At 29.0% G+C, this 72,089-nt stretch overlaps 3 protein-coding genes and 1 pseudogene across 5 annotated transcripts; 1 reads left to right on the top strand and 3 right to left on the bottom strand.

The window, feature by feature from the left end:
* Positions 1 to 1,031: 1,031 nt before the first annotated feature.
* LOC8278055 (probable glutathione S-transferase) lies at positions 1,032 to 3,169 on the bottom strand. Its single transcript, XM_002532777.4, has 2 exons — positions 2,739 to 3,169; positions 1,032 to 1,587 (listed from the first exon to the last, which is right to left on the bottom strand). The coding sequence occupies exons 1-2, from the start codon at positions 3,051 to 3,053 to the stop codon at positions 1,243 to 1,245; spliced, it is 660 nt and encodes a 219-aa protein (XP_002532823.1). The 5' UTR covers positions 3,054 to 3,169; the 3' UTR covers positions 1,032 to 1,242.
* A 17,541-nt stretch (positions 3,170 to 20,710) lies between these two features.
* Positions 20,711 to 23,181, bottom strand: LOC107262680 (peptide methionine sulfoxide reductase B1, chloroplastic). Its single transcript, XM_048379652.1, has 5 exons — positions 22,809 to 23,181; positions 21,972 to 22,083; positions 21,359 to 21,424; positions 21,008 to 21,205; positions 20,711 to 20,911 (listed from the first exon to the last, which is right to left on the bottom strand). Exons 1-5 carry the CDS (start codon positions 22,993 to 22,995, stop codon positions 20,884 to 20,886), a joined length of 591 nt encoding a protein of 196 aa, XP_048235609.1. The 5' UTR covers positions 22,996 to 23,181; the 3' UTR covers positions 20,711 to 20,883.
* A 15,539-nt stretch (positions 23,182 to 38,720) lies between these two features.
* LOC107262075 lies at positions 38,721 to 39,820 on the bottom strand (annotated as a pseudogene).
* A 2,054-nt stretch (positions 39,821 to 41,874) lies between these two features.
* On the top strand, positions 41,875 to 54,372 carry LOC8287678 (ribokinase). 3 transcript variants are annotated; one of them, XM_015725598.3, is made up of 4 exons: positions 41,884 to 42,688; positions 46,482 to 46,667; positions 53,765 to 53,960; positions 54,091 to 54,372. In XM_015725598.3, exons 1-4 carry the CDS (start codon positions 42,032 to 42,034, stop codon positions 54,180 to 54,182), a joined length of 1,131 nt encoding a protein of 376 aa, XP_015581084.2. In that variant the 5' UTR covers positions 41,884 to 42,031; the 3' UTR covers positions 54,183 to 54,372. The 3 variants fall into 3 exon arrangements, with proteins under 3 accessions (XP_015581086.2, XP_048235138.1, XP_015581084.2); XM_015725600.3 differs by lacking the exon at positions 54,091 to 54,372 and having other exon boundaries at positions 41,875 to 42,688; positions 53,461 to 53,823; XM_048379181.1 differs by lacking the exons at positions 53,765 to 53,960; positions 54,091 to 54,372 and adding an exon at positions 53,450 to 53,642 and having other exon boundaries at positions 41,876 to 42,688.
* Positions 54,373 to 72,089: the final 17,717 nt, after the last annotated feature.

Below are 72,089 nucleotides of genomic sequence, written 5' to 3'. Positions count from 1 at the left end.
AGTAAAAAAATATTAAATTTATTATTTTAATTAGACACTAAAATAAACTTGTGCTAATTACTCTAATTTGATAATAAAATTATTTTTAAACGACTTTGATATTTGATAATAAGTTTAAAGATTAAATTGTAATTTTAAATTACCAATTTAATCATTCACCTGACATAGAATGAGATAATAATTAGTTTTATTAAAACTAAAAGGAGTTTTAATGTAATAAAAATGCAGAGACTAAATCATATATTATACCAATCCTCAAGACATGAATACTATTTAGTCATTATTATGTTACTTATGTAGGCTTTATAACTTAATAAATCTTATTTTCATTATTTACATAAAATTACATTAAAGAAGTCAATGACTAAATAAGATCGATCCGACAATCAAATACAAATTAAATGTTATTAAATTCTAAACTCATATTATTAAATACAGATAATATGATAATGATAATTAATTAAAATAAAAATAATTAAATTTTTACAAATTAAAACTTTTTAAAAGTGAATTAATTACTTTTATCACAATTAATAATTAGGTGCCTTTTATTATCTAAAATAAAAATACATATTTAAATTTACAAACAAGTAAAATCATATAGTACTATTTTTATATTTATCCTTTATTTAACGCCACAAAGAATGCTTTAGGCCGTTTAATTTATGCCCTTAAGTTTACTCTATATATATAATATTTGACAAGTTTTAATATATGACTTTATCCCGAACATGTTACTAAAAATAAAATTTAAATACATTATTATCCAAAAGTTAAAAATATTTAAATATTAAAAAATTAAAACTCAAATGTTTACAAATTAAATAAAATAATAATAAATACAAAATCAGAGACATAAATATTTAGCCAAAATTTTTACTTTTAAAACCTTTTATTCTAAGAGATTCATTTTCCTTGCATATCATATCAATTAAGTGAGCAACAAAACCAATGCTTGTGCTCTCTTTGAAATGGTTGTTGGGTATGCTTCCAAAGCTGAAAAAAGAAAATTTAAAGAAAAAAGCACCATATTGCAGCAAGGAGAAAATGAAAGTGTATATTCCTCCACACTAAAAATACAAATAAGTAAAGGCACATAAAGACTATTGCAGGCACAACCATCTGCCCACATAATCAGACAACCAAGGCACAGCTAAGTACCCATTTATTAAATACAGAAATACAAACCACACTGTAAAACATAAACAGGAAATCCTAATAGCTTTGGCCTGTGGATGCCACTTACTCAATACCAAATACCTTCTTCAGCTCCAAAACAAATTCATAGACCTTCTGCTGGTCAGGAAGGGCCTTGGAGACAGACTCTTTCTGCAGGCACCTCTTAATCCATGCCATGAACTTGGGACACTCAGCCTCTATGCTGAAGTTCCCACAGGTTTCATAGGCATAAAACCAGGAATAGAATGGGATAAGTGCAACATCAACATACCCAAAGCTCTCACCACCAAAGTACGGCTTGTCTCCAAGCTCACCTTCCAACAACTTAATGGCGTCGATGAATTCTTTCTTGCCCGCCTCCTGATCCTCTCCTTTTGTAGTCCATATCTTCCTCCCAAGTTCATAAATCTGCACACCATAAGTGAATCCTTTGAGTTGCTGCCTTAAATTTTCAATGGTAAAACTCTGTAACATCTAACAGTTAACCTTTCTTTTTAACTAGAAATGCATCTTCTATCCTTGAAATGCAAATACAGAGTCACCCTTATGCTCCTTGTTCCAGGTAATCCATAAACTACTTGACTCCAATTTTTTAAAAACAGAAACAAGCTGGGATTATCACAAAATATATATAGAATGCGAACTAGCTCAAGTGAAATGGCAAATTTAAAATCTGTAGAACCGGATTGTGGTTGAAAATGCGCCTTTTAAAAATTTTCTTTTTAATTTTTCATTTGAGTTCTGCAATCCTTCCTTTCAAGAGATGCAGGTAACTTAATCAATCTCATATCTCCATGTTCCGGGTAATGCATAAACTACCTGAGCTCCATTTTGTTAAAATCAAGCTAGAATGAATATCAAAAGTGCTTATCAAAAACAAAAATGATCTTTTTAATTTTTTTGTTGTGCAAGCTGCTTTTGAAAAATAAACGCAGTTAAATTGATGTTTTCTCTAAAAGCAAGTTTGCCAAAATAGTTTATTAAAAATGAAGAAATATTAATCTATTAAATCTAAACCTTCATTTTCAATATCCATCAGCAATCCTAAACAAAAACCCTTAATTGATTGCAGCTCCTTTTTTTCACTTGTTGTTTCTCATAGGGTTGAAAGAACAAAGAAGTGTCAACAAGATACATAAATCTATCCTAATAAAATGGGACAAAGAAAAAAGGTACTCAGCTTCTTTGTTTTCATGAATGTAAAACTATTTCTGAAATTTCTTTTAGATCACTTCTTCAAATAACTAATTAAATAGCATCCAATTGGCATATATATTAGGTATTTACAAGAGAAAACATAGAGCTATGGTTCTGCTTCTGGCTTGCACTTATTTAACCCAATAACCCATCATGTTCCTGCAATCCTGCCTGTACAGAAATGGTAAAGCCAACCACTTTTTCTCGTCCAAGCCAAATAAAACATGATAACAGAGTTGGTCATCTAAAAGGCCAGATCTAAAAGGGTATAAGTTAAAATAAAACATAATTAGCTTCCCAAATTAATACAAAATCACATTGAATGATAAAACAAAAGGCAAAAGAATTGGCAGAAAATATACCTTCTTGTCAACAAAATCAGCCCAGAATCTAGCATGTGCTCTTGGGTAAGAATCAGAAGGCAAAAGAGGAGACTCATCATGCCAAACCTCATCAATATATTGAACAGCAATAAGTGATTCACAAATGGGTTTTCCATTATGGATGAGAACAGGAATCTTTTTATGAACTGGATTCATCTCCAAAAGAAGAGGGCTTTTGTTCCTTAAATTCTCTTCTCTATACTCATACTTTACTCCTTTCTCTGCTAGTGCTATTCTAACTCTCATCCCAAAAGGACTTGCCCAGAAATCCAAAAGTATCACCTCATCAGCCATTTCTTTCTCTTTGGCTTAACCTCCTGCTACTCTTTAACTCTCAAGTCTCGATGCTTTTGCAGTGCTGTGGTGGGTGGTCAACGGGAAGTGAGTGATAAACCAGGGCTTTTTCTTTTTATAGTAGACTGATTGCTACTGTTAAGGGTAATTACGGTTCTTTGCTATTGACGTTCGACAACTGTTCTTTAGAACTTAATTTTTATTTTATATAAATTTTCAAGCTTTAGAAATTATTTTTATAAAAACAGATAAATTAACATTTTTCTATAATATGCATTTAAGAAAAGTAATTTAATAAAAAATTTAAAAATCAATAAATACTAATTTTACTTTTTAATACTTAATAATGATTTTAAAAAAGTATTTGCCATTAAAATCTAATTTCCACAAGTGTTTTATATTATTTCTAAATTTAATTTTTAATTTATAAAAAATTGAATAAATTGATATATTTTTATATTAAATCCAAAAATATAACAAATTTTAAAAACTAATATATAAATAAAAATTATAAACCTATTTTTTCCGCACCAACAGTAATTCTAAAGGTACCTAACAGTAATTCTAAAAGCCTCATAAAACATGACTCACCGTTCTAGGTTCTTCCAAACACTCCCTAAAACTAAAATATGGCTCATTGTTCTAGGTTCTTCCAGAGTTGACGGGCTGTCTCTGGCCTATCAATATTACTATTATTATTATTATTATATATAAAGAAAATAGACACCAAAATTAAAATCCACCTCCAGGTAAAATATGAGTATGTTTTTTAATTAAGACTGAACATATTACTACTTTCATTGTTCTTACTATTATTTATTATTTATGAATATTATATCAGCTTATATTTTTCAATTAAATATTTAAATTTTAAAATACCATATAAATAAATATTTTAAAGCATTTTAATAATATTAAATGATTATTTTTTATTTTAAGATACATACATGTTTGACCAGTATTTTAAATTTTATGTTTTATTTTTTTATTAATAGTTATATTTAAAAATGTGAAAGAGAAATAATAAAATGTTATTGAAAAAGATAAAAATATAATACTTAAAAAAATTAATTAAAAAATTAAAATTTTAATACTTTCTATAGTAAAAAGAATTATTCAAAAATTTGATGTTTAAATATGCTTGTCGTGAATATATTTAATTTTTAAATAAAAGTTAAATATTTAACTATTTTTTATATAATGTAATATTTATTATTTTTATAAAATTATTTATTAATTTTAAAATATTAAGAATTAGTTTTATAAAAATATTAAATATTATAGATGAGTAGGAAATAAAAAATATAAATTATGTGGCATTATTTTTCTATTTAAAAAGTTTTACCGTATCATATATGCTATAAATGTGAGTAAAAATAATTTAGATTTAAAGAAATTAATAAAAAAAGAAGGAAGATTAAGAAAATGAAATCTTAACCAATCTTCATCATATGACAATGCCGCTCTTCATCACCTAATCTTCAAGGTGATTTGATTTAAAACCACATCTTCATCACACCAAACAAATCACGTGCCTTTCACATAAAATGCATTAACCGTACTTAATTGGATGAAATAGTTAGCCATGTGTTTTAATTTTAATTAAATAATTAATATATATATATATATATATATATATATATATATATATATTAAAAAGGTAATATTTTATATGTTAGTTATTTAAATAATTAAATATAATATTTAATAATTAATATTAATATTCTCTTTAATATACATGAAAAGTTATTTGTATATATTATACTTTTAAAAAAATATATGGTAAAGTTTAGTAGGTGTTTCAGAAAATAAAAGTTTAACAGTTAGAGAGCTAAAAATAAAAAAAGCTAAAATTTCAATCTTACTGAATTTATATGCTATAATATATAATTTTAATTTTAAAATAAGTTTAATCACTTAATTGTATTAAATACTATCTAATCTATTATATACAAAAATTATAATGTGCTCTTTAGAGTTTTAAATCTTAAACTATTTTTATTGTATTACACTATTATTAATTTAATTAAATTTATTTCTAATATACATAATATTTCTCTATTTATTTAGGGTGGTCAGCTATCTATTACTAGAAATTTATAAAAATATCAAAATTATAAGATATTGTTCTTTTACTCATACGTTGCACGACCGTTATTATTATATAATTATTAAAATTAAATTTATAAATATAATTTAACAGAATTTTTAATATTTAATATTTATTTATTATATTTTAAAAACAGTAAATTAAATAATTTTAGTTTTATGACTTTATGTTAGCATATTAATATAAAACTTATTCTAAAAATATATAATTTTAGTTTTATGACTTTATATTAGCATATTAATATAAAAATTATTCTAAAAATATTTACTTATTCTTTATAATATTATATAAATTAATATTATTAATATAATTGATATTACAAAAATTACTATATAATGAAAAAATTTATGTTAGTAGTAAATATAGTATTTAAGATATTATTTTTGAGTTAAAATTATTATTTAATTAAAATTAAATTATTATTTATTATAATATTTTTAGGGAATTATTATTTATATAAAAATTAATTATTATTTAATTAAAAATTAATTTATTATTAATATGTTATTTCTTATGATTAAAATCAATGTTTAATTAAAAATATAACTTAATAATTAATAAATTAATAAAAAAAATTAAATTGTACAGTCAATGTTAGATATATTATTTAATTAGAAGATTAATTTATTAATTAATATATTATCAAAATATAATTAATGTGTTATTTTTATGATGGAATTAATACTATTATCTCATTATAATCAGTGTTAGATATAATATTATTTAAAATTATATTAAGTGTTTAATTAGAAATAAAATTTATTGGTCAATAAATTAATAAAAGTAATTATAAAATTACACACAAATTTAAGTCTCATATATTAAAAATAGGTAACATGTCAAGACAAAAATTATATATATCAAAAATTAAATACACGTGTCAAACAAATTTTAAATATAAAAAATTAATATATATTGATCATTTATTTATGTGCCAAGACCGTTATTTTTATTTTAATTATAAAATTAAATTTATAAATATATTTTAATAAAATTTTAATATTTAATATTAATTTATAATATTTTAAAAGATAATAGCAAATTATCTATTTTTAAATATCTTTTCTAATTTTTTAAATTTTTAAATTTTATTATTGTAATAATATAAAATTATTTTAAAATTTTAATTATTAATAAAATTATTTTAAAATTTTAATTATTAATTTTAGTACCATATAAATTAATACTATCTATATAATTGATATTAATTTTTTAGAAGTAAAATTATATTATATAATTAAAGATTTAATTATTTTTAAATATATAATATTAAAAATAATTATTAAATTAATAAAAATTTATAAAATTAATTTAAATTTATATATTTTAAATATATATATATATATATATATATATATATATGTCAAAATAAAAATTTTATATATTAAAAATTAAATATATTAATAAAAATTTTAAATTTTATTTTAATAATATATTTAAAAATGATAAAAATGAACATTTACCTTAACAGAATTCAAATATTCATAAAATTTCTCTTGAATAGTCTCTCTCTCCCCCTTTGAAAAATGATTTTGAAAACATAAAACTTTTCACGATTTCTTATATGGTAATAATCGGATCGTAAAAAGGTTTATCTATTTCAAAAGGTGTAAAAATCATATTTAAAGTTGAAAAATTTTCCATAGTTGATCTAGAAGGTGACAAAACAGTTCATCAGAATTTTTATCTTGTTCTATATTAACAGAATCAGTGTAAAAAGGTTGAGGAATCCTATTTTCAAAATCAACTCCTTGTAAATTTGTATTAGAATTTGGAAAACGTGTTGTGTGTGTGGAAGGTCTAGAATTTTCAAAAGTAGACAATCTAGATGAAGGTACAAAAGTAGGTGAAAAACTTATTTGAACAGAACCATTTGATTGCTCTAAAATTTGTGAAACTCTAGAATTATTTTCTATAGACTGAGGCTTATTAATTTCTTGTAAATCCCAAGTTCCAGCTTGCGATAATTCATTTCATTTTAGTCTTTTGGGGACTTGTATTTTAGAATGTAAAGGATTAGCTTCAAATAAAACCGTTTCATTTCTTGTTAAAGAATGTCTTGCTCTAGGATCTATAGTTGTTATCATTACTTTATAGTAGATCCTATAAATGATGTTTATAGATCTAGAATTTTCAGCAAAATCCATATTTTTTGTTTTAACAGTTAAAATTAAAGTGTCTAAAATATTTGAATCAAATAATGAAATTGAAAAATTTGGATAACAATTAAAATAGACAGGACCATTGGCTAAATTTGATTCAGCCATAGCCAAAAGTGAATTTGAAAAATTCAAATGTCTTGCATCTCTTAAACAAAGGAAAATAGGTATGTCCAATCCAATTCTAAATAAAGGTTTAACAAAGAATTTGAACCATGCCTATATGTAAAAATTTAAATTTCTTTTTAATATGTTCATGCAATGCAGAAGACGAAAGTAAATGTAAATTTTCATGAGATTTATTTAAAGCAATAGTTTGTTCAGTTTGTTTAATAGAATAATTTTGTGCAAAATCAAAAGTTCCAATTCGATAAATGCTATTAACATTTTGTTTAGGGATGGACCAATTATGTAACTGATTTTCTATTTCTGAGATATTAGACCCTTGAACAGTAAATTCTTCAGAATTTAAATCAGAAAGAGTAGAAGAAGAAGAAGGAGAAACTATTTCTCGACTACTAAAACTGCGAAACAACGATGTCATTACCAAAGACAATAAACAAGTAAATAATGTTTAGGATAGTGGGACCACCTACCGGGACTGCCTTGACCGATAATTGGGAAGACGGCTGACCAACGGAAAACCAGGCTGACCAACGCTACCTTAAACAATATTACGAGTTTAATAACTTGGCTCTGATACCATTTTCGGAGCAGGATCAGAATAATAGAGAAATAGTTAATAATAGAAGATAAAAGATACAAGTAAATAATTTAAACTTTTATTGAAAGAAGATTTTACAAAGAGAGATAGTAGGGAAGATAGTTCAAGCATTCAAGTGATGCCTTCTTCCTTCTAATGTACATCTATTTATAATAAGAAAATCTATACTATTCGGACTTCAAACATTTTTGAGTCCGTTACATTATTGAATTAACTTGTCAAAAGAAAATAGTAGCCATTTTGTCTATTTTGCCAAAGAGAAGATTCTTTGTCCGCCACTTGTTCATTTTTATCATCTTTGTTTTGTCCTTGTCCATTCTTCAAAAGATGCTTGTTTATCTTCTCGTCATCTTGTCCATTTTGTTAAAAAGAGAAGATTCTTTATCCGCCATTTGTTCATTCTTATCAGCTTTGTTTTGTCTTTCTTCGTCTACTTGCCAAAGAGAAGATTCTTTGTCCGCCACTTGTTCATTTTTATCATCTTTGTTTTGTCCTTGTCCATTCTTCAAAAGATGCTTGTTTATCTTCTCGTCATCTTGTCCATTTTGTTAAAAAGAGAAGATTCTTTGTCCGCCATTTGTTCATTCTTATCAGCTTTGTTTTGTCTTTCTTCGTCTACTTGTCCACTTATGAAAAAGGAAAGATTCCTTGCTTATTTAGTCAAAAAGAATGTCATAATTGTCGAGTCCATAACAATCATCTTCATTTTGAGGAGTAAAGCTAGGTCCACTAGTGCTTCCAGAGTCTTCATTGTCACTATCTCCAGAGACTTGTGACAAAGCTTGTTCCAAGGCTGCTTTGAATTCCTTTTTTGTTGTATTTCCAGATAATTTTGCTAAAATTTTACTTTTGTCCAATAGAAAGTTAAATTGTTCCATAGATTGGCTTGTGCCGGCTATCATGGGATTTTTTCCCGCAAAATGTTTCAAAACAGTTTCTTTATTGGCTTGAATGTCTTTGCAGTTTGTCCACCATTTGACACTATATTCTCGAACTAAGCAGGCAATAGAATTTACATTTGGAGAGGGTTTATAAGGTTTCACCTTGAATTGCCAAGAAAATATCCAAGGTAGGTTAAAAGTTTCAGAAAAAATAATCAATTTGTCATGTTTAAGAATGGGTAATTTTTCTTTAAAGATAGTAAATCCTTCCATAATTTTAGTAGGTAAAATTTCTGGGCATAGTCCAAAATATGTCCACCAATCAGAAAACCAATTGGGAAAGGTTTTTGAGTTGGTTTTGTGAAACATAAAGAACCAGGAATGGTTCCAATTTCGAAGATAAAAAGTATAGTACCAGGCTTTCTTGTAATCAAAATAATTGAAACAAGGAGGTGTAAAGGTATGAGAAAATTTTTGGCAGTATAAGGATTTTGGTTCCAGTCAGTTAGGGTAAGGACTTTCAAAATTCTGCATTTTGAATAGGAGATCTTTTCAGGAACGTCTTTATCAAAGGAATGTTCAATTTCTATTGAGTGAGTGTCCAAAAGGATAAGTTCGTAAAAGTTTTTTAATTTGTACGAACTTTCAGGAATGAAGAATTGTCCAGAGGGAAAAATGTGTTGGAATAATTGTTGGTAATTAGGATTTTCTAAATTTCCATTGAATATTTCGCTTTCAAGAATAGTTACAATTTGGTGTTGAGGTTTTGTGAAATATTTGGGTGGTTCGGTTTTAGAAGAACCTGGTTTTGTAACAGTTTGTAAAAAGTTGGATGGTTTAGGTGGGGTAGAAGGAGTTTTGTCAAGTATTTCAAATCTGTTGGTAGAAATCAACGAAGATTGTCCATACTTTTTAGCCGCAAAATCGGCTGGAGATAATTTTTTCTTTATGGGAGTGCCCATAAGAATTAGCTTGATTTATTTCCCTGCAAAAATTCTCTTGTCAAAAAATCAGGCAAAGAATTTGAAGAACCTTTAATATACTCAATATCAAAATCAAATATTCCTAATAGTGCTTGCCATCTGGCAAAAACTTGTTTTGAAATAAAATTTTTAACATCCTTTTCTAAAATATTTTTGCAGCACTACAATCAATACGTAGTAAAAAATGTTTTCCAACTAAATCATCTTCAAATTTTGTAATACACAAAACAATTGATAAAAGCTCTTTTTAATAGTAGAGTATTTAGATTGGGTTTCATTCCATGCTCTAGAGTGAAATCTAACCAAAACTCAGATTTTGATCAGGTAACCTCTGTTTGAGAATACCTCCAAAACCTAAATCAGAGGCATCTGTTTCTACTATGAGAAAGGCATTGGGATGTGGTATGGATAGACAAGGTAAATGACGAATTTTCTGTTTAATAGTTTGTACGACTCGAGTGTGTTCATGGGTCCAGGGTTTTGGATTTTTTCTAAGACGATTGAACAAAGGTTTACAGAGGATTCTAATATCCTTAAAGAAATCAGATACATAATTAAGGCATCCCAAAAATTTTTGAAGTTGATTTTTGTCCTTAATTTCATCGGGGAAATTTGGAAGTAAATTCCAAAACTCTTGAAATAGGTGAAACATTATTTTCAAAAATTTCATGTCCAAGAAATCTAATTTTTGTTTGACATAGTTTCATTTTAGGTGCAGAAACTACTAAACCATTTTGTTTAATTATATTGTAAAACTTATGCAAATGAGAAAAATGTTGTGCTAATGAATTTGAAAAGACTAACACATCATCAATGTAAACAATGGTAAATGATTGATGATCATGAAAATGTCATTCATAATTCTCCGGAATTCGGATGATGCATTTTTTAATCCAAATGGCATGACATTCCATTCATAATGACCGAAAGGAACATTAAAACCAGTTTTATAACGATCCTTTTCATCTATTTGGATTTGCCAAAACCGGATTTCATGTCAAACTTAGAATAAATTTTTGAATCATAAAGTTTTTCAACAAATCTCTTTGTTAGGTAAAGGGTATCTAATCCATTCTAAAACTTTATTTAAAGGTTTATAATTTATGACAAGTCTGGGTACACCACGTTCCTTCTCGGTACTGCATTATAGACATAGAAAGCGAGCGTACTCCAAGGAGAACTAGAATTACGAATTAATCCCTTTTGTAATAATTCATCTATTTCTTTCTTACAATGATTTTCAAGTTCTGTGTTCATATGTATAGCATGTGATTTTGTTGGTATGTTATTTTCGGAAAATCTTTAACATAAGGTAAAGATATCACATGTTTTTTCCTATTCCAAAAAGCATTTGGGACAGTGCACATAAGTCTTTAGTAAAGAGATTCTCGATATCTTTTATTTTGGCTTTTGTCACATCAAGGTCTAACTCTTCTTTAATCTTTAAAGATAAGATTTCTTTGTTTAAAAAAGCGATTTGTTTTTTCTTTTGACTAATAAGATCATTAAAAACGCGAATTTTTCTTCAAAACATTTATGTCCTTTTCTTGCTCGGAGAAGATGAATTTAAAACAAATTTCTTTCCTAATAATCTAGTTTTGATACCATGTGTCAACTGTGAAAGGATAAAGTAATGCTAAAAACGGAGTTCCAAGAATAACGATGTGAGATAGATTTTTATGAGAATAAAAGAAGTGTAAAACACAATCCATCATTACAAATTTTAACTTTAGAAAGTTTATAATTTATTTGCATTCTTGAACCATCGCTAGAGTGTAATTTTTCAGTTGTTTTTCAAAAACTGTGTAGGTACAATTCCTTCTTGTATACAATTTTGGTCCGCTCCAGAATCAACTAAAGCAATTGTCTCAATTTTAAAATCATTTATAAGAATTCTAACAAAATAAACCATTTATGAAAATTTACTCGGTAATATGAGCTAAAAATTCATTAATATGAGAATCATTCGTATTTCGGAGGACTCAGTAATATCTTTATTTTTCCTATTTAGTTCCAATTTTAAAATTCTTTCTTTGAAATCTAAATTTTCATTTTTAAATTATTAATTTCTTGTTTTATATTTTTAATTTCTTCTTGTAAATCTTGAATATTAGGTGTAGAATTTCTAGAAGATTTTGAGTCAAATCTTTGAAAAATTTCTTTTAAGTTATAAGGAATAGGTTCGGATTTTTGAATTTCGTTATGCAAAACAATATCTCTTAATTTTAAAAGTATTTTTCTCTATCGGAAGGGTCATTAATTTTGTCAACTAATTCAAAAAGATCGGAAGGGTTTCTTTTGTTAAAACATTTAAAGTTGAATTACAACAAGGACTGTACAAATTCCAGGACCTTCACATGTTTCAAAATCGATTTGTAGAAGATGAATCACTTAGAATATTTAAATCATTTTCTTCAAAATCACTTAAATCAGAATTTTCGGGATCATGTCGATAGTAAAAGATTAAGCATTTGATCTTTAAGTTTATCGGAGATGTCTAATTTATTAATTTTTTCTTTCATCCTACATCGGGATTTAAAATGACCAACACGACCACATTTGTAATGGGAGGACCTTTCTTTTTATTATTTTTATTTTTATTTTGAGAAATATTTTTGGATGAAGAAGGTTTTGAAAATTCAAGTATTTTTCTATAATTTTTATTAGAAGATTTTCTTTCGGATATTTTTTAGTTTTTGAGGAAGGGGCTTGAATACGCTCATAGCCATATTGAAAATGTAAATCTCCTAACTCCTTTCTAGATTGTGAAAATTCATTTTTAATTTTGGCTTTTAATTTCAAATCGACACAAAGCTAAGCCTTCATTATTAATAAAATTAATAATTTCTCCATAGGTTAAAGTATCATAAGGAATAGTATTTCCATAAAAATCTCTAATCCTTGTTCTAACTTTTCAAATGAATAATTTAGGTAAACCAAAGAATAAATCTTTCTTTCCAAAAACTATGGTTACAATCAGTTCTAGAGAAAACTTTTGTTAAAAAGACATCTTTGTACCAACGAAAATCTTGAAGTTTAGGACAAGTTAGATTTGAAAGAATTTCGGAAGATCGAATTTGATATTGATTAGGTTCACCAACAAAACATTTTGTAATAGCAAAAGTAAAGTTGCAACAAAGATCTTCTTCTTGAGTTTGAATAGATGTTTGATTTTCGGTTTTATAACTATTTTCCTAGCATTTAAAATCCTTGATTTATCTTCTAAGGAGGTGTAATTATCCCACCATCCTTTTAATTGACTGAAGCCGGGATATTAACATCCGAGCTATTTTTTTATCGATTATTTACAGATCCGGCTCGCATGTGCCATGGTCATTTCTTGTAACATATTTAAAATCCGATATTCAGATGACCATCTAAGTTCCATTCATAAATGTGAATCTCCATCATATTTTGCTTGAGTAAAGCTAACTCTTTCCTCAAACAAGACATCCGGAGGAGTAGGTCTAGGATAATAATGTCTAGTCCTAGGTTTGTCAAAACCTTTATTATGGTATATTTTATTTATTTCAATTTTATCGTTAATAAATTGACTCTCTAAATTTTTAACTTTATTTTGTTCAAGATTATCAGAATTAAGTACACTAACAGAAGGTTTATCTTTCAATGACAGACTAGCTAATTTTAAATTTATTTGGTTCAAAATATCATCTTTATCATTTAATTTAATTAATTGTTGTTCAGGAATCTCATGGGGTTGAAAAATAGGTTTCATAGGTATATCACCTGGCCTAGGTGCTTGATTATTTAGGCTAGATGTCTCTATCTTATCAAGTTGTGAAGCAATTGTAAAAAGAATTTGATTTGTATAATTATTTTAATTTTGAACATTTCTAATATCTTTTAGTAAAGGGAGTTTGTCGTCATTCTCAGAGCTTATCCTTTTAAAGGGTGAAGCAATTATTTCCCCGATTATGAACATTTATTTTAACTTCTTCTAAAGGTGGATGAATGAAATAATTTGTTTATTTCCTACGGTTGTATTCCAAGTTTTAGAAACTCTATCATTTGTAAAAATATTTTTAAAAGGAAATTCTATATCATTATTGTTACAATAAATTTCAAACCAGATAAAAAACGGAACATTTACCTTAACAGAATTCAAATATTCATAAAATTTCTCTTGAATAGTCTCTCTCTCCCCCTTTGAAAAATGATTTTGAAACTATTAAGTACTATCTAATCTATTATATACAAAAATTATAATGTGCTCTTTAGAGTTTTAAATCTTAAACTATTTTTATTGTATTACACTATTATTAATTTAATTAAATTTATTTCTAATATACATAATATTTCTCTATTTATTTAGGGTGGTCAGCTATCTATTACTAGAAATTTATAAAAATATCAAAATTATAAGATATTGTTCTTTTACTCATACGTACTTATTATTATATAATTATTAAAATTAAATTTATAAATATAATTTAACAGAATTTTTAATATTTAATATTTATTTATTATATTTTAAAAACAGTAAATTAAATAATTTTAGTTTTATGACTTTATGTTAGCATATTAATATAAAACTTATTCTAAAAATATATAATTTTAGTTTTATGACTTTATATTAGCATATTAATATAAAAATTATTCTAAAAATATTTACTTATTCTTTATAATATTATATAAATTAATATTATTAATATAATTGATATTACAAAAATTACTATATAATGAAAAAATTTATGTTAGTAGTAAATATAGTATTTAAGATATTATTTTTGAGTTAAAATTATTATTTAATTAAAATTAAATTATTATTTATTATAATATTTTTAGGGAATTATTATTTTATATAAAAATTAATTATTATTTAATTAAAAATTAATTTATTATTAATATGTTATTTCTTATGATTAGAATCAATGTTTAATTAAAATATAACTTAATAATTAATAAATTAATAAAAAAATTAAATTGTACAGTCAATGTTAGATATATTATTTAATTAGAAGATTAATTTATTAATTAATATATTATCAAAATATAATTAATGTGTTATTTTTATGATGGAATTAATACTATTATCTCATTATAATCAGTGTTAGATATAATATTATTTAAAATTATATTAAGTGTTTAATTAGAAATAAAATTTATTGGTCAATAAATTAATAAAAGTAATTATAAAATTACACACAAATTTAAGTCTCATATATTAAAAATAGGTAACATGTCAAGACAAAAATTATATATATCAAAAATTAAATACACGTGTCAAACAAATTTTAAATATAAAAAATTAATATATATTGATCATTTATTTATGTGCTGCAAGACCGTTATTTTTATTTTAATTATAAAATTAAATTTATAAATATATTTTAATAAAATTTTAATATTTAATATTAATTTATAATATTTTAAAAGATAATAGCAAATTATCTATTTTTAAATATCTTTTCTAATTTTTTAAATTTTTAAATTTTATTATTGTAATAATATAAAATTATTTTAAAATTTTAATTATTAATAAAATTATTTTAAAATTTTAATTATTAATTTTAGTACCATATAAATTAATACTATCTATATAATTGATATTAATTTTTTAGAAGTAAAATTATATTATATAATTAAAGATTTAATTATTTTTAAATATATAATATTAAAAATAATTATTAAATTAATAAAAATTTATAAAATTAATTTAAATTTATATATTTTAAATATATATATATATATATATATATATATATATATATATATGTCAAAATAAAAATTTTATATATTAAAATTAAATATATTAATAAAAATTTTAAATTTTAAAAATTTATATATAAAAAATTTGAATTGCAATAATCTTCACAAGTGACCTTACTATCAGTATTTGGGCATTTTGTGCTTGAAATGAAGCCCACTATTTGGGCCTATAGTGGGTAATAAAAGTATATTTCAACATGTCCTTTTAGTTTCGTCTTTTTCTCTTTCTTGTTTTTCCTTTTCATATTTGTTCTTTTCTAGATTTCCAAAATCTTGAGTTATATCTTTAAATTTTATTAGAATATTATTATATGATACTTTATAATATAAAATTTATTTATAATTATAGATAATTTATTAATATTAATTTTAATTGATTTATTAATTTAATATATTTTTACTAATTTAAATTGTCATTAAATATATAATTTTAAATTATAAATCAAAATATAAATAGATTTCATAATCATTAAATATTATTAATTAAGTTTTAAAGATAAATAAAAATATTATCTAATACTAACCAATAACTATCAATAATTTAACAACTAATTATATTAATAAATTATTAAAATAAAAATAGTATCACGTATTTTGTAAAGCACTATATACCCTATATCATTATGATATGATACATATAGATACTTTTAGTAAATTAATGAATTAGTATATATATATATATAAGACGTATGCATGAGTTATTGGCTCGCAAAAATTTAGCTGACCTCAAGCTCGATAATTATTTATATTTTAAATTTTGAACTCGGCTCGTTATAATTTTGATATGTTTGAGCTCAACTCGTAATTAACTCGATAGTACATATAACGAGTTGAATTCGAGCTTGGCTCATTATTAGCTCGATATTTATATAAATGAGTTAAGCTCGAGATTGGCTTAATTTCAAACTCGTTAAGCAAGCTCGATTTTATTAAATATGTAGCTGCAAATTTTATAATTATAAATAAATTATATACAAAAGTTAAATATGCATATCTCAGAAACTAAAATAATTAAATCAAATTCTTGATAAGAAATAAAAATTCAATAAACTCCATAGAATTATATCTTAAAGTCATTCTAAAACTATTTATAATTCGGTCAGGGCTAAGGATGCATAGGAATCGAACCTAGCTTTATAAGCTTCACATTGAGCATATTACATAAAGTTTTACTTATACTAATTTATAACAGTTCTTACTCTAGTATCTTTCTTTTATCAAGTAGACTATAATACTTTTTATGTTAATCTATAAAGTTCTTACTCTATTTACAAGCTTTATATTAAGCATATTGAAAAAATATTTACTCATGTGTTGTTTAAATATATACTATAATTTTTAAATATCTTTAAATATTTACATAATATATGTTTCTTTATTCAACGTTAAAACTATACATTTTTATAATAATATCTTTAAGCATTTATATAAAATGTACTCGTTTATACAACACTAAAACTATATGGTTTTATAATAAAGCAACGTAGTTTATGTTGATTTAAGTTAATTGTATTATATATAAAACTATATTATTTTAATACATAGTTTTTATTTTATTATTCTACTTAAATTAATTTATGATAAAAAAATAAATTAGTAAGATATTAATAATAATTAAATGCCAATTTAATTAACAACGTTATTAGACTAGCACTTACTTAAGTAACACTAAAATTATTCAATTAGATTATTTATAATTAAAATCTAATTTGTTGGTATATATTGTTATTTTAATGTAATAAAAGTTGAGTTTTTATAATTTATTTATTTATTTTATTTTATTTTTTTAATTAAATTAAATTATTTATTTTTAAGCTAATATACGAATTGCGAACTCCTTAGCGAGCCAACTGGTGAGCTCTTTCACGAGCCAGCTTGCGAGCTCAGACGAGCCGAGCACTACTAAGTTCGAGCTCAACTCGTTTAATAAACGAATTCGAAAATAAAGTTCAAACTTGACTCATTTATTCTAATGTACGAACTCGAATAAACTTTTGCCAAGCTAATTTCAAGTAGCTCGCGACCACCTCAACTCATTTACAGTCTTAATAACGCGTATATGATAAATCTTTCTTTTAAAAATAAAAAATCTAAACTTAATCAACATTCTAATATATTGATCAAAATTTATATTTAATTATAAACTGTTTCTAAGAATTAAACACTTAAATAAATAAATAAATAAATAAATCATACCCTAAAATAGAAGAACTTTAAAATGTACAAACACCATCTCATTTGTGTAAATTGTACTAAAGAAAGAAGAAATAATCAATACGGTTCCAATAAATACATTCTAGAATTATGATGTCAGTCTAGATTCTTGTAGTCAATTTGTTTTTGGTATGTCTACTCAACAATCCAATTATAAGCATTCAAAACCAATCACCTCTTCTTTTTAGCTCTATTTTATTCATTGGATAAAGACTTTTTGAACAGTTATTCTTTGGAAAAAGATATATTTTCACATAAAATGACAAAACAAATACAGTGGGGAAAGAAGATAGAAGATTCTCAATCTTTGAAGATATGCCGGTTTTACTAAGCAATGATATATATCCATAATAGTTTCTAAAATTATATATATATTAATAAAAAAATTAGATAAAGAATTGTTAGAATAGCTCTTTTCGAGATTTTATATTTTAAAAATATTGATTGATTTTCTTACATTAATAAAATTTAAAATAAATTTTTAAAATATATATATTTAAATAATTATTTATCTTTATCTCTAAAATCGGTATATGAGCTTTTGATAAATTTCATCACAGATTAATTCCTTTCAACAATTGTTATTACAACATTGTAAGGTCAATGTTAAACTACTAAAAATTATACCCACTGATAAATAACATACTACTTCAATTAAATTAATTTAAATTAATTTCTTAGAGAGTTTACTAGTATAAGTAATATTATAAAATTATTTATTTAATAGCATATCCATAACATAGCATTTTCTGGAAACAATATGTTTCCACATAAAATGATAAAGGAAATATATATAAATAGATATATATAGAAGATTCCCAAACTTTGAGGATATGCCAATTTTGCTATGCAATGATATTTATCCATAATAGTTTCAAAAATTGACCAAAAATGAATATATTTGAAACTCATGCAAAATAAAATAAGGGCCATACCTTTTATGTTAAAATCAAATATCTATATTTCTGAATTTTAATTCTGTTTATAATTATTTTCTCAGATATTTTTGGTGTTATCCAATTTAGTTAAAAGACTTGATTAATAAAAATTCAATTAGTAATGGCAAGTATCAAAGTCACTAAAATATAAATTTTTATTAAATTAGAAACCCTTTTTATTTTTCTTTATTTTTAAGTAAAGCAATTACTAATAAAAGCAAAAAATAATTAAGTGATAGTTAAAATCCATGCCAATGTACTTTTTATACTATTTAAGATATTTGTGAGTTGAAAATATTTTACTTTCTGTGAAGAAATTAATGTTCAATTTCTAAACAAATGGATAAAAAAAGTCAATATAATCAAACTTTAGGGGAAAAAATGTAATTTTCACAAAGTAAATTTCTGATTAGGTAAATTTCAACCACTCAAACATGACTATGGATTTGCAACATTTATGTTGTATCTAAAAAAGAAAAATGAATTGTAACATTTATGTTCAATTTGGAGTTAATTTTTCTATATTAAAAGTTTAAATACATTTGACAACTGAAAGGTTTTCATTCCATTTGATTATATTGATAAAGTAGACATGTAACATCCATGTAAAATTTGGAGTTATTTCTTCTATAATACAATTATATATTAAGTAAAGGAAAGAATTGAAGACTATTAAACTAAAATGGACAGTAATTTATTATGATAAAAAAGAGGAGCACTATTAAATTAATTATAATAGTGGTGATGATTAGTGAAGGGAATTGTGATAAACATATGAAGAAAGAAGGACCTAAGATTATGGGAGGAAAAGGGAGAAATGGAAAATTTTAAACTTAAAGAAGTAAAGAGAGAAATGAAAGCTAAATTTGCACATATCCAAAGGAGTGAGAAATGAAAGCTGAAATTAGATCTTCAATTCAAAATAATGTTTAGGTCAAAAAACAAAGGTTTTGATCCAAAGGGTGAGGAAAATTTCACCCGGTGAGATTTGATCCAAAGGGTTAAGAAAATCCTCCAAAGCTATAAGATGCAACCGACCCTAACAAAAGGGTTTCAAGATCAATCTCACAAGGGGTGAACTAAATTTCTAAAGAGGTGAGATCTTATAATAGTTGCTAGACTTATCGGAACATCTTATCGGATTGAAAAAAATCCTTCTGAGCGAGACACCAAAATTTAACGGAATTTTATTATTTTTTAATATCTATATGCCAACTCAAAACCACTTTGAGTTAATAATTTTTCTATTAAAGTCATAAAAAAAGATTATAATAGGAAGATATACACATCAGAATTCAGATTCAATAATTTGGATTTAGATTGAATAGTAATTAGAGCAATTTGAGCTTTGCATTTTTAAGTGATATTAAGTGAGAAGCAAAAGATGTTAAGTGACAGAGCCCAATTTCAGTAGAAGCCATACATCATCCCATTTTTCATTAGAAATTTTGTAAATCTATGAGTTTTATCAAAATTAACTTTAAAAAAAAAAAGAACAAAATTCATGAATTTTAAACAATCTTTCCAAAACCTTGAAATGAAAAACTCTAAAAACCCATACAGAAAATAAATTTCAGTAAAATATATAGTAAAATGTACACTGTTATAACTTTTCTTATTCCATATGCACCTTTAAAATCCATTAATTTGATATGCATACCAGACAAGAGGTGACAAATTCTTGAAATTAAAAACTTATTAGGCTTTCCCTTAAAAAAAAAAAAAAAAGGCTTTTACAGTCCATTGATGAGTTCTAAAAAAACCTCATTCCTGGTTTTTCACATAACTGAAATAGAAATGGAAAGACAACTCAAAAGAGGGGAAAAAAATAAAGAAAAGCTAATTTTAGCTTTCACAAGGTAAATAATATCACATAAAGCTGCTGCAAAATTTCAAATTTCTACTTCACATCATAGCATACAAAAGCTGTATAGATTATATAATTATTGCTTAATTTGTGATGTGATGCAAGGGAATATGATGTAAGGACAATGTTTACAACATCCACAATTTTACACAACAAATGTTTTGAGTGAATATCAACATGTATTTTGTAGCTTTACAAGCAAGAATGGCGACGCGCAAAATCTCTCACTTGGATATCAGTTTCAAGGAAGCACTGCAAACATGGAGAGTTTCATTTAAATTCATTGCTAGAAGATTCAAGTTGGAAACTAAGTAAAGAGTTCCACACAGTAGGAAGGAAGTATTTTACCTATTTATACAGTAACGTTTTCTGGTTGGTGGCGGGCCATCATCAAAGACATGGCCTAAATGAGCATCACAAACAGCACAAAGAACTTCTTCACGCGGCATGAAAATAATCGACAAATCTAACTTCGACTTCACATTGTTTCCAATAGGCTGATAATAAGATGGCCAACCAGTTCCGCTGTCAAATTTAGTGGATGATCTGCAGGAGAAAAGTTTACGGGTCAGTTCTGTTCACTTGACTTCAGCATAGATGTTTTAGTTGACTAATTTTGTACACTTGCATGCAACCAGACTTTCCTTAAAAAATAAAGGAAAAAGTACAAAAACTAATGAAGAAAAAGAGGATACATACTCAAAGAGAGGTGTATCACAGCATATGCAGTGGTAAGTTCCAGGGGTTTTGGTGTTCCAGTATTCCCTGAAATTACGAAACATAACAGCAAACCAAATATGTTAGTTTCGAAGGATAGTTCAGTGCATATAATTAGCGGTCCATTAAGTTATGCTGATAAGCAGAGAGAATGGGCAGCCTTTCTAAAGTTTTTTGATTATTTAAGTTTTAGACAGAATTTATTGATGAATTTCAATGTATTACTCTTAATTTTAATATAAAAATTACATGTGCTAGTAATCTTTGCCTATACAAGCTGCTTACAAACTTAAAAAAGTTGAACAGACATTTGGTCGGACTTAGCTCAACAATTGAGAATGCTCGTTTATAATATCCAAACAAGTTTAATCGAGCCCTTACTGAGCCAAGCCACCTTACCAAGCCCAGTCACGGAGCTGTTCATGGCTGGCTTGGATCATCTGCAGCCTTAAGAACACTGTTTTTTCACAAATTTTTTACCCCCATATCATGAACAAGCAACTGGCTCTAAATTAGTTATTGGAGAAGGCCTTTTGAAGCCCTTAAATTGTCAGTCAATAAAGAAATTTTCTGCAGTGCATCTTATATATCATACCCAGTGAAAGCCCTTTCAGTTCCCTTCTGACGAGTAATGTAAAATTGTTCAGCTGAAAGCCTCTTCTTCCATTCATCATCACTTACAGAAGCATAATTAACCTTTCCTGCCTCTACAAAAGAGATTAAACAGTTAAAAGGCTCCTGCTATTGTAAACAATCACAAGTACACAGTTAAAAGGCTTCTGCTCTTGTAAACAATCACACAGGTAGAATCAAGAAATAACAACAGCTTATCAATTATGAAAATGAATTTTGACATTTAGGATACTGAAACAGTGAAGAGATCATGCTAATTGGAGAGCTGGCTATATAATTTTGGAGATTAATGACTTGTATTTCATAATTCTACTGTGTTATCAAGAATTTCATGAACCATGAACAAATACCCAGCCAACTGGCTATCACCTGTGCAAATCAGTCACAAGGATGCCAAAATTTCATTTGAGTTCAATAGTGTGTCAACAATTCTGCATCGCTAACACCTGTGACATGACAAGTTCTGTCCTACATACAAACATCCAATTACTGAAAACAAACATTCTTATAAGAAAAATATGCCCACCGAGAGATTACAACAGGATACACTAGCTCATACTTAGACTAAGGTGAATACTGTAAACTGAAACCAGTAGAATTTATGAGACCCGCACCATCACATAGAATCAACACAAACATATCGCTGCAAAGAGTTAGGATTTTGAGAATTTCAATAAACCAAATTTCATCTCTAAGATCGCTGACACAAGAACAAATTCGTATTAATTGCCAAATAATGCCTATATACATCATATTCATTTAAAAAAGGGAAAAAAGAAAAAGAAACAGAATTTATTACCCTGAATGTTGTCTGGTCTCTGTGAAGATGCAGATGAACCCATAGCTCGAACAGAGAAGGAGACTCTTTTGGGTAATCCAAAACTGGAAAAGGGTAAGCTTTGAAATTGGGTTTTGGAAGAAACGAATGTTTTTCTTGTGGTTGTTGTCGTTGGTAAGCTTATGGTGTGACCAATTCTAACTGCCATTACTGACCTTGATACAGAACCAAACACACTCACCTTTTACAGTTCCCAAATACTTAACCAGCATCGATGTTATGCTTCAAAAACTCATCTTAACCATTGGATTAACCTTTCAATCAATAAAGAAATTTTGATTGGCCAAAGTTACTTGGTGGATGTCTAGGAAACAATATATGTGGCTCCAGAGTTAGCACGTAGAAGGGTGAACATGTCACACGTTGAGTTTATTGTTTATTCTTTTTCTAGGGCTGTAAACCAACCCAATCACTTTAACGCTTTAATAACGATGAAATTACACCATATACCTTATTTTCTCTTTGCTTTATTTTTATATGCTTTATTTTTAGTTTTTACTTTTTAACTTTTTAATTTTTTATATATTTTTCAGCTTCTTTTAATTTTTTTTTTTATATCTCTAATTATTATTTTTTTACATAAAATCCACTTTCTTTGAAGCTCTCTTGTTGCACAAATTTTTAACGATTTTTTTCTGTTTTTTATTTTATTTTTATCTTTTAATTTCTTTCTAACTTTCTTCTATTTTCTTTTTTTTGAGTCTTTTCATGCAAGCAGTTTTTAAGTATAATATGTAAGAAATTATTAGAGGTTTTCTTAGAAAAAAGTTGTTGATAATTTTCCTTCAAAAAAAATTAAAAAAATAAAAGGAAAATATTAATGTTGGTGGCAAAGTTACTATTTTATGTTATCAACGAATGCATTCTAAGTATTTGATGAAATGCAAAACAATTGTAATGAAAAAAAAAAAGAATATATGTAGTTTGAGAGTTTAGAAACTGAGAAGGTAAATAGAATATAAAATAGAAAAATAGAAGAAGAAGACTAAGAGAAAATTTTAGTTATTTCTTATAGGCACTAAAACCTGAACTCCATATCATGCTTTCTGTTTTTCTTTCGCTTTGTTGTTATTGTTTTGATTTTAGTCATTATAATGATAATGGTAGTAGTTACTCATTATCTACTCATAATATACTCGGAGTATACTATATACTGTTAACTGTATTTTGATTGTAATTTTAGTTTTTCTAGTGTTTGTTTGAAAACTATTTTTTAGTCAATTCTAATTATTGGTTAAAAGTTGAGGTAAAAAGTTCAATTTTCTTTTCTATTCGTGTGATATGATCTTGTTAGATCATGCTAATCCATGCATAGAACAACTAAAGTTTTAAATTTTGAAGAAGTAAAATGTAAATATTGCTCGTTACTTGTGGGCACTAAGACCTGAATTCCATTCATGTTATTTATTTTCCTTTTTCTTTTTTGCTTTGTTGTTGTTGTTGTTTTTATTTTAATTATTATAATGATAAGGTAGTAGATACTCATAATATACTTGTAGTCTACTATATATTGGTAATTCTATTTTTTTATATTTGAAAACTATTGCTTAGTCAATTTTAAATATTGGTTAAAAATCTAGGCAAATATATATATATATATATATATATATATATATATATATATATATATATATATATATATATATATATATAAAGTGTAAGTAAATTGGACAATACATTCTTTGTTGTTTTGAACTTGCTTAAGAATCCCACCATATCCTAAATTTGATGCATCAGTTTCAACAATTTTGAATGCAGATGGATCAGCTAGGTGTAAGCATGGTATTTCAGAAACTTATTTTTTAATGCTTTGGACAATCTTTGTATGCTCATCAGTCCATCCAGGGGGGTTTTTCTTTAATCTATCATGGATGGGCTTTGCTAGACAGTTCAAATTTGGATAAAAATCCATTACGTAATTTAAACTGCCAAGAAATCTTTGCAATTGAGTTTTTTTTTTCCAAAATTTTGTTTGGAAATTTTGAAGTAAAGGTTAGAGATCTTTCAATTGGGGTGATAGTTCCCCGGGATATGTAGTAGCCAAGAAATCTAATTTTTATTTGGAATAAAGATATCTTGGACTTTGAAACTACAAGACTATTTTTTTTAACAACATAGAAAAATGTCTCTAAGTGTTTGAAATGTTGCTCTAGAGAATTTGAAAATATCAACACATCATCGATATAGACAAAGCAAAACTTTGAATAAGGATTGAAAATGTCATTCATGATTTTTTGAAATTCAGAATGAGCATTTTTTAATCCGAAAGGCATTACATTCCATTTGTACTGGCCAAACAGAACTGTAAAAGCAGTTTTGTACCTGTCTTTAGGATGAATCTGGATTTGCCAAAATCCTGATTTCATATCAAACTTTGAAAAAATAAAAGCAGAATGAAGCTTTTGAAGAAGATCTTTTTTGTTTAGAATTGGGTATCTAATCCACTTTAGAGCTTTATTGAATAGTTTGTAATTAATCACCAACCTAGGTATTCCTCTTTCTATCTCACTATTTTTGTTGACATAGAATGCTGCACACGATCAGGGGGATCTGGATTTGGTAATCAAACCCTTTTGCTCTAAATCTTTTATTTCTACTCTTCAATGGCTTTCTAGGGTTTAATTCATTTGGATGGGTCTTGCTTTGGTGGGAATTTATTTATCACAAAAATCTTTTTCATATGGTAAATCTACCATATGCTGTTTTCTTTTACAAAAAGCATTAGGAAGATCAGAACAAATTTCATTTTTAATCTTCTTTTGCAAATTAAAGATTTTTCTTTAGATAGAATCATTTTGCATTTGACTTTGGATTCTTTTCAAATCCATATCTTGTTTCAAGTGGAAAAGCTGGGTTTGTTGTCCTTTAATCAAAGCATTTATCTCAAAATTATAAATTGAGTAGGCTTTTATAAGATTGAGATTTCTCTTCTTGGGTTTTTCTATAAAAGGAAAAACAATCTTTGAATCTTTAGCTTTAAAAATGATACCAACAGTAGGTACTTTGAAAAGAGTAATTAAATTGATAAAAAGAGTTCCCAAAATAACTGTTTGCTGTAAATTCTTTGTAAGAATAAAAATATTTTTTAAAGCAATATTATTATTTAGAATTCCAACTTCAGTTTTTCCTGCAATTCTAATATTTGAACTATTGGCTAAGGTAAGCGTTTCTTTTGTTTCTTGATGATACCTTTTAGGAACCAGCTCATAATTGATACAGTTGAGGTCCACTCCTGTATCAAATAAAGCTATAGTTTATATTTGGAAATCACCAGGGAAAATGAGTTTTATTTGGATTAAATATTTTCTTGAGGTAATTTCTTTTAAAACATTAATGAAGTTTTCTGGAACATTTTCAGAAACCTTAAGATTTTGAAAATCATTTTCTTCTTCAGAATCAGAATCACTATTCTGTTTAAGAATCAAGCTTTGGAGCAAAACAGAATCATTTTGCTGTTTTTCTTTCAAATCTTTGAGCTCTGTTTTGATAGCTTTAATTTCTTTCTGAAGTTCTTGGACGGTAGGAAGAAGGTTCTTTAACTTTTTTCCTTTATCCAAGATCATAGTAAGATCATAAGTGTTCTTACTAGAGGAAGGAACAAGGATTTCAGTTTTTAGAATTTCTTTCAAAACTTGTCTTTGGATTTGGGGGTCATTAATATGCTTGACGGCTTCAAGAAGAGCTTCTTGTTGCCTAGTGAGCATATTAATATTCTTTGCAATATCATCAGAATCTGATTCAGAATAATCGGATGAGGTTTTGATTTCATCAATTTGAAATTCTTCCTCATTATTCGAAAATTCTGATTCAGAGGAATCAACAAGAAGAGCTGAAATTTTGCTCAAAATTTTTTCTTCTATTTGTAGCTCATGAAGTTTTATAGAAAACTTGCAATACTTTGAAGTGTGACCATTTTTTCCACATTTATAGCAAGTAATTTTGCTAAAATCTTTTTTGGAATTTTGTTTTGAAAATTTAGAAGAGGATGGCTTTTTGTAGAAATTCTCTTTGTTTTTGAGAATTCTCCTATTTTTGAAAAATTATTTTTTCTTAAAAGATTTGGAAAAATCTTCTTTGCATTTTCCTTTGCAGGTAGGGGAAGGTTCTATGGAATTATACTCAAACTGGTTGCAAAATCTACCTAGTTCTTGTCTAGTCTTCTTCATTTCCCATTTGAGTTGTCTTTGGAGTTTAAGGTCATGACAAATCTTCAATCCTTCTTTCTAGGTAAGGCTAACTAATTCACCATAAGTGTAGAAATTATAAGGGATCTGGCCATTATGGGCTTCTCTTATGGTATTCCTAACTCTTTCACCTAGTATTTTAGGTAAACCAGCTAAGAATTTTTCTTTCCAGAAAGGTTGGTTTGAATCTTCCCTAAGCATGATTCTGGTCAGGAAGGTAGCTTTATAAGCTTAGAAATTGCTAAGCTTTTTATAGGTTAGATTACTAAGAAGCTCAGCATTCTTATCTTTTAGAAGAAAAGGATCTTCTATGAAGTGGAGAGAAATCGTTAGGATTAAGGTTGACACAGCATTCTCAATAGGATTTCCTAGCTCATCTAAGATGGGGGTCCCTTCTATGGTAGTTTGGATGGCACCTAGGAGTTCAACAATGGCTGTATGAGAGGTACCACTTTGGGTTTTATAGGCATTGGCTGCCATGATCATCTGTTGTAAGAGACCAAGAATGTTGTATTCTGACATTCCATCTATATTCCATTCATAGACGGAAGAGGCATTGAATCTAGATTGGGTTATGGTATTATTCCTATTTTCTATCCCTAAATCTGGGGCTGTATTCCTAGAAGTATGCTAGGTCAATCTAGGGGCTTGCCATCCCAATCTGTTAATGTTGGAAGGTTTTTTAGTTTCAAGCTCTGAATCATTAGATTCATTGCATTGGGCTTGATCTATAGCATTGATATTCCTATTGCTTTGAGGAGTATCGGGTACTAGGTTTTTGGAGGACTCGGAAGTGGCTAATTTGCTAAGTTGTTCCTTGACTGCTCTAGCAAACTCAGTTTGCTTCTGAAATTGATCTTAGCTAGGCTTTGGGATTTGGTACGGTTTGAAGACTGGGTTTTTAAGCTTTTCTGTTTGGCTTATCTCTTTTGGATGATCAGTATTGAGGATTGGAGAGGTGAAGACTATAGGAGGTTTTTGGATCTGGCTTTCTATCCTAACAAGCTGCTTCCCTATTGTGTTAAGATAGGTATTCGAGAAATTGTTCTGCTGAATAATATTCTTGACATTTTTCTCAAGACCTTTTCCTATTAATTTGTAAGGTGTAGCCTCTATTTCATTCTCTCCATAAGGAATGGTTATTTTCCTAAGGGGAGGATGTTCAGACTGGATGGTTTGGTTTTCCCCAACCTTCCATTCCGGGGTCTTGTTTCTTATAGTAACGGGACTAATAAGCTTTTCTTTGAAAGAATAAAGAATACTATTTTCTTTGCAATAAATCTGAAACCAATCAAAAAATTTGATTTGGATCTTGTTTTTTATGCAAAATTGATAGTATCTCTCTTGAATACTGTCTTTTTCTTGTAAAAAATGCTTAAAAACCAAAATTTTTTAGAATGGTTTTTTTAATAGAAATCTTCATGTAAAAGCTTTTTATTGATTTGAAAATATTTTGAAATCATGTTGATTTCTGCTTCTAGAGTTTGAGTTATTGCATATGGTGATGGTGAAGAGGGGGTAGAGACGGTCTCTATATTATCATCATCTTTCTTTGGTTCATTGTAGACGGGTCTAGGGATATTGCTTTGGTAATCAACATTCTGTAATATAGTGTTTGAGCTTGGTATATCAGATGTTGAAAATCTTGGTTGTGTTTGTAATGGAGTTGGTTCTTTGTAAGGGGCATAAATAACAGAAGGTATTTTTGATACCCTTCCAATATCTATGGTCGATGTTGAAGAATCATCATCAGAAAATCTAAAAGAGGTTGATTTCCTGTTGAATGTAAGCTTTACTTTTCCATCTGGAAACTGGGTTATGTTTTGAGATTTGTATTTGGCTCTGTTTGCTTTGGTGATTCAGGTTGGGTTGCACCTTCAAGGATCCATTCTTCTGGAAGAGTGATATCCTTCCATTGAATGATTTTCGGAATAGTTGCATTAGATTTGGAAAGATCTGTTTGGAGGAATAAGGTTTCTCCTTTTGGTGAGTGGAGCTTGTGTTTCGAACTAAAAGCAGAAATCATGGCTTTGTAATGTATTTTAAAAATCAATGCTATCGAAATAGATCCTTCAAGCATTTTGTAATTATGCGTCTTTATTTGAAGAACAATGCTCTTTAAAACATTTTTGTCATTTAAAGAAATTGTAATGTTTGGAAAACAATTGAAAGAAACTGGTCTTTTATTAAGGCTCGACTCAACAGTACCTAACAAAGAATCATAGAAATTTATAAACCTAGCATCTCTAAGGACTGCTAAGATGGAAGTATCTAAACCTTCTCTGGTAAGGGGCTTTATTTCTACCTGGACAAGGCCTATATGAATGTACTTATAGTCTTTTTCTTTATGCTTCTGGAGGGTCTTTGGATTTAAAAGATAAATTTCTTCAAAAGGCTTTGAAATTTGAATATCTCTTTCTTCAGTTTTGATAGTAAAATCAGTTTTGAAGAGAGTTGAAAACCAGGAATGGCAGCCCGAAATATTTTGTAATGGGCCAAATGCCCAATAAAAAAAATTTAAAAGAAAAAAGATAAAAGACTCTACATCTTTACTTTTTAAAAAGCAAAAGATTCTTTACTAAAGCGTGGCAGACAACTTCTGCAAAAGTCATGGAGCCTTTCACTCCATTATCAAAAGCATACAAAAGACGTGGAGCCCCTCATTCCACTAGGGAGAGCATCCAAAGTTTCAATTATGAGGCCTGAAGGCTGAAGACCTCGATAAATAGAGAAGTTTTTCAAAGAAGAAGGCAGACTGAAAAATACCAAGAAACTCTTGTATTCTTCAAGTCATACCCTTAGAAATATAGTGAGAAAAGAGAGTGGTGAGAGTGATAGTGAGAAACCACCTTCCTCTTGTATTCACTACCTCTAAGTCTTCAAGGTCTCAAGGTTTAGTAAATAGTGAGGAAATCACTATTGAAGATTTTTCAAAGCATATTGATGATTGGAAAATATCCAAGGTTCAAAAGAAGCAAATCTATGAGTTTTCAAAGTTTGCTCTCTTCAAAACTGATTTTACTATCAAAACTGAAGAAAGAGATATTCAAATTTCAAAGCCTTTTGAAGAAATTTATCTTTTGAATCCAAAAACCCTCCAGAAGCATAAAGAAAAAGACTATAAGTACATTCATATAGGCCTTGTCCAGATAGGAATAAAGTGCCTTACCAGAGAAGGTTTAGATACTTCCATCTTAACAGTCCTTAGAGATGCTAGGTTTACAAATTTCTATGATTCTTTGTTAGGTACTATTGAATCAAGCCTTAATAAAGGACCAATTTCTTTCAATTGTTTTCCAAACATTACAATTTTTTTAAATGATAAAAATGTTTTAAAGAGCATTGTTCTTCAAATAAAGACACATAATTACAAATCCTAAGTGCCATACAAACCACAATAGAAGGGACCCCCATCTTAGATGAGCTAGGAAATCCTATTGAGGATGCTGTGTCAACCTTAATCTTGACGATTTTCCTCCACTTTAAAGGAGACTCTTTTCTTCTAAAATATAAGAATGTTGAGCTTCTTAGCAATCTAACCTGTAAAAAACTTAGCAATTTTCAAGCTTATAAAGATACTTTCCTGACCAGAGTCATACTTAGGGAAGATTCAAACTAACCTTTTTGGAAAGAAAAATTGTTAGCTGGTTTACCTAAGATACTAGGTGAAAGAGTTAGGAATACCATAAGAGAAACCCATAATGGTCAGGTCCCTTATGATTTCTACACTTATGGTGAATTAGTTAGCCTTACCCAGAAAGAAGGATTGAAGATTTGCCATGACCTTAAACTCCAAAGACAACTCAAATGGGAAATGAAGAAGACTAGGCAAGAACTAGGTAGTTTTTGTAACCAGTTTGAGTATAATCCCATAGAACCTTCCCTTACCTGCAAAGGAAAAATGCAAAGAAGATTTTTCCAAATCTTTTAAGAAAAAACGATTTTTCAAAAATAGGAGAACTCCCAAAAACAAAGAGAATTTCTACAAAAAGCCATCATCTTCTAAATTACCTATATATATATATATACATATATGTATATATGTATATACATATATACAATATGTATATACATATATATATATGTATATACATATATACATATATGTATATACATATATATTTATTTTTTTTGTTTATGTGATATGATCTTGTTAGATTTTAAAAAAGCAAAATGCAAATGTTGTTAGTTTTTTTAATTAGATCTTTCAAAAATGAAACTTGTGGCTTTTCTAAGTTCTTTTTGTATTTTACTAATTTTATAAATGTACATTATTTTATGCGGAAAGACCTAATATAGTTATGATTTCTAAATAATAAATTTATGAATATCGGAAGAGGTTTGCGATCATGATGTTTTCTTATACAAAATTCAAGGAAGATGCAGGTTTTGATAGTGTGTAAATTATGTGGGAAAGTTAAAGAACTCGATAAGCCAAAGAAGATTTGAAGAATAAACTTGATGTAATTGTCATATGGTTTTTCTGTTAATGTATTATACATGATGGACAAATAATTTTATGATAATATTAATAAGTTTAATAATGGAATTGTTAACTTTAATACTAAGTAGGTATCATTTCTCTTACATATATTTTAAGGTTTAGTTATTTTATTTGTTTGAATTTATTATAAATGATTTTAACTCAATTTTTGTTATTGTATTCATTATGGTGAAGAAAAATACATAATTTTGACCACATTTATAAATTAAAAATATAAAAGATGATTTTAAAATCTAAAAGGAGAAAATTTAATTAGAATCATAGTATCATATACCTAAAATAAACTTATTATATACTTAGTATATACTTTTCACTGTATCTTTTAAGAATTATTTTATATATTTTAGAAGATAATTTTCTATATAATATATAATTGATATATTACTTTTATATATCTATATCATATAATAGTCAATATACAAAAATTTTACTAAATATATATCAAACACACATAATATAAATACAAATTATATACTTATAAAATACCTATATATTTATTATATACTTGTAATATACTTATGATATACTTTATACAATTATAATATTTATCTATTTTTTTAATATTTTGAATTTTATTTTCAAAATTAATTTAAAAATTTCTTCAAGCATTTAAATTCATTCACTATAATCTCATAACATTGATGCAATAATTTTATAAATTTTAATTAATTTTAAAATTATTATAGATACTCATTATATACTCATATTATACTCAGAATATATTATGTACTGTTATATTTTCTTATCTTCTCTTTCTTTACATATTTTTAATGTTTTCTTTTCATATAATTTTTAATTTGCGCATGAATCATATTCTTATAATAATAATTTTTTTTTATTATTTAAGCACATTTATGTTTTATTATACTTAAAGAATAGTTATAGCTTTTTTTTTAATTCAATTTTTAATATCATTTTTTGCTTTTTATTTTATATTTTAGTTGGAACTTAATTAGAAAATTAAAAAAAATTTTGGTTGTTACTTATAGGCACTAAGATCTGAATTTCATGTCATGCTCTCTATATTTTTCCTTTCCTTTATTGTTATTGTTTTAATTTTAGTCGTTATAACTATTAATGGTAGTAGATATACATTAAATACTCATAATATACTCATAGTATACTATATATTATTAACTGCATTTTTTGTAGTTTTTGGTTTTATTTTTGTGTTTGCTTGAAAACCATTGCTTAGTCAATTTTAATTATTAATTAGAAACTTGGGTAAAAAGCCTAGTTTTTCTATTCATTTGATATGATCCTGTTAGATCATGTTAATCCATGCATAAGATAACTACAATTTGGATTTGAACTAAATTTTTTAATTTAAATAATTCATTTACATTTATTTCATCTATTAAATTGATTAATATTATACATAATGTTTAATATAGATTCATTATAATGTATAATATAGATATTTTATTTTACATATTAGTTTATATAAATTGATAGATATTATATATATCTAAAATAAAATAATTATTATAAAAATATTATGTATTTTTTATGAGCCTATTAATTAATCCATTAATGAGTTAGCTTCTTATTGAACTCGTGAGTTTATAAATAAGTCAATTTATGAGTTAACTAGTTAGGTATTGACAAGCTTAACGCTAACAAACTTTATTAAGGTGTTCGAATGAACTTTACATTGCAACCTTTAAAATGCAAAGTAGAATTTGTAAAACCCATGTAAAAAGAATTTTTTTTTTCTTTTCAATTCGTTGCAAGTACAATGTTATTACAATTGAAATACCAACTTACACATATAAAAGTAATAATTCTTATTAAGTACAACGGACAGAGTGACATAATTTACCATTTCCATTTCAACAAATATATTTGATTACAAACCTTACAATAATACAGAAAACCCGCTCATAATAACAATTTTCAATATTTTCTTTTATCTTGTTCGAGCCAAATGAAATATCCACATGTACCAGCACTCTGCAAATGATTCAAACACCTAAATTAAAAAAATTTGCAATTGTAAATCAAGAAATAGAAGAAATCAATCCCTATCCTATAGTGACTACAATAGAAAAAAAAAATCATTCGGCGAGTCGAAACATGTACGAATATAACCACTCGGAGCGCCGGACCAGTCTATCGAAGAAAGAGATCATTGAGCCTATTTACCATGCTAAGGTCTAGAACCCTATAGTTTTTTTTAATATAATAAGAATAAGCTAAGGGAGCTGGGAATCAGAAGAATTGAGAAGTCCTCCATTGAATTGCATGGGATGGGAAAGACAGGTTCAGAAATGGCCGGATTAGCAGGAAGAAGGGTGGGCTAGCCCTGAATCAAAGGTGTACATACATAAATAAAGAGGCTGGTTGTGGCATTTACTTGCCACACCAACACTCCTTCCTATCTATCTTGACTGGGAAAAGAGGGGAGGCCCTTGCGGAAGCCCTGCCCGCCCTTCTCTATTTTGAGGAATCCCTCATATTTAGGATTTCAGGCTTCCCAGACTCGTAACAGACGACTAGGAACAAGAAGAGGGTCAATAGTCTCTGCTATTGATTACAGGCAAATCTTCCCTGAGCTACAGCCCTCACTTTCGATTCAAGACACAACTATCTGTAGCATAACCACTGGCATATACGGTATGTGGGTGTCTGGTCTAGGTCTGGATGGAGGTTCTCATTCCATTTCCAGTTCTAGTTTAGGTTATGGTTCGAGTGGAGAAGTAGAGAGGGCTGTTTTGTATATGTTCAAGAAGCTCTAAAAGTTATTAGTTGCAATTGTAAACAACAATCAAGATTCTATCAAAATGGGAAAATTGAATAACTAACCATAGTCAATTGTCAATGAGCTAATTGTTAGTTAGTTACTAATTGGCGACGTAAATAGAATGAGCTGAGGTGTCAATCATTCATTGGTTGCACAATAACAGAATCTTATATTTATATGATGGTGTAACTGTTAGCTAGAATATACAGAATACACATATTTCTCATGATCTTTCTCTCATTTTTATCTTGCTCTCTAATCTTTGTTACGATGTTAGAGCATTAGGATAAGATCTCAAGAAACATGGTTATATAATCTCAAAGTCATCTTCGTTTCAAATCTGTTCATCTTCCTTTTCTTTGAAAGCTTGATTACTTCAACAATGGCGGAAGTTGGTACTAATCATTCTGTTAATCCTCTTAAAGATCCATCTCACCATACTACTTACACAATGCCGAGAATCACAACTTAGTGATTATGTCTCCAAAGTCAAGTTCTATGAATTTTAGCTCCTGGAAAATATATTTTCTACTTGATGTTTCTATTAAGAACAAGCAAGGTTTCTTGGGTGGAAGCATTCCTAAGTCTAAACTAGAGAGTCCTTTGTATCTAGCTTGGATACGTTGCAATAACCTGCTGGTAGCATGACTGTTGAGATCTATTTCAGCTCTGATTGCATCAATTGTATTCTATATAGAAGAAGCTAGTTAAATATGGGAGAAGTTGAATCAAAGGTTCTCACATCCTAATGATTCAAAAATCTATCACTTGCAGCATCAATTGAGCACAATCATCTAGGATTTAGATATGTAGATGACTTTTTTACTAACTTGAATGGGATTTGGAAAGAGTTAAGGAATTTCAGGCTATTGCCTCATTGCACTTATGGAAGTTGCAATCAAAGCTATTTTCAAACATACATAGATCTTCAGCAAAAAGATTATATATTCAAGTTCTTGAATGGACTTGATGGATTTTTTCAAGGCTTAAGGTCACAAATTATGATCATGAACCAGTTTCCGTCTGTTGATCAAGCTTACAGCATGGTCTTGAGAAAGGAAAGTCAAAGATCAATTCATCTACAGTCACAAACTTCGAATGATGCAGCTATTATGGCAGTCAAGAAAGGGAATTCAAACTTGTAATGCACACATTGTGGAAAGACTAGCCATTTGGAGGAAAAATGCTACAAATTAACAAGTTCTCCACCTGATTTCAAATTTATAAAAGGAAAGAATAATGCTAATCCAAGTTCTTAATCATCAGCTAATCAAGCCATCATGAATGATGAAACATATATGGTTGGATCTACTCCTCAATTGAATCTTTCAAAAGAATAAATTTTTAAGCCGATGACATTTTTTGATAGAGCTGTTGATAGTCTTATGGCCACTCAGATTCCCACGGGATCTCACCTTACTAATGCTATAGGTAAACATTGCTTAGTGTTTTCTGCATCTAATTCTAGTATGCTTCAATAACTTTTGCGTACTAAATCAAAAGTAGCACCCTGGATTATGGACACAGGAGCATTAGATTATAAAGTATGCTCTATTGATTAGTTTAATTCTTGTTATTCACTAACTGCTTGTTTAGTAAAGTTGCCTAATGGTTCAACAAATAAAGTGACACACATTGGAACTATTTCCCTCAATTATGATCTTATATTGCACAATGTCTTTCTTATACCTTCATTTACTTTCAATTTACTCTCAACAAGTAAACTTACCTTATCGAGAAAATTTTGCCTCATTTTTTTATTCTAACTATTGCTTTATCCAAGTCCTCTCATCATGGATGATGATTGGACTGGCTAAAGTGTATCAAGGCCTCGTATTTTCTACAAAATCCTAATGTTTATAGCAAAAAAGTCAATAATGTTGGTTCTGTCTGCAGTTTCATATAAAACTTGGCATCATAAACTAGGACACATTCCTTTCAAACATCTTCAACTCTTCAGTCTTTTACTTGGATGTAATGCTCATAGTAAGTCACCTTTTATTACTTGTCCCAAGGCTAAAATGAAAAGATTACCCTTTTCGGAGTTTGTTGATACTATTGCTAGTTTGTTTGACCTTATGCATATGGATGTTTGGGGTCCATACTCACATTTAGATTTGAATAAACATCACTATCTTTTGTCCACAGTTGACGAGTTCTCATAATCTACTTGGGTTTTCTTGCTTAAATGCAAATTTTAAGTCTTTTGTGATAGCCTGGCCTAGAGAAGTGACCCGATGAGGACGGGAAGTGGACGTCGGGGCAAAGATAGGATGCCTGGATAAGGAACGACTTCTGGCAGGCTTCTAGGATGGCAACACTCTAAGGTACGGGGTACATGAATGAATTGAATTACACTTCAAAATGGGGGGGGAAATAGTTGATAACATATATATAAAAGGTTGGAACTAATCACATAAAGCGCCTTTTGGTTGTTTGGATGTGGAGTTGTAGGAACTCTAAAGTTAAACGTGCTTGGTTCAGAGAAATTTCAGGATAGGGGGGGGGGGACTTTTTGGAAAGTTCTCGAACCTGCCAAAGGGATAAAACCGTGAGGCCAATGGGGGCCAAAGCGAACAATATCTCATATGATATGGTTTCGGGTCGTTATATCTTTTATTGGGTTAAATACTTCTATAATCTCATTCTTACTCAATTTTATATCTCTATTAAGATAATAAGGATAAGTCAAGGAACAAAATTTAACATGTATGATTTCTATCATTCAAAAGGGGTAAAAGTGCATTTTTTTAGGATATCCTGCACGTGTTAAAGGCTATAAGCTTTTTGATCTTGATTCTCGGACCTGCTTTATCTTAAGAGATGTCACATTCTGTGAAATCATCTTTCTTTTCTTTACCTTCAATTTCTCAAACTCATCCTACGTTATTATTTTGCCTTATATTCCTATTGATCATTCATACCTTTATCACTTTCAAACTTCTTCTCTTACTGTAAATGACCCTGTTCACACAGTTCCTGCTATATCTTCTACACTTCAATAATCTCAAACCTTATCACCGCCTCCTATTGATAGTGATCCTTCACTTACTATTCCTATTTCTCCTATTCTTAGGAGGAGTTCCAGAACCACTAAATTTCCCTCTTACTTACAACACTATCATCAATCTGTTTCAACACACTCACCTACTTTTCTAGACTCTTCTGTCGCTTTCCCATTATCGTACTATATCTCTTATACCGCTGTTTCCCCCACATATTAGAAATTTGCTTTGTCTATCACCACTACACCAGATCTTGTTAATTATAGTCAAGCAATTGAGCATTCTCATTAGAGAGATGTTATACAGTTTGAATTGGAAGCATTGCATCAAAATAATACATGGATATTATAGCTTTACCTCATGAAAAGGTTCCTATTGGATATAAATAGGTCTACAAGACCAAATACTTGGCTGATGGTAGTTTAGATAAATATAAAGCTCATTTGGTGACAAAGGGGTGTACTCAAAAGAAAGAAGTTGATTTTCAAAAAACTTTTAGTCTTGTAGCTAAACATACTTCTATTAGAATGTTTTTAGCTTTGGCAGCTATCAATGGTTGGTATTTGGCTCAGTTAAGTGTGAATAATGCTTTCTTGTATGGTGATTTAATGGAAGATGTTCACACAGACCTTCCTTTAGACTACCAGCTTGAGGGGGAGAGTCTAGTTCAATCTCGTAGCAAGGGCGGCAAGGGAAAATTGGACTATAAATTACAAAAATCACTTTATAGACTAAACCAGGCTTCTAGGCAATGGAATACAAAATTTACAGATTGTTTGGTTCAAAATGGATTTACACAATCAATGTCATATTACTACATTTTCAAAGATTCTTGATAAAGGTTTTGTGATATTGCTTATGTATGTTGATGATATAGCAATTGCTAGTGAGAACCAACAGTTAATTACAAAGGTTAAGGAGATTTTGAGTTCCAGCTTTAAGCTAAAAGACCTAGGTAAGTTAAGGTACTTTTTAGGGTTAGAGATTGCAAGAACTTCAAAAGGTATTTATGTGTATCAGAGGAAATATACTCTTGAGTTATTGCAAGAGTATGGACTATTGGCATCAAGTTCATCCGACATTCCAATTGAAGTGAATCATCACTTCATTTATAATGATGACCACTTAATTGAAGATCCTTTTGCGTATAGAAAGATTTTTGGAAAGATAATGTATCTAATCTTAACTAAGCTAGCCAATAGGTAGTGTAGGTGTTAACATAATTTATGGATAAGCCAATATACATTCATTTAGTAGCAGCTTACAAAGTGATAAGGTACTTAGAGGATAATCCAGGATAGGGGATTTACTTCTTTTCTAGTTCACAACCTCAGTTGATAGCTTACATAAATAATGATTGGGGAGCATGCAATAAATCAAGAAAATCTTTGATTGAATACTGGGTATTTCTAGGGGAATCACTTGTGAGCTGGAAATCAAAGAAATAAAATGTTGTTTCGAGGAGCTCAACTGAAGCTGAATATAAGGCAATGTCATCAACAACAAGTGAGATAGTTTCGTTGGCTAACCTGCTAGAAGATTTTAATGTGAAACTCAGTAGACCAGCTATCATGCATTGTGATAATGTTTAAGCTATGCATATAGCTAAGAATCCATTATTCCATGAGAGAACAAAGCACACAGAGGTGGATTGTCACTATGTTAGTGAGAAGGTAGTTTCTGTTAAATATTATAATTATCTTATTATTATAAGGGTAGTATAGTATTTTTTCTTTTCTTTGTGTTATATTATAAATATCCATTTTCTTTATTTTAGGATTAGCTTTTCCTTTCAAGATGAACAATTAGCCTTCTTTATTCATAAACTCTTTTCAATTTTCTCATGGTATCAGAGCTTATCTCGGGGCTCCGGAAGCATAGATCTTCAGCCCATGGATTTTTTGTTCGGAGTGAAATATTTCTGGTTTTTTTTTTTTTTTTCATTCAGTGAGTCGACTTCTGTTTCTACTTCTAATTCAGTGTTAAATGAAGCAACCAATTGTTTTCTTTTCGATCGTGCACGCCTGTTTTGGAACCAATTGTACACATTTGTTTTAGAAATTTGTCCATGCTGGCTGAGCTCAGACGTTATCTCTTTAATTTTTTGTTTGCTTGGAGTTCCATTTCCCTAATCAAAGATGCGCTCTAGAATTTGAAGTTGCACTGGTGTTGGAGTCCACCGTTGTCTTGCAGTGATTTTATGTCTACCAGAAGTCATTAATGGATCACAGTAGAGATTTCCCAACCTACCTCCTACAAGATCTTGCTGGGCAGAGAGGGTTTTATGCATCTCAACAAGCTGTTCACAAATAGTAGCATAAACAACAAATTTAGCATATTGTAATTTGGTCCATATTTTCATGTCCCGGTTTGAGATTAAAAGTTTATAAGTGCTATTTTGTGTGTTGATTTGTTTTGGATTAAATAGAATTTTCGTCTGTTTCAACCCATGAATTTGTAAAGCAGATTTATTGATCTCTTTGAGTAATTGATCATTATTGATTTCTGTTGGAATTTTTCTTTTCCGTTATGGCTGAAGTTAGAGATGATTCACTTCAAGCAGTTAGTGTTCAATTAGATGGTAAAAATTATGCATATATTGGAGTTATATGATGAAAATTTTTCTGAAATGTAAACAAAATTGGGGATATATTTTAGGTGCTTCTATTAAGCCTCAAGATGGAGCGGTAACTGACTATGTGGGATTATTAGATAAATGAGAGGTAGTTAATTCAAAAATCATTACTTGGACCAATAATTCTGTTAAGTATTCAATAGGTACCCAGTTAGCAAAATATGAGACAACTAAGGAGGTTTGGGATCATTTAGCTAGATTGTACACACAGTCTAATTTTGTAAAATAGTACCAGTTGGAATATGATATTCATGCTTTTCAGCAGAAAAATATGAGTATTCAGAAATTTTATGATGCTATGATAGATTTGTGGGATCAATTGGCTCCCACAGAATCTGCTGAATTACGAGCCTTTGGAGCTTATATTGCACGAAGAGAGGAGCAGAGCTTGGCACAATTTTTAATGGCCCTTTGTGATGAGTTTGAGGGACTTGTGGGTCTATTATGCATCGTCATCCACTGCCTTCTGTTGACTCTATTGTTAGTGAGCTTTTGGCTGAAGAAATTCGTTTTAAGCCTTCGGTTGTAAAAGAGGTTTCTTCAGCTTCTACTCCATCCATTTTTACCATGTCTCCACGATCAAAGTTTAATTCTTAGTTCAGGCCATATGGATTTGTTGCTCGTGATGAATGCGGGTTCTATAAGCAAAAAGGTCATTGGAAATCTCAGTGTCCGAAATTGGGCAGAGGAAAGCAACAACAGTCTCATCAGTGGCCTTATCGACCATCGACTCTCCATAATGGACCTCCTCCTCTACCTCGTCGTCACAATGCACTATCAACCTCCTCCTTGGATCCATCAATGATTGAGCAGTTTCAGCAGTTCCTTGCATCTCAGCCTCATGCTATGTCAGCTTCCTCTCAAATAGGATTGTCATCTAGTCTTTCAGGTATATCCCCTTCCTCCTGGATTTTAGATTCTAGTGCTTCAAACCATATGTCATATAATTTGTCATTATTCACTTCTCTAACCCCTAAAGTCGCAGTTCCTGTTATGAGTGCTAGTATTACACCTATACCATTGCAAGGTGTTGGTTTGGTTATTATGCTTTCTCTGTCTTTATCTAATGTCTATCACATTCCTAGTCTTGCTTTAAATCTTGCTTCTGTTGGTCAGATATGTAATACTGGATGCTTAGTCTTTTTTTCTTCTTCTGCTTTTTATGTTCAGGATCCAAATTCTTAGGAAGTGATTGGGATCGGCGATAGAGAAAGAGGAATTTATGTATTGGATCAGCTCAAAACTCCTCATACTGCAGCAGTTGTTCCTAGTGTGAATTTGTCATCCTTTCATTTGAGTCCTTTTTCGTCTGTGTTTTATTTGTGGCATTCTCGCCTTGGTCATGTCTCTGTGTCTCGTTTGCAATTTTTAGTTTCTACAGGGGCTTTAGGAAATTTGAAAGCTCATGATATTTCTGATTGCAGTGGTTGTAAGTTTTTAACATTCCTTTCTCTATCTTATATAGAAGGATATATGATTTTTAACTCTACTTTCTAAATTCTTAGAATAATATATGTAGTTTAATATATTTTTTCTAATTTTTGAATTAAAATATTTTAATTATCTCATAAAAATAATTGAACTTAATAGCGTATATAGCATAAATTTTTATTATATATTTTTTTTTTATAAAATTTTTGTCACAGTGTTTTTAAAATATTTCTATTTTTATAAAGATTAGTTGACATTTAATATTTTATTTAATGCCATTTAAAAGTATAATTTTTTATATTTTTTTTTATTTTTAAACTCTTTAATAATTATTTTTCTAATTGTTAATAGTTATATATTATTCTCATTCATTTTTCTTATTTTATTTTTATTTTACATAACTTTTTTAAATTTTATTGATGATTTTCAAAAGTTAATGATAATATTTTAATATTATTATTTTTACTTTAATATTACAATTGTTAAAATAACCGGCCTTGTGTGGCGGGCACTAATCTAGTTTATTCGTAAATTAGCAATTGGATTTTTTGGAACTCTAATTTCACTGTGATACCCAACACTTTGTCTATACAATATCTGCAAGTAGTTGACATTTGATCTTCGATCTGAAAGCGACCGAGAGAGAGACAGGGTATCCTTTCTGTTAGATAGAATAGCAAATATGAAAGGAATAGCTTTTTCACCTGCAAATCATTGTTTCCTCACAAAATCTCAGAACCTCACTAACAAACAGTCAGTAAATTCAAACCCAATTCAATTCATCAATCACCAAACTCAAAAAACCCAAAACCCATTAACAAGAACAAACCAATTTCCATCAGTTGCAACAAAGTCCTCCAAAAACCCTCTGGGGCCAATCAATACACCACCACTAGTTGTGGTTGGATCAGCTAATGCAGACATATATGTAGAAATTGACAGACTACCCAAAGAAGGAGAGACAGTTTCAGCTAAGAATGGACAGACACTTGCTGGTGGTAAAGGAGCTAACCAAGCAGCATGTGGTGGCAAACTTTCTTATCCAACTTACTTTTTGGGTCAAGTGGGTGAAGATGCAAATGGGAAGTTGATCACTGATGCTTTAAAGAATCGTGGAGTTCACCTTGATTATGTAAGATATGTTGGCGATGTCCCTACTGGACATGCTGTTGTCATGCTTCAGTCTGATGGACAGAATTCTATTATCATTGTTGGTGGTGCTAACATGAATTCTTGGCCTGAGATGTTGGGTGATGAGGATTTGATGATTGTGAAGAATGCTGGTATTATTCTGCTGCAGAGGGAAATCCCTGATGACATCAATATCCAAGTTGCAAAGGTCATTCTTTTCTTTCCTTTTTTCTTTAATTTATATTCATGCTAATCTGAATGCTTTCTTTTAAGGTTGTGATTGTTTGTAGTTTGTATCTTTATCGAGCTTGACTATGTCTTGCATCCAAGCGATTGAAATCTTGGCCTGATTCAACTGTTCAAACAATCTGAGTGGTTTTGCTAAGATTCAACATAGAAATAGAAAATTACAATGATTCCCAGTAGCGGTACAAGGTGATGAAAAACCTTAATAGTGGATTCTACTTCGGTTAGGCACTAACATGGTATTAAGATTTTGAGTGGTCTCTACTCTCTATTTATTATGCATCCTTGAGTATCTATTTTCTGTTACTTGAGGTTGTTATTCCTCAATGTAGTGTAGAAAATGTGCTTCCTATGCATTGGAAATGTTTGTGCCATGTTGTGTATATTGATCTCCTTGATATATTTTGTGATTGTGTAAAACAGGCTAGTTGATCAGGTGCCTTGTAGAAAGTGAATACAGTTGTCTGGTTTTGTAATTGCATTGGTGTTGGATAGAGGATTTTCCCTGGGAAGTTGAACTACTTGATTATTAGGATTAGCACGAGTTTGATATCATCTAGATATATTGTGAGGCTATAATTAGCTATTTCTTGGAAAATTGTAATGTTTGTTGGCATTAGAATCAGTTAGAATCAGTCAATGCAATTGAAGATAATTTCTAATGGTGATGCTAATTTGGAGTGTGTTATGAGAGTTAGTGTGATGCTGATGGAGCCTTGAGTGCACTGACTTATTATTAAGTTTGATGCCTATGAACTTCTATTTATGAAATGTAGGTTTATATTAAGTCGTGCAACTCCATGTTATTTGAATTTTACACCACCATTAATACTTGATCTTGCCAAGTGACAACCCCATACTCATTATATGGACCTAGTTGTGGCTCTAAATCTTCGCCCTTTCTCATTGCATCCCTGGGTTTCTTATTCTTGCTCTCCACCATGTTCAATCTCAAGAAAGCCTTGACATGGATGCTCAGCTTACGTTTATTTATCTCCAGTTATGCTTTTCTTAGTATCCAGAATATGGTTCATGGTGTGCTCCACTTCTAGTAACTATGATCTACAAATATAGTTTAGATCTTGGCCTTCATTTCTTAGCAAGTATCACTAGAATGTGGAAGAATTTGTTAGTATAACTGAGAAAATATTCCTCTTTCTGGTTTGATGTTTCATTACACACCAAAAAATATATCACTACCTCTTATACAATCAAAAGAAGCTTACAGAAGGTGGAACAAGGCTAGAGACTCCAAAAAGGACTGGTAGAAGGATAAATCTTACTTCAGTAGAACTCTAAAGCAGTTTTTGTCTTGATTTCTACTTGCTGAGGAGTTGCCATGGGGAGATACACTTGGATTGACATACTAAGGCCACTCTAGCATTTTAGATGGTAGAAATGCTCAAAGAAATGAAGAGGGATACTGAATAATCTTTTGTGGCCCAGGCTCCAGAATAAACAAGCTGAATGTTTGACGCAGGACACTTGTAGGATTTGTTTTCTATGTATGCATTGAATCAAATTAGATGCTAGAGAGATTTTGAAACTCAAGTTGACAACTCAGCAAACTTTAGATGGGGTTGAAATATGTATTTGTGGACAGAAGATAACAAAAATAAAAGGTATACATTAAAGGTTCTTAGCATTACACTTAGAAGTTTGTAGGCTGAAGTGCATGACTTAATCCCAATAAGTGTTACTTTGATGGTCTTGATTATTGATTGAAAAATTATTATAGTACTATGGGCATGGGTATTTATAGACTTTAAACGGACAAATTAGACTTAGACCCCTAGGCCATGATTGGTACAGCGGTATCACTATCGTAAGGGAATGAGGATTACATTCCATGTTATATTTCGTAGTTGGCTGTCCAAAATATTTTGGTGCAATGTAATGTGGATTATAAAGTTGTTCCTCTTCCTTCAGGAGGAGCAATGGTAATTACTTGCAAAACCAAAACCTTTTAACTGTGATTACGTGACTTACTGTTTTGCTGTTGTCTACTAGAAATATAGTGGGACCACTGAAAATAAAAGGAGCTGAATTTTTTTTAATGCTTTTGATAATATTGAATTTCATGAAGTGTGACAAATGTCTTTAACATGATTCTTTTTCCTTCTTGTTTATGATTGTGAATTAAGTTATATAAACCCCTGATGTTTTTGTATTTTATATTTTTTCTTATTAATTTAATTTAATTATAAAGTTAGGCATATTTAATTCTTATGTCACAATTGATTGCCATTATATAATTATTAGAAATAATATTTACATGGTACATCAATAATAGTTTTAATCAATAAAGTCAATTAATAATAATGACGTACGTATTACTATTTAGACAAAACAAATGTTATAAGCATATTGATCATAATTTCAATACATCCATATATAAATGAATATATATCCACAAAAAGTCATTACATTACACTAAGCTTTTTTTCTCGTACAATCAAATGTGGTAATGTAATCTTCATTTCATTGCATACATTGTACTTTTCATTCCATTATTGGTCCCGATGCTCTTTGGATTTGGACCTAGAGAAAAGAATTAAGATTTTCTTAACTAACAAGTTCTCCAATAAGACTCCTTAAGACACCTGACTAAAGAACACAAGGTGCCTCAGAATCTGGAAATTGTAAAATTCTGGCCAGCCCGCTAATTTATTCAAATAGACATATAAAATAAGACTAACAATCCTGGCAAGTATTCTATGATATCCAAAATAAAGCCTATAAGACATCTAGGCCATAATTTTAAGGTTCTTGATTCTTTTAGTTATGTTTTTTTGAGTTTCTTGTCATTTGCGTCACTATCTTTTTGTTTGACAACAAGTGGTATAGTAGTATGGGAATGTCTTTGTTCTATTAAACTAGAGCTATTTGACTCGGTCATATCCTGTAAAAGTTTAGGCGTTTTGAATTGTTTGTTGACATGAACAAAATGTTTTCTGACATTTGCGATTAGATTTTCTTGTAAAGTATCATAATTATGTTTGTGGTATATGAATGCTATTTGAAGAATTCTTATATCCTTTTGCCTAGTCCATGACAGACTGGGAATCATACCTCCAACTGAATCATTAAATAATTGGCTGTAATTTTCTCATGTGCATAAACCTAGAATGGGTGATCGCTTAACTACTGTAAATGGTTCTCTGATGTGGGAACTTGATGTGTTTCTTAAGATGGCATGCAAAGCTTTCACAACTTCAGTTATAAGGTTAGCCATCAAGCCATCATTTCTCTTGTGTGGAGTCCCCTCAAGCATTATGCAAGCAATAATGTTCCAAATTCTTTACCTATTATATGATTGTTTGATTTCAATTTGGGATGTGTTGCTACTTGCTAGGCTTAATTGCATACAGAATTTTAAACTTTGCATGGATTTCTTACTTCCATTCCATGCTTTTGGATTTTTCAATTTGATTTATAAGTTCCCATTGTATATGGAATTTTATCAGATGGCTGATGCGTGTGCAATTACTGATGTGGTAGAGGCACTCAGTTTTTACTGTTGACATAGTTGCTGACTTTGGATTAGCATATACATGTCCTAGACTATAATTTTCCTTGATGATATGGCATTTAATTGTTTCCATTGCTAATCACATTTGAACTTCTCAATCTTTGATATTTATTCCTTTAATCATTTGTAACATAATGACCATGGTATTATTTAAGCTTCCTCACCCTTTACCTTCTACTTTCTTTTATTCATTTCTTTCACACTGTTGCTGCCATGTCTTTAGGCTGCAAAGCAAGCAGGTGTGCCTGTTATTTTTGATGCTGGGGGAATGGATGCACCAATACCTTCAGAACTGTTGAAATTTGTCGACATCTTTAGCCCAAATGAAACTGAACTTGCTCGTATCACTGGCATGCCCACAGAAAATGTTGAACAGATTGGTCAAGCTGTCAAAAAGTGTCATGAAATGGTTAGTATGCATTATCCAAGCAATCTTTATCATTAGTCATTTTGTGTTGCACCTATCATGATTTTTTGCCTTTTTATTTTTGAAAATTTAAAATGGCATGTTTTACTTCTAGTGAAAATTTAATTGTTGTCTAGTCAATTTCATAGTGTTGTGAGAGCTGTGCTTGTTCACATTCATAAAATTTTAAGAATCCTACTAAGCTTAAGTATGTAATTCATTCCATCATAAACATATGTTGTACATGAGTTATTAGACCAACTAGTGAAGTCATAATATGACATGACAGAGAATATTTTTAACCTGCCTTAGGAGTTTCCTTTTCCAACTGCATGTTTTCTCTATCTTCAAAATTAAATTATAATCATTTTAGCTATCTTGTTTGGAGGAAAGGTCCCAGTAATAGGTTTTCAGTTTGATCTTCTTTGTGAAGCACATTTAAGGCCATTCAGTTTCATAGTGCGCAAGGCAGTTGAGTGAGGTGTGCTTGTTCATGTGTTTCTAAGAAAGTTTAATCTTTATAGAAAACTCCTATTGTAAGTTTTGCTTCATTAATGAAGTTGATTACTCTCTGTCATGGACTGTTGAGTTACCAATGACTAGTTTTTACTTGCTACTGGGATGTGTATAAGCAGTTTCAGATTAAATTTTTTCATTGTTTGGTTACAAGCATAACTAGTTTTAGAAGAGAATAACCTTTTTTGGTTGTTGGGATGACTACTTGGACTGGGATAATCATTTGACTAGAAGTTGAGAGAACTCTTTTCCAAGTATAAATTAGCTACGATTCAAGACCGGGATAAGTGCCCCGCTGGTACCAAATCTTAGCCACTTATATCCATTTGGTACCAAACCTTCAATTTATTTCTTTTTGGTACCCCTCCTATTATTTTTGTTACTTCTGCCAGTATCAATGAGGAATCTGGCAGTTATTTGCTAATGTGGCTACCGGATTTATAAAGGACCACAGACCACTTGCCACATCTGTTGCTGAGTCATTTACTTTATCCAAGTCAGCAAAAAAATCACCTTTACCTTAAGCTAAACAATTGAGACAAATTGTTTTCCTCCTTTAAGCCAACCCAAGAGTAACCGCTTTACCTCAGAAATCAACAAAAAACGTTCTACTTCCACTTCCATTGTCAACACTCTCTGAGCCTCTGGTCTTTGAGCTTATGCTTCATAGTTTCTTTATAGAACTGTACCTGCACATTGTGAGATTGGGGAGCAATGACACTTGACTGGCGAGTAAGGGAGAAACGCGAAGACCCACCAGTATACTGTAAGTACAAGCACCTGTAGTTATTCTGTGGTTATTGAAAGACTGAAGTTCTATCCATGTTCAATTTGCATCTTTGAATGTGTATTGTATGCTGCATTACTTTGGAAGTTAATAATGCAAGGGGCTAGGGTTTTTCTCATTAATTGGTACTGTGAAGAAATCCTTTTTATCGGTTGAATGTTGATGATGTTTATTGATACTGCTTTTCTTAAAGTAATTAATGTCTGTTTAATTAATTTAGTGTAAATGTATTATGCAGTGCCTAATTCCAAGTATTTTAGTTTGTATTAACATGATTATGGAGTTGATGGTAGAGGTCATCTTAAGCTATAGGATGGGAGCTGTTGATTTTTGTAGTTTAGATAAGATGTCTAGGTTAGAAAGAGATTCAATGACTAAAGAGCTAAGAATGAAACCTGAAACAAAAATTATTATGTGGAAGCATCTTACGAAGAGTATGAATGATGGAATGAGAAGCCTTGAAACTGATAGTGATGCTTTAGAAATGGCAATGTCTGTGGAGGATTGTAAATTGATGCATATATTTAGTAGGGATAAGTTTGAAGGAATAGAAGAAGTTGGGGAAGAAGTTGAGGAACCACATGCTAATGAATAGGCTGTGAAAAATATGTCTGAGATGGAAGGAGAAGAACCATAAAATGAACAAGATATGGATGATGATAGCTGTGAGGGTAGTGAGAATAGTGATGCAGATTCACAGGACAATGAGTTTGTGAACTGTGATTATGACCTGAGGGATGAAGATGATGATGATGCTATGTTTGATAAGTTTGTTGATAAGGAGCTTGAGAGGGACATACCATCTGGATCTAGAACTGCTAGGCAACCTGCTGAGGAGTTGTTTGAAGAATCATATGCCACAGTATACGCTCCATCAGATGAGCTGTTGTCATGATTCTCAACTGAAGACAATGATGCAGATTCAAGGAAGCACAAGTGGCTTGTGTTTAATGAGGAAATTGACATGGCGAATCCCAGCTTCAAAATTGGAATGCTATTCACTTCCTTCAAACAATTCAGTGATGCAGTTAAGAGCTCATTAATCAAAACTACAAACCAGGTAATATTTGGTCCAAATACAAGGCAGAAATGCAAGGCTAAGTGCAAAAAAAAATGTCAGTTCTTCATTTAGGCTTACTTGATGAACACAGACAAAGAAACAGTGCAGATCAAGTCAGCTTCTTTCACTCACAACTATTCAAGAGAGGCATACAATAGGCATGTTAATGCCAAATGGATAGCTCAACATTATGCTGAAAGGTTCAGAGCTGATCCCAGTTGGGCAGTTCAAGGGATCATACAAGCTGTGAAAGAAGACTGTGGTGTTGATATGTCCAAACTTAAAGCATGGAAAGCAAGAAATGCTGCCTTGAAATTTATAAATAGTGATGAGATAGAACAACTTTTTAGACTTCATGATTACAAGTTAGAACTGTTGAGAAGTAATCCAGGAAGCACTATAATTTTTTATTTCAATGAAGTAGTTTTTAACAGTATGTATGTGTGCTTTGCTACAATGAGGAATGGATTTAAGTGTTGTAGGCCTTTGATATCTTTGGATGGGTGTTGGCTTAAATGAGTATTTGGAGGACAGCTTCTCATAGCTGTTGCTTTAAATGCAAATGATTGCATCTATCCAGTGGCATTAGTGTGTTGTGCAGAAAGAAATCAAGCAATACTTGAAATGGTTTTTGGAATTGCTGGCTGAAGATTTGGAAATAACAAACAGTTATTATTGGGTGTTCATGACTGACAGACAGAAGGTAAATACTCTTTATCTCCACCCTTTTGGGTTCCCAACTCCCGCTTAGCTCAGTTAGCTCAAAGGGAAAGGTAACTCAATAAGAGGAAGTATTTATTAGATCAAGCCATTTCAACATAGCAGGTGGGACCACTAGACAACACTTTCTATTATTTTTCAGAGTTTATGTCAAGACCGACACAAATCGCCTTTCTATTCCAAAGCAAAAGCAGATGGACGGCGATTCCCCCCTTTCCATTTCAGTAGGGAGGGGAAATTCCTAGGATTCATAGTACGAAAGAATGGGATTAAGGTGTATCCCGCTAAAACAAAAGACATACTGGGGAGGACGCTCCCTCTAGACATTCTTCTGATGCTTGAGACTTAGAGACTAGCATTAAATTTTGGGCATATTCCTGTTACTATTATATACCTTACTCGTACAATTTCCTTTTCTATTCCTTCATATATTTTCATGACTGATTGACATAATGATATTAATTGTGTTGTGATTTTGGAATGGTAGTAAATGCCCCGCTAGTGCCAAACCTCGTCACTTATATCCATTTGGTACCAAACCTTCAATTTGTTTCTTTTTGGTACCCTTCCTATTATTTCTATTACTTCCGCCAGTATCAATGAGGAATCTAGCAGTTATTTGCTGATTTGGCTGCCGGATTTACAAAGGACCACATCACAATTGCCGCATGTGCTGCTAACTCATTTATTTTATTCTAGTCAGCAATTAACAAAATCTCACCCCAAATAAATAACTCTAAATTAGGAAAATTTCCAATTTTGAACCCTAGTTTTTAGTATTTGGCTCGATTCACTCTTTGTTCCCCTTCAATGGCAAGAATAAGGCCTTATTCTAAAATCACAATACAGTCTTATTCTAAAATCACAATACACAATTAATACCATTCTGCCAATCAGTCATGAAAATATATGAAGGAATAGAAAAGGAAATTGTGAAGAGTATTTACCTTCTGCCTGCCTGTCAGTCATGAACACCCAATTATAACTGTTTGTTATCTCCAAATCTTCAACAAGCAACTCCAAAAACCATTTCCAATATTGCTTGTTTTCTTTCTGCATAACACACCATGCCACTAGATAGATGCAGTCATTTGCATCTAAAGCAATAGTTGTGAGAAGCTGTCCTTCAAATATTCCTTTAAGCCAACACCCATCCAAAGATATCAAAGGCCTACAATACTTAAATCCTTCCCTCAATGCAGCAAAGCACACATATATACTGTTAAAAACTCCTTCATTCAAATAAAAAATTATAGTGCTCCATAAATTACTTCTGAACAGTTCTAGCTTGTAATCATGAAGTCTAGAAAGCTGTTCTGTCTCATCATCATTGATAAAATTCAAGGCAGCATTTCTTGCTCTCCGTGCTTTAAGTCTGGACACATCAACACCACAGTATGCTTTCACAGCTTGTATGATCCATTGAATTACTCAACTGGGATCAGCTCTGAACCTTTCAACATAATGCTGAACTATCCATTTGGCATTAACATGCCTATTGTATGCCTCTCTTGAACAGTTGTGAGTGAGAGAAGCTGACTTGATCTGCACTGTTTCTTTGTCTATGTTCATCAGGTAAGCCCAAATGAAGAACTGGCATCTTTTCTTGCACTTAGCCTTGCATTTCTGCCTTGTATTTGGACCAAATATTACCTGGTTTCTAGTTTTGATTGATGAGCTCTTAACTGCATCCTTGAATTGTTTGAAGAAACTGAATAGCATTTCAATCTTGAAGCTGGGATTCGCCATGTCAGTCTCCTCATTAAACACAGGCCACTTGTGCTTCCTTGAATTTGCATCACTGTCTTCAGTTAAGGATCATGATAACAGCTCCTCTGATGGAGTATATACTGTGGCATCTGATTCTTCAGACAACTCCTCAGCAGGTTGCTTAGAAGTTCTAGATCTAGATGGTCTGTCCCTTTCAAGCTCCTTATCAAACATAGCATCAACATCTTCATCTCTCAGGTCATAATGAGAGTCCACAAACTCACTGTCTTGTGAATCTGCATCACCACTCTCACTACTCTCACAGCTGTCATCATCCATATTTTGTTCATTTTATGGTTCCTCTCCTTCCATCTCAGATATGTTTTTCACAGCTTCTTCACTAGCATGTAGTTCCTCAACTTCTTCCCCAGCTTCTTCTATTCCTTCAAACTTATCCCTACTAAATATATGCATCAATTTACAATATTCCACAGACATTGCCATTTCAAAACCATCACTATCAGTTTCAAGGCTTCGCAATCCATCATTCATACTCTTCGTAGGATGCTTCCACATAATAATTTTTATTTCAGGTTTTATTCCTAGCTCTCTAGCCATTGAATCTATTTCTAACCTAGACATCTTATCTAAACTGCAAAAATCAACAGCTCCTACATCCTATAGCTTAGGGTGACCTCTACTATCAACTCTATAATCATGCCAATACAAACTAAAGTACTCGGAATTAGGCACTGCAAAATACAATTATCCTAAATTAATTAAACAAACATTAATTATTTTAAGAAAAACAGTATTAATAAACATCATCAACATTCAACTGATAAAAAGGATTTCTTCATAGTACCAAGTAATGAGAAAACCCTAGCTCCCTGCATTATTAACTTCCAAAGTAATGCAGTATGTAATACGCATTCAAAAATACAAATTTAACATGGATAGAACTTCAGTTCTTTCAATAATTACATGTGCTTGTACTTACAGTATACTGGTGAGTCTTCGCGTTTCTCCCTTACTCGCCAGTCAAGTGTCATTGCTTCCCAATCTCGCAATGTGCAGGTACAGTTCTATAAAGAAACTATGAAGCAGAAGCTCAGAGGCTCAGAGAGTGTTGACAATGGAGGTGGAAGTAGAATATTTTTCGTTGATTTCTGAGGTAAAGCGGTTACTCTTGGGTTAGCTTAAAGGAGGAAAACAATTTGTCTCAATTGTTTAGCTCAAGGTAAAGGTAATTTTTTTGCTGACTTGGATAAAGTAAATGACTCAACAACATATGTGGTCTGTGGTCCTTTATAAATTCGGCAGCCACATCAGCAAATAATTGCCGGATTTTTCATTGGTACTGGTGGAAGTAACAAAAATAATAGGAGAGGTACCAAAAAGAAACAAATTGAAGATTTGGTACCAAATGGATATAAGTGGCTGTGGTTTGGTACCAGCAGGGCATTTATCCCTACTTCTTCAGAGCTCCCCTTGTGGATTTTCATTATTGTTTACTTAGTCGCACAAATAGGCAATATATGGGACATTGGAAGAAGATTAAAAAAGAAAAACTAAAGTAGTAAGATTATCAACTATTCCACATATGCCTAATGTGTATTAATTAAAAAGCTTGGTTATTTTAAAGATTTAATTTAGACAGTTCTTTTGTTTGATGCAGTTATTGACCACTCAATATAAGAAAAGAAAGGAAATTTGGAATTTGAATTCATTCAGTGTTGGTATTGACATGTTAGGTCCATTGGTATTTAAAAATTGCTTACCAAATTGCTTGTTGGAATCAAGTTTTTGCTCCTAGAAGAAGTATTTTTCAGGATCATAGGCGGTAAAACTCTCTTTTAAATTGTTGCATCTAGAGTCTTTTTTTTGGGTCCGCATTTATGTAGGTCTGCATCAATTTAAATCAGACAATCTGGGCATTAGAAATTTCAATTCTGCTCCTTTATTTATCTTTTTTCTCTCCTCCTGATACAGTCTTTTATTAGGGGAAGAGACAGGAAACTTTTGCAGTTCTCCATACGGATTGTATATTCCTATACATGTGTTTAGCCCTGGTCCATATTGAGAAATTCTTTTACGCCTTGTCTTTCTCTTTCCCTATTAGAGCTTTTGTTGTTGATAGCTTAACCACTTTCTGTATTTAGTTCTACATGTGTCAGAGTGAGATGCCTATAGATGCGTATTTATAGGCAAATATCGGTCTGACGGAAAGCTGTTTGAAAATGCCAAGTTGCCAATTGATGTACTTTCTTAAGTTCTAACACTATAGGATATGAATCCTAAATTCAGGGAGTTAGGCAAGTCCTAGTGAAACTTGGGGCCCAAGGGTCGGCCTTATTTGAAGAGGGGAAAAAACCAATTATACAGCCTATTATATCTGCTGAAAGGGTGCTTGACACTACGGGTGCTGGAGATACTTTTACTGCTGCTTTTGCTGTCGCTCTGGTGGAGGGCAACACAAAAGAGGAATGCATGAGATTTGCTGGTAAGACTGGTTATATACTTGGACTGTCTTTTTTAGTTGCAGCAGCATTTGCATATATTTCTCAAGAGAATTAAAAAGGAAATCAAAATAAGAAACCGACATTCTTATGGTTCTTGTTGACATTTTACAGCTGCAGCAGCTTCTCTTTGCGTTCAAGTGAAGGGAGCAATTCCTAGCATGCCTGACCGGACATCGGTTCTGGATCTTCTTCAGGCTGTTTGAGAACATCCTTTTGATGCAATGCATTTCAGAGTGTTATCTTGTAAGTAGTAATGAAAATGTGTTTCTAGGCAGCCAAGAATATTATTACATTATGTGTCAGGAAAATGCCTTAACAATTTTTAGGGGCAACAATGGAAGAAAAACAAAGAAAGAAAGAACGAAAAAAAAAGCTGCCTTTGGCTTCCCCTCATATTTTTGAAATTTCTTTTGCATCTTTATTCTGGATAAGCCATTTATGATCGGTTTGGTTTAAGGTTGGGAATAAAAATGGAAATAGAAATGAGGAAGAGAATGATTATATTTTAGATGTTATTTAGTTTAGTATAGAATGAGAATCAAATTTATTTATCGTTGACACCAATAATAATACTTAATTATAGTTAAAAATAATAACATTTAGAAATAATTATAAAAATAGTGTGTGAAATTGTTAAGATTTAATAATTAAGTATTTAGACTTTTAAGAGTTATAATTTAGTGGATGAAATTTAGTAAATGTTTACGACAACAATAAGTTACAAGTTATCTACATTAGATTTTTTAAAAAATAATTATAAAATGGTGTGCAAAGTTAAAATTTAATAATAAAGTGTCTAAATTTTTAAAAGGTATAATTTAGCATGTAAATTGAAAATTATTAGTATTTGAGTATGTGGAACCAGTCATTATATGAAAAAAATCTAATACAGACAAATCAAATTTCTGTTTTATTTTTACAATGAAAAATTATATTTATATTTATGAGAATAAATTTTTTATTTAAACAATAAAAATATATAAATAAAGTAATGTTGGTAGTGAGGGTAATATATTATTCTATTAGAAGTAGATATTTTTTAAAGATTTTTTTATCATTTTATCTTTTTTAATCTATTAAGCTGATAATATGTGTTTTAAGGTTACAGGTCTGCAATTGTTATTGGTCTGCTATATACACTCAATTGTAAATTTTTACTAGATTCACATACCAAATGGTAATTTTTAAAAGTTTAAATATTTAATTGTAAATTTAAATAAGTAGACATACTATTTTTATAATTGTCTAGCTTTTTTTATATATGTAATTTATTTCAGACACTTAAATGTTAATAATTTTTGATTTCACACAATAAATTATAACTTTTAAAAATTTAAATATTTAATTATTAAATCTTAACAAGTGTACACCTATTTTTGTAATTATTCATATTGACTGAATTAGAATTAAATAAAGAAGATGGAATACTCTAATTTAAATTGTTTGAATTTCACTTACAAATTATATTGTATAACTAATTTGAATCTTACATTTATTGTATAACACATCAAACACCAAAATTTCATTCCTAAATAAATTCTATTAAAAAATTGTGGATCATGGCTTATTTGGGTTCTAAAGGAAAAATAAGATGTATTATTTAATTATGGTTCAAATATAATTAGAAAATAAAATTAAGTGTGTCTTAGATGAAAATTATAATTATTAAAATTCTTGAATTATTTTCTAAAAAAATCTCAAATATATAATAAAAGTTTTAGCCTTCTTTTTTTTTTTTTTACTTTATGCAGTCTTGATAAAAAAAAATTAATTTTAACAAAATCAAACCTGATTTGGTAATTTTAATGAAATTTCTATCTCAATTTGTAAAATAAATTATTAGTCTTAAATTTTTCATTGAAAAATACTGAATCACACATATTCAATTGAGAATACCCATTTTGGACATTTTGAATAGCACATAAATTACACATTATAATTGTCATGAAATTCATTTGTTACTCAATATTATTATTATTATTTTGACTAGAATCTTATGTGGAATTTGTGTTTTGATAATCCATTTTGAGAATTTTCCTTTATTCTTTAGTAAGCTTATAATAAAGGGATAATTACAATGAGAAAACAAAATCTATAAGATTTACATAACTTTTTGATCCTACCCTTTACTGTTTCTAAATTAACATTCTAATCTTTAATGTTTATCAATAATTCTGCACTTTGGTCCTCAATCATTAATTTAATACATTTTTACTATACCATTGTCATTCACATTTTGAATATTGAGACCATACTTTTAAAACTAAACTTTTAAATATTAGTTTTAATTTCTGCCCATAAATCTTTATATTGCAAAACAGTTTAATCCTTTGGATTGTTACATTTTTCATCAATTTTTAATGCTAGCATACAGACTAGAATTACTGGTTGTTTTATAATAATATAAACCAAATATTATTCAAAGACAAAAGTCTATAAATTACGCTAAAATTTTATATTTCATTTGAAAATAAGTTTTTATATAAAGAAAAAATAAAAAAATATATTAAATTTATTTTTAAAAGTTTTTTCAAGTTTTAGTTATAATTTTAAAAATATAAAAAACTGTTTTTTATTTTTATTTAAAAAATCTTCTAAAAAATCAGTCATTTTTTATAAGTAAAAAGGCTCTTAGTATTTTATTTTATTATTTTATAATAAAAAATATTTAATTATCTTTTATTATATAATTTACGACATGGCTTCAATAAAAAGGAAAGAAAAAAGAACTTATCCCATTATCTTATCAAATAGGTCTGGTCCCCCAATGGCTAACCTAACGACGTGTTGATGCAGTTGGGAGTTGCAGCCACACAGTTATGGTCCCTCCTTTTTGGCTTCTTCTTCACCATTTAAGGCCAAATTTACTTCGTACTTCTTCACCATCTTCATTTCCATTCGGTTTCATGTCACCACAAATTTCAGGTTTTTTTTTTAATAAAAAAATCATTTATTTGCTTCCACTTTTCTTGTTCTTGAGGTAATTCCACCTCTGCTCCAAATTCATATTTCATTTTTCTAGAATTACAAAATTCAGTAAAAAAATATAAATTATAATTTTCCTTCTTAATTTTTATATTCAAAATAATTTAATGGAATTAAGAAAAAATAATAAAAATACCCATTTTTTATCAAAAATACTGTGTAATTTTTTTTATTGTGTTAAAATATCAAACTTATGGTTTTTAAATTTTTATTAAAATAGGGTGTTAATTGTTTTTTAGTTTCTCTTTAGTTGTTTTTTGGTAAAACAATTAAAAAAAATAAAAAAACAACCTCACATATTTTTACAAAAAGAAATTAAAAATACAATATTTTTTTAAAAAATTATACAGTAAAAATAATATTTTTATTGATTTTAGGATATTTTTGAAATGTTCTCTAAAATTAAAAACGCTGGGTGTGGTTGTGTAAATAACACTGTAATCTTAGCAGTTATTGTTATTTTTTTGTTTATAAATATTTTTTCAATCTGATTAATTAGAATTGCTTTTTTTTTTTTTTAAAAAAAAAAAAAAAGAATATATGTTTCTACATAGGCTAGATTGCATATGTATAATAGTGATTTAATTAGAATTTTTTGATAATTTAGGATCCTTGGCATATTTTAAAAATAATAATAAATAGGACCCTGATAATTTTTTTAATATTTTTAAACTCTTACTATGCTTTAGGAAATAAAATAAAATTAAACTAATAGAATTTTAATATTTTAAAATTCTGTAATTTCTATTATAGTGAAATAAGATTATGCTATATATAAATAAAGTCTAACTTTTGTGATCCATCAACAAAATTATCACATATCATTAAAATAAAAAAAAAATATAGCAATAACATTATCACATGTCAATATATAATAGAATAAATATGTCGAGGAACAGTACAAAAAAAAAAAAGTAATATGTGATTACCTATTTTTTCACTCAAAGGTATTTGGTCTTTTTTTTTTCTTTAATAAATTTGGAGTCTATATTTTTATTTTTATTTTTCATTTCAATATTTTCCCAATTAATATTATTATAAATTTTTATATTGTGATACTAATAAGAATTTATTTTTAGTAGAGTTATTTTTAAAGTAATTTATTATCAAACTGATTAACGAAATACTCATAAGAATGTTATAAATTTAATTTAAAAATTATTCAGATAATTCCTTATAAAATCAGACAATAAAATTAGTCTTATTAATCAGAAATTCATTATGCTCAATTATATGATAAATTATTTAATAAATGATTTTATTATTAAGATTTCGTATTATATTGCTATAAGATTATAAAATTTTAATGAAATTAACCAAGAGGGTATTAAACTGAAAAAAACAAGACTACAAGTCTTTAAGTGAAAAATGTGTAACTATAAAGTACTTTTTTTAAAAATAATTTTCCCATCTTTTTATCCTGTTAATATAGATATTTTATATTATTACTTGTTTAAAGTTTAATATATTATCTCCGCTCTCCACTTTTTAGGTTATTATTATTTTATTCTTTAAATATATTTTCTTTACATTTTACCTCCTTGCTTTATTTTTTTAGTCCGCTTATAAACCTATTAAAACTTAATGAAAATAAAATTTAATTTGTCATTAATTTTATGTTTGGATTCAATTTAGCCATTTTCTAAATTTATAAAAATTTTAGCTCAACAAATTTGCTTATTTACTTCAAAATTACTCCTGTTTTTAACAAAACTAGAAAAATGAATTACACACTCTATAAAAAGAGATATAACATAAATAAAAAAATAAAAAATATCAATTTTTATTTTAAATCAAATTATTTAAATCAAAATTATATTTATATTTTAAATAAAAAATCTAAAAATATTAATATTTGTCAATATTTTTATTTTTCTATAATGACGGTAAAAAAGGCAATTGAAGTGGTGTTGGCGCTCAGGGCGATTAGGATGCTATAAATTAGAGTGGTTGCAACGAAAATAATGATAGTAAGAACCATTTATTCATATTTATTATATTATATAATTATGAAATAATTTTTAATAACTATTTTAAATTCTTTTAATTATTTTTATTTATTAAGAGAAAGTGACTTTTTAGCCTCATTTTTTTTAAAACAGAATTAATTTAAGCCAAATATGTAAAAATTTTAATTAATAAGTTTATAATTTTGGAAAAGGGTTAAATCGAACCAGAGTGATAAAGTCAGTGGCCAAATTAAAATTTATTTCAAAATAAATTACATTATCTATTTCTCATTTAAATGTATAATATTATATTTCAACAAAAAAAAAATGTATAATATTATATGTCAAAGAAATTGAATTAAAAATATAGATAAAAGGAAGTTGTTTCAAATGATGAGATGTGAACCTTGCTTGCCTTTTCATCTTTACGAGAGGTCAACTTCATTCCTGCAGCAAAATAAAATTGTGGTTGCTAAACTTCAATGCTTGCATATGAAGACACACACATAAATCCTCAGCACTTAATGGCTTTTGGTCTGTTGGTGCGTCTAGACCGGCATGTTAATCACTAGTGGAGCCTTCGGGTGTCATATATATGTAAATATATAATTTCAAAAATATTTATCAATTTGTTGAGATTTAATAATTAAATATTTATAATTTTTAAAAGTTATAATTTAATATATGAAATTAAAAAATTATTAGTATATAAGTCTGTGGAACCGATCACTTATATAAAAAGACTGAGATAATTAAAAAAATATAAATTTATTAAAATTTGATAATTACGCGTTTAGACTTTTAAAAGATACAACTTGGTACATGAGCCTAGCAAATATTTATAATTAAGTGTATATATCAGTCCGTAGCAATTGTGGACCTGAAATCTTAGAACATAATCAACTTAATAGATTAAAAAGAATAAAATGACAAAATATATATCATATTAAGACTATAGATGTGGAAAGTATGAATATCTTTATAATATACCTTCGTAATGGGCAAAAAATGTATATTGGAGAAGCTGCTTGTTTTCTCCTTTGACTTATATTACACATATATGTATACTATTGAAATAAATGTAGTGGTAAACCTCCCAAAAGGACATACAATTTTACATGCACCAACTCTTGTACACATCAAGCTAACTAGTTATTATAATTTTTTTATCATTATAGTTGATTTCTGGCCATGAGTCAAAAAATTTCTATTTGAAAATTTTTAGATGTGTTGTTTATGCCCCCATTGACCTTCCTTAGAGGAGATTGAGAATATATAATGGATATGAATCTCCATCTATAATCAAATATCTTGAGCCATTAATGGAAAATGCATATACTGCAATATTTTAATGATTGTCACTTTATAATGCAAAAAAAAATTCTTAAAACAATCTAGATAAATGTTGTATAACCGCCGTAGTGAATATCTTTAAAGAAATGATATACTAACAATTCAATTTGTTCATGTGTTTTTATTAAAAAAAGAAATTTTAGTTTTGTTATAATTGCGATTTATGTTGATGATTTAAATATCATTCGGAGTCCTAAAGAGTTGATAGATACAATAACTTAATTTTGAAAAAATAGATTTGAAATGAAAGATTTGGAACAAATAAAATTTAATGTCGGCCTCCACATTAAATATTTATTTGTAGGGACTTTTATTCATCAATTAACTTATATTGAAAAGATATTAAAATATTTTAATGTGGATAAATTTCAACTAATGAGTTTTCCCATAGTTATTAGACACTTGAATATGAAAAAGGATAATTTTCATCCTCGAGAAAGTGGTAAAGAAATACTTGATCCAGAAGTGTTATATTTTAGTGTTATTATAGTATTAATGTATTTTGCTAATTATACAAGACCTGATATCGCATTTTCTATCAGTTTATTAGCAAGATATAGTTTCTATCAATTTGAAGATATTAGAACGGTGTGAAATAAATATTTTGTTATTTATGTGGTACAACAGATATGATTTTATTTTATTCATAAGACTTAAAGTTAGTATGAATTGGATATATAGATTTTGGATATTAGTCTTATCCATATAAAGCTTGACCACAAACATATTACTTGTTTATATACACTGCTATATCTTAGCATTCTACTAAGAACACTCTAACTGTCACATCATCTAATCATGCTGAGATATTGACAATTTATAGTAGAGAATGCATATGGTTGAGATCTATGATCCAACATATAAAAGAAAATGTGATCTCCCATTTAATAAAGGAAGTCCAACAGTGTTATATGAAGATAGTATTGCTTGTTTTGCACAACTTAAAGGAGGATATATTAAAGGAGATAGAACTAAGCACATTTTGCTAAAAGAAACTTCACACATGAGCTTTAGGAACAAGGAGTTTTAGTAGTTCATCAAATTCGATATATCAGTAATTTGACATATTTGTTTACGAAAGTACTCCCAATAACAATATTTGAATAATTAGTTAACGAAATTTGTATATGTCAACTAAGAGACCTTTGTTAGAAATCATGTTTTTATAAGGAGGAGATTTTTATGTACTGTACTCTTTTTTTCTTAGCTTAGGTTTTATTCCACTGATTTTTTCTAACAAAGATTTTAATGAGATAGTGTTATGATGCATGTTTCTACATAAATAATATACTCTTTTACTTCACTAATATTTTTTCTCACAAGACTTTTCTTAATAAAGTTCTTAATGAGGCATATTCTTTGTAATATATATACAAAGGAGGTGTTATGATAATACTGAAATATTTGAATAATATTATGTCTATTATTATTTTTATAGATAAATTTTCTTATGTAAATAGAATTTTATCTTTATAACCTTTTACACGTATAACTAGATGTTACAATCCATGAAAAAACAACAGAAATCATTTGCTCTATTGTCTCTTTATTGTTGCTCTTGATTATCCAACAGTTTTATATATTTTATTTATGTTTTCATTACCAATATCATCATCAAAACTACACTGCCATCAAATTCTTTATTTGCTTAATTAAATTATTTTATAAAACTATCATATTGAGCTCGGGCTAAAAAGTTGAGTAGCTAAATTGGACTCTATAGCACAGTAACTCATTTTCTCAAAAAGAATTAAATTAGACCTATTTAAAAATTTTAAAAGTTAAACTAACTGTAAAAGTAAAAGAGAAGGCCAAATTAAGTGATGTCTCAAACTTAGTACTCGCAAGTGTACGAACCGAATGATAGTATGGGCAAGTTCACCACGAGGTCGATCTTACAAGGAATTGTAAAGCATATATTATAAAGACCAACTATCACATAAAAAATACTAAAAATAAATCTAAACACTCTAAGCTAATGTTTTGAGAATTATTTTAAGGTTTATGAAAGGAATTAAATAAACTAGAAAATAGATATGCAATTGAAATATTTAATATAAACTATATGATAAAATAGCATTTAGTCTAGCTTATACTTAGTAATCTATTTATTTCCCTTAAGTCCAAATCTAATGAATGAGATGATGATGTGTCTTTTCTCTAAGTCACTCAAGCTAATGATGCAACATAGTTTTCTTATACCGACATAGATTAAAGTAAAAATAATGTTCTAATACTTTTAACCTAAAGATTTTCATAACAAATATTACTATTAAAATTGATATGATGGTCAGCCAATAATAATAGGTGAAATTGATACATGTATGAATGTAAAAAAATTATTCATTAAACTCATAATATATAAGGTTCATACATGTAACGACTCGAAACCAGATCACATGAGGTATTGTCCGCTTTGGCCCCTACTGGCCTTACAGTTTTGTCCTTTTAGCGGGTTCGAGAGCTTCCCAGAAGGTCTCCCATATTGGAATTTCTCTGAACCAAGCACGTTTAACTTTGGAGTTCCTACAACTCCATAGCCAAACAAGTAAAAGGCACCTTATGTGATTAGTTCCAACAGTTATTAGCTATTTCCACCCCATTTCGATGTGTAATTCGATTCATTCATGTACTCTTGTACCTTAAAGTGATGTCATCCTAGAAGCCTGCCAGAAGTCGCTCATTATCCAGGTATCTTATCTTTGCCCTGACGTTCACTTCCCGTCCTTGTTGGACCGCTTCTCCAGGCCAGGTTGTCACATGCCCACCAGCTTCTGTCTGGTTCATCCTCGAACCACAAATCTTCTAGAGAGGTCCTGCTCCAATATCATTTATAACAATCCGGAACCAGATCACATGAGATATTGACTGTTTTGGTGCCCCACTGGCCTCACGGTTTTGTCCCTTTGGCGGGTCCGAGAACTTCCTAGGAGATCCCCCATCCTGAAATTTCTCTGGACCAAGCACGTTTTACTTTGGAGTTCTTACAACTCTATAGCCAAACAAGCAAAAAACTCCTCATGTGATTCGTTCCAACTCTTTACATATATGTTATCAACTATTTCGATATGTAATTCGATTCATTCATGTACTCCCGTACCTTAGAGTGCTGCCATCCTAGAAGCCTGCCAGAAGCCGCTCCTTGTCCAGGCATCTTATCTTTGCTCCGGCATTCACTTTCTACCCTCGTCGGACCACTTCTTCAGGCCAGTCTATCACATGCACACCAGCTTCCGCCTGGTTCATCCTCGAACCACACATCTACTAGAGGGGTTATGCTCTAATACCATTTGTAATAAACCCGGAAGCAGATCATATGAGATACTGTCTGCTTTGGCTCCCACTGGCCTCACGGTTTTGTCCCTTTGACGGGGCCGAGAACTTCCCAAGAGGTCCCTTATCCTGAAATTTCTCTGAACGTTTAACTTTGGAGTTCCTACAACTCCATAGCCAAATAACCTAAAGGCCCATCATGTGATTAGTTCCAACTCTTTATATATATGTTATTAACCATTCCCACACCATTTCGATATGTAATTCGATTCATTCATGTACCCCCGTACCTTAGAGTGTTGCCATCCTAGAAGCCTGTCAGAAGCTTGCCAAAAGCTGCTCCTTGTCCAGGCATCTTATCTTTGCCCCGGCGTTCACTTTCTGCCCTCGTCGGACTGCTTCTCCAGGCCAGGCTGTCACATGCCCACCAGCTTTCGCCTTGTTCATCCTCGAACCACACATCTATTAGAGGGGTTCTACTCTAATACTATTTGTAACGACCCGGAACCAGATCACATGAGATATTGTTCGCTTTGGCCCCCACTAGCCTCACGGTTTTGTTCATTTGATGGGTCCGAGAACTTCCCAGGAGATCCCTCATCCTGAAATTTCAGTGAACCAAGCACGTTTAACTTTGGAATTCCTACAACTCCATAGCCAAACAACCAAAATGCACCTCATATGATTTGTTCCAATTCTTTACATATATATTATCAACCATTCCTACCCCATTTCGATGTGTAATTCTATTTATTTATATACCCCCGTACCTTAGAGTGTTGTCATCCTAGAAGCTTACCAGAAGCTGCTCCTTGTCCAGGCATCTTATCTTTGCCCCGGCGTTCACTTTCCGCCCTCGTCAAACCGCTTCTCCAAGGCAAGCTATCACAATATATAAGTAAAAGCAAAATTAAACACTTATGGAACTTAGCCTGACATATTTAATTCAATGATAATTGTATTAAATAGAAAGAGATAAATAATATTAAAATAGAAAATTAAAATTCTCTCAAAATTTAGAAGTTCTTCAAGGAATGAAGAAGACTGATCCTTACTCTCCACGTCTTAAAAAGCATCTTTGATTCTTTATAAAATAATGCAAAGACTAGCTAAATGTTGTAGAAGATGAATTGCAAAGAATTTTTTTGCAGAGAGAAGAATAATAGAACGATCATCTTTCTTGTTTAATTGATCTCTTGTAGAGTTTCATTTTTCATAATTTTTCTCTTAGCATAATGCCACTATAGCTATCCTCTTAACGTCCTAAATAAAATAAACAACTTAAAAAGATGATTATCCTTAACTACATCATAACTAATTAATTTTCCTTTCATAGGTCTTGATAAATTCGGTCAGGCCTGCAATTTCACCTTTTTATTCAAACTTTTTACAGTCGCAGTCCAGTTAAAGCCTATTTATGTATTTTTAATTTATATTCTCCTTTTTTGGCTATTATCACCTGAAATTAAACAAAAAGACTAAAGTAAAGTAGAAAGCACATATTTATACATATTATGTATGTACAATATACCTATAAATTACTAAAATACCTTAACTATATATACTTAATATGAATCTCTCATTAAGCTTAATCCTAAATTTTGAATGCCACCTTATTCATTTATTTATATTACATGTATAGCTAGCTTCATCCGCTATTTATTATAATCAAGTAAAAGTACTTTTCTTTAAAATAAAAATTATTTCTTTTAAATCTTAAAATTGCATTTAGAAAGGAATATATTAATTCTTTATTCAAAAACAGATTTGAAAAAAACAAGTTATAAAAATTTAAAAAAAAAATCAATTTATTATTGAAAAAGACAAACCAAAATCCACTCAAGTCTTTCATATTAATAGTACATATACTATTTAGATTTCTTACAAAAAGAAAAAGAAAAATAATTAGTATATATATATATATATTTCATTTATTTAGAATTTGATTTAGTATATGAATAGGATATGTATAGTGCCAATTTTGCATCTCTAGCACTTCTTAATGTCATCCCTTGACTTTTAATCAGAAAATTATAAAAAAAATCCAAATAACTTTTTAGTTCTTGACTCTATTAATTCATCCTCGTCAAATGCTAATGATGATTTTACAAAGTGAATTGATAATGAATCATGAATGAAATAATGAAGACTTTCTTTTAATAAACTAAACAAAATTAAAAATTAGTGTTTGTTGCTATGGAACTTAGAAATGAATATGTTATTGAGAAGCTAAAATTAGAATCCAACGTGCTAAAAAACTATACATACTGAAATTTGAAATATCTTATGGCAATCAAGAGAAATGAATTGATTTACAAAAGTCAAATTCAATTAAAAAAAATTTATTTAAAAGACTTAAGTATTAAAATAATATTAGTGGAAGTAATTAATCAAAATAATTAAATAACTTTTAATATGAAATGCAAGAACACATCAAAATATATAAACAAACAATAATAAGTATTAAGAGTATAGGAAAGAGATATTTAAACACAAAATTTATAGTGTTTCAACTAACTTTTTCTCGACATCCACTCTTCAAGCTTCACTTGAGATTTTCAATATCAATAATCCTTTTATGCGTGCAAGATGAGATCTAAATATTTTTAGACTCATACTCAAACTTTTTACAAAGTGTTTTAATAGCTAAAACTCAAACTTAAGTGTTTTCATATAGCTAATATTCAAATCTAAATATATTCAAGGTGCACACTAACCTTTTAAAGTGTTTTATGGCTCACATATAGCCATTGCAATAGAGAATGATTACAGTAGAAAGAAACTAAGCTCACTCTTACAAATATAGTTCAATACCATAAGGTAAAGTGAACTCATAAACCCCATACATAAGTGTTTGATCATGATTTTGTATGTGCTAAGTAGTGCATAATTTTAGACTAGTCCTTGTATTATACAAGAAGAAAAATCTTTGAAAGCTAAGTAAAACATCAAGATTTTTCTTTTCTTTTTATAAACTTTGAAAGTGAAGACTTTAAAATACAATCTTATTCTTAAAAGCTTTATTCTCTTTCAAAAAAATCTTATAAAAACTTTGTATCTTCACCAAAAACTCATTTTTCAAAAGCTCATCCTTAATTTTTAAATCGTTAATGTAAGTTTTAAAATTCTTATTTTTCCTTTTAGCTTTCTTAAGATCATTTTACATATATAATAATTCATTTAAAACTTTATTATATAAAAGTACATTATCATCATAATCATCATTATCATCATAAACATCATTAATATTATTATCACTAGCATTAGAAAAATTTGATGTTATTTTATTGTAGTCATCCTTAATACCCATAGAGTAAAAGTTTGTATTTTCTTTCTTGAGGTTCTTCCTTTGACACTCACAATTGAAAATTTCTTTACTTTTTATGGTTGAACATTTCTAAACTTTTTTTCTTCTTGATTGGATAGCATCCTTTACAAGAGTAAAGGAGCACATATGATTATCCGAGGAGTTGAGAGTTCTTATGAGATTCTTCAGTTTGTTGCTTATTGTCTTCTTGTTGATCATTTTTGTTTAGAAGCTCATTCTCCTCGTAAGTAGTGCTAGTGTTTTAAATATGATTTGACTTCCAAATATTTTTAGTACTAACCCATGATGCAATTTTTTTCAAAAGTATTTTTATTTAAAGATTTTTTTAAAATTTTAATGGCTTTAATGTATAATAGAAATTCTTGTTCATCATGAGCATGTCATTAATTTCTAGGTTTGATAATCCAAATACCATGTTTTACAATATTCCATAAATCAATATAATTACTAGTGAGAAAATTCTTCATACTTTGTTTCCAAAATATAAAGTTACTATCATAAAAGAATAGAGGCTTGTTTATTGAAAATATCTCTTTTGAAATAAATCCATTGAGGTTGCTATAGGTTGACTCTTAGGCTATTAAGTCTTTTATCAAAAGTACCGATTCTGATACAAATTGAAATATTTTATGGCAATCAAGAGTGAGGTTGAATTGGTTATTTACAAAAATCAATTTTAATTCAAAAGCTTTTATTTTGAAAAATTTGAGTATTAAAAATTATATTAGCGAAAGTAATAAATCATAGCAACTAAAAAATTCTTAATACGTAATGAAAGAATATATTACAACATATAAACAGGAAATAATAAATAAACATAAACAAGTATAAGAAAGTAAGAAAGAGAGGTCCAAATATAAGATTTATAGTGATTTTGCTAACTTCTAGCCTATATCCACTCCTCAAGTCTCACTTGAGATTTCTACTATCAATGATCATTTTATTGGTGCACAATCAAACAAGTGTTTTCAAGCTAAAACTTAAAACTTTTACAGATAATTATAATGGCTAACATTTAAACCCAAGTATTCTCCTATAGCTAACACTTAAATCTTCAAGCCTAAATTTATTTAAGGTCTATACTTTAACCTTTGAAAGTGTTGTATGACTCACACGCAACTTTTGCAATAAAGAATGATTAAGCAGAAATAAACTAAGCTTACTCTTGAAAATACAGCTCAGTGCTAAAAGGTAGAGTGAACTTATAACCCTCTGACAAAAGTGTTTCAATCGTATAAATGAAGAACAAGAAGGTTTGATAATGATTTATTATCATATTAATGCTTGAAAATATTTATTATTTGTGTACGCACTTTGGACAACTTAAGAACTTTTGAATTTCATATTTCAAGTTAGTATTTATAGTCCGAAACAAGAACTAGCCAGTATTCCCCTTAAAAGATAAAATTATTAAGGGGTGTCATGCGCATGAAGAAATTTTCACGAGTATAAAAGATGCAAAAGCTATAATGTTTTTCATTCTAATAGCTCTAAAAAGTAAGCTTCTCGAGTGTCTATGGGCATGAAGCATATTTTTTTAACTGCGAGCGTAAGTTGTGAATGCTTCTGCCAATTTTCTGCTTTTTCTTTTTTTGTGGGCATGACATTTTGTTCCATGGGCATTATGAATTCAAACTTCAAAATCTTGAGTTATATAATTCCAAATGATGAAATATTTTTTTGCTTTAGAAAATTTGATCAATATATTACAACTTTATAGTTTTAGCAACTTCAAAATCATCCATCTTCATTCTTTAAAACATTAAAATATTTTATTGTTTATCTAGTCCTGACAGTTTGAACTTGTTTCAATGTTTCGGCTATTGAGCCTTTCATACACCTTGGATTGATGTAATCTTCTTGAAAATGAAACTATACCTTCAAAAATACAAATCTAGACAAGAAAATATTCAAATTTCTCTTATGGAGTTAATGCCACTAATTCTAATTTACTTTATCTGCATTGGCTTCAATATTTCCTTATCCAAATATTCGAATTCATTTTTCAAGTTCCAAAACTTTTACTAATTTTTATTCCTAAAACTAGACTAATGGAGCTATCCATTCATATGTGGTTTGCCCTTATTAATTCTCTCAAATAACAATTTAATTTTCAAACTTTAGCCAATGGTTTTTATTTTTTTGAATATCACTCTTGCTCAGACGAGTTTTTTGGTTTACATGCTCCTGTCATTCTCCTCATATACTCTATAGTCCTTTTCATCTTTATTACTTCTCGAATTTATCTTCATGTTAATATTTTTATCTTTCATCTTGCACACTCTAAGACTTAATATTTATCTTTTTATTCCTTTAATCAGCGATGCTATGCATCCTTACTTCCATCTTGAATTAAGTTGACTTCATGGCCTTTATTTACTCAATATTTCTTTTCATATTTATAATTTCACTTTCACACTCTTTACTTCATTGCATTAATACCTACTACCAATTACAACATTAAGTAAATTTGTTAGTAGCAATAATGGACATTTCCCATCATCAGAATGACATATAAAACTTTAGAATAAAAGAAAATTATCTATAAAGAATTAATTCTTGAATTTATTTGATTAATTAATTGGTTGCAGTTTGCTTCCAAATAAGTTCCCTACTTTTATAGCTCTTCAAACATGTAATGGACATTTTGTTTGGCTTCTATGGACCACTATCTATCTCTCCATAATTTCTTAGCCACCAGAAGGTGCTTTAACACTTTTTCTTTTTCCTTAACTGTCACATTTTCATTTCACTATCAATATTCTTGATGAAAACATCAAAATATGAAAAAATATATATAATTTCTATTATCCCACTTTAGAAATGAGTGTAAAATGCAAGTATTAAACATAAAAACTATACTATGTAAGGAAGATGTACCATTTATCCTTATAGTTTTAGATTTACAGTACATTTATAAAGTTAAAAGGACCAGATATTTGATGTGTGAAAAATGGTACATTTTTCAGTACATTTATAAATGTGTGTTTTATATTGTTTTGATGGTCCCTCCCTCCTTCACCTTGGCTTCTTCCATATACAAAATAAAAGTACACTTTTCATTGTCATCTGCATTCGGTTTCAGGTTACCACACAATTTTGCTGTCTCAAATGGGACTTCACCTTCTGCTTTTCCTCTTGTTGAGGGAATACTAATTCCAGCCATGATCACCTTTTGGGTACCCTTTTTTTTTCTTTCCTTTTAAATGGCTTATTCCACTTAGAATTAAATAAAATCATCCTAATATAACTACCGTTAAATAATTATATGTTTCTCGTTTTTTTCTTTAAATGTAAAAGAAAGACAAAAGGTACAAGTTAGCCCCTAGACAAATTGGAAAAGTACAATTAAAACCTCATACTTTAAAACGTCTCAAATAGATCCTTTAGCTTTTTAGAAAAATCTAATTAGATCCAATTCTAACACCGTTAGAATCTCAATTAATAGTAGATCTACTTAAAAATATTAACCAATAATAAGAATCTCAATTAATAGTAGATCTACTTAAAAATATTAACCAATAATAAGATGACATGTAAATACTTTGTTTTTCTCTTTATTAAAAAAAATAAAAAAGTAAACTAATGAATAAAAAAAATCATTTTTCTATTTATTTTTTTCTTTTCTTTTTTTAGATAATCATCTAATCTTGAATTCATTTTTTCTTTACCATTATTCAATCAAATGAGCTCATGAAAAATGATCGATAATGAACGAGGAGAACTGGTGAACGATGAGCAACCTCATTATGATGGCAAGAATGGCAAGCACACGAACGTAAATTGAACAACAGCGAGACGAGCAGTAACGAGGCAAGCAACAACGAGCAACCATCTCAACTCGGTGTTGCCCATCTCAAATCGGTTAATAGCCATCTCAAGATTCAAATGGTTCTACTGATACATAGCCATCTCAAAACTGAAGTGCCCTAAATGCCAAAAGCCACAAACGTCTTAGATCGCTCTCTGTCTTCTCTCTACTGAACGCCACAGATGTCTCCAAACACGCCAGCCATAAACGCCTGCAAATATTATTAGTTTGGGTTTAATTTTTTTTTCTTGTGAAATTTGGGTTTGATGTTTTCTTTTTCTTTTTGAATTCTGGTTTTGATGTTTTTGGCTAAAGTTTTAGGTAATGTCTATAGATATTGTTAGTTAGTTTAGTTTATTTTTATTAAAATCTGGGTTTGAGTTTCTATTTTATTTTTATTTAAATATGGGTTTAATTTTTTTTACTATGTATATTTGATTGTAATATCTTTTAATTAGTTTTAATTAATATAATTTAGTATTTTTATTATAATTTTTGCAATAATAAAAAAGAGAGCCAAATGTCATTATATCATTTGCTTGGATTTTAAAGATATTTTGCTCTAGCACAAAAATGTTAATACAATAATATAAAAAAAAAAAAGAGACTAATGCGAATCCAAAGGATGATCGACGGTGGCGAAAAAAATAAATTTTGGTAAAAGTCACAGAGTGTTTGATTTAGAGGTTTGATGCAGCTGATAGTTGTTTCTTACTGAACAACTATATTAAAGTGTTTGATAAAAATTTAAGAAACAATAGTTGATAGCTGATTCAGTTTCCATCAACTGATTATTATATGAACTCTATTTTAGACATTTTTCTTATTAGCTGATAGTTGATTTGATTTTTTATTTATTTGAAAACTATTATCCTTATTTAAACTTATTGACAATAACATACTTTAAATTGATTCCATATAATTAAATTTTATATTTTAAAATGAATAATTATTATTTTGAAATTATTCTTAATAGTTAAATAATTATAATATTTAAAATTATGGTATTTGAAACTATAATTTAAATTTCAAATTTTAAATTTTAAAATAGAGTTTATAAATATTTTTAATAATAAATATAATTGAGTTAAAAAAAATTAACTATAAGATCTTTAATTATTATAAATTATTTTTATTAATTTATATCATTTAATATAATATAATAAAATAAATTATATTTAATGATAAATTATACATTCAATGGTCATTTAAAATATTAAGAGCAATTACTAATAAAATTCTATCAAACAGTTTAATTTATCAATCATTAACCACCAGCTATCAGACATGAGTAACCAACTGCATTAATCAACTGAACCAAACAGCCCTCAATAATAGAATAGAAAGGCAGCTAGAGTTTCTGCACACAAGTTTCTTTCTAAATACGAGATAAATTGTTATTATAAATTTG

This window comes from Ricinus communis, chromosome 9 (assembly GCF_019578655.1).
Source record: "Ricinus communis isolate WT05 ecotype wild-type chromosome 9, ASM1957865v1, whole genome shotgun sequence".
In the NCBI taxonomy this organism is placed as follows: Eukaryota; Viridiplantae; Streptophyta; class Magnoliopsida; order Malpighiales; family Euphorbiaceae; genus Ricinus; species Ricinus communis.
The sequence above is the reverse complement of the archived record's forward strand: the minus strand, read 5'-3'. Positions and strand labels throughout refer to the sequence as shown.

What these genes read in the sequence shown, in the direction of transcription:
- LOC8278055 (XM_002532777.4), bottom strand. Translation starts at nt 3,053, where the DNA reads ATGGCTGATGAGGTGATACTTTTGGATTTCTGGGCAAGTCCTTTTGGG. An exon ending in CTGATTTTGTTGACAAGAAG is followed by an intron (nt 1,588 to 2,738) that starts GTATATTTTCTG and finishes TATGGTGTGCAG; the next exon opens with ATTTATGAACTTGGGAGGAA.
- LOC107262680 (XM_048379652.1), bottom strand. Translation starts at nt 22,995, where the DNA reads ATGGCAGTTAGAATTGGTCACACCATAAGCTTACCAACGACAACAACC. An exon ending in TGTGATACACCTCTCTTTGA is followed by an intron (nt 21,206 to 21,358) that starts GTATGTATCCTC and finishes TTTCTCCTGCAG; the next exon opens with ATCATCCACTAAATTTGACA. An exon ending in AAACGTTACTGTATAAATAG is followed by an intron (nt 20,912 to 21,007) that starts GTAAAATACTTC and finishes CCATGTTTGCAG; the next exon opens with TGCTTCCTTGAAACTGATAT.
- LOC8287678 (XM_015725598.3), top strand. Translation starts at nt 42,032, where the DNA reads ATGAAAGGAATAGCTTTTTCACCTGCAAATCATTGTTTCCTCACAAAA. An exon ending in TCAAAAAGTGTCATGAAATG is followed by an intron (nt 46,668 to 53,764) that starts GTTAGTATGCAT and finishes TCCTAAATTCAG; the next exon opens with GGAGTTAGGCAAGTCCTAGT. An exon ending in GGAATGCATGAGATTTGCTG is followed by an intron (nt 53,961 to 54,090) that starts GTAAGACTGGTT and finishes GACATTTTACAG; the next exon opens with CTGCAGCAGCTTCTCTTTGC.